The sequence below is a fragment of the Sturnira hondurensis genome, unplaced genomic scaffold (genome assembly GCF_014824575.4).
Source record: "Sturnira hondurensis isolate 20B ecotype Veracruz unplaced genomic scaffold, ASM1482457v3 Scaffold0007797, whole genome shotgun sequence".
NCBI lineage: Eukaryota > Metazoa > Chordata > Mammalia > Chiroptera > Phyllostomidae > Sturnira > Sturnira hondurensis.
Window position 1 is genome coordinate 1,148 of NW_028080428.1, and position 71,141 is coordinate 72,288.

The 71,141-nt window shown below is 50.8% G+C and overlaps 1 protein-coding gene across 1 annotated transcript; it reads left to right on the plus strand.

Moving 5' to 3' along the window:
- Window positions 1–15,336: 15,336 nt before the first annotated feature.
- On the plus strand, window positions 15,337–34,932 carry ASRGL1 (asparaginase and isoaspartyl peptidase 1). The gene is made up of 7 exons (XM_037052895.1): window positions 15,337–15,445; window positions 16,540–16,740; window positions 21,124–21,266; window positions 22,252–22,409; window positions 32,314–32,432; window positions 33,215–33,325; window positions 33,731–34,932. Exons 2-7 carry the CDS (start codon window positions 16,551–16,553, stop codon window positions 33,934–33,936), a joined length of 927 nt encoding a protein of 308 aa, XP_036908790.1. The 5' UTR covers window positions 15,337–15,445; window positions 16,540–16,550; the 3' UTR covers window positions 33,937–34,932.
- Window positions 34,933–71,141: the final 36,209 nt, after the last annotated feature.

The following is a 71,141-nucleotide window of genomic DNA, read 5'->3' on the forward strand; positions in this document are numbered from 1 at the left end:
CCATTCAGCTATTCTATGTCTTTTAATTGGTGCATTTAATCCATTTATGTTTAAGGTTATTATTGAAAGGTACTTATTCATTGCCATTTATGTACCTCTGCTCCTCTCTGTCTCTCTCTTTCCCTTCCTTTCCCTAAAGCAGCCCTTTTAGTAATTCCTGTAGAGCTGGTTTGGTGGAGGCATATTCTTTTAGACTTCTTTTGTCATGGAAGCTCTTTATTTGTCCTTCTATGTTGATTGAGAGCCTTGCTGGGTACGTTAGCCTTGGTTGTAGGCCTCTGTTTCTCATTACTTGGAATATTTCTTGCCATTCTCTTCTTGCTTGGAATGTTTCCACTGAGAAGTCAGTAGCCAACCTTATTGGACCCCCTTGTATGTTACTTCCTTTTTCTCCCTTGCTGCCTTTAGGGTTTTCTCTTTGTCTTGGAGGTTTGCCATTTTAATGATGATGTGTCTTGCAGTAGGCCTCTTTGGGTTCCACCTGATTGGGACTTTCTGTGATTCCTGGATTCGTGTGACTTTATCTCTCCTCAACTTAGGAAAATTTTCCGTTATTACTCTTTCAAGTAGGTTTTCTATCCCTTGTTCTTCTTCCTCTCCTTCTGGTATTCCTATTATTCAGATATTATTACGTTTCATATTGCCTTGCATTTCTCTTAAATTCTCCTCATGTTTTCTGATTCTCTTTTCCTTTACTTGGTCCATCTGGGAGATTCTTTCTATCCTGTCTTCGATCTCACTTATGCGATCTTCCGCATCATCAATTCTACCCTTCATAACTTCTACTGTGTTCTTCAGTTCAGAAATTATATTCTTCATTTCCTCTTGGCCTTTACTGATGGTTTCTATTTCCTTTTTCATGTTGGTATAGTTTGCAGAGAGTTCATTGTAGCTCCCCTGTAGTTTCTGATAGCTCATTGTAAGCTCTTTGAATTTCCTGATAACCAGTGCTTTGAATTCCGTATCTGATAGTTGACTTGCCTCTATTTCATCTAACATTCTTTCTGAGGCTTTCTCCTTTTCTTTCACTTGGGGATTGTTTCTTTGTCTTCCCGTTGTTTGTGATGCTCTTCTTGTTGGCCTCAGCTTCTTTAATTGATCTGTTCTGGTTCCCTGGGTTTATGGTGTGAACTTCTGTGGTAGGATACCTGTGAAATTCAGTGGTGCAGTCTCCTGCAGGTATCTTGGTGTTCTCCGCTTCCACCTACTCCCTTCTTTATTGTGAGTGTGTGATCAGTTGGAGGGAGAAGCAAAGTAGCTTATGATAGCAGAAGATTATTTTATGTTATTTACAGACACAGTCGGTAGAGAAGAAATAGACAATCTTTAGGCTTTGTATAGAGTTAACCGTGCTCTTTGACCCAGCTTGCCACTTTTAAGAAAGGATGGACATAAGTTAAGTCTCTTGTTGGGAAGGGAAGGCTTGTGAGTTGTATCTAGAAAGCAGTGTGGTTGCAGGTGGTCAGATTTTGAGGTAAGGTAATAGTACAGGTTAGTAACTGGGTGTAGAGTGTGAGTAAATAGAGTAATACAATTCAGGAACCTGTAAGGTGGTCTAAGGCCCGAGGGATGTGTTACCATTGTATAGAACAGCTCTTATTTACAATAATATTAGAGCAACACTCACGTGATAGACTCTATGTGATCTGTCTAAATGGGGGTTATAGAGCCTGGGTAGTATGCCAAAGGAAAGCAAGTGAAGTATAGAAAATTAGCACTACACTGTGGAGGAAAGAGCAGTGGGAACCTGTCAGGTAGTACAGTATACCCAGCCAGGACTAAGAAACCTGTACAGAAAGAGGAGGAATACAAAGACATTCTTAAAATAAAAAAGAAGTAAGAATAATGCAAAAAAATAATAATACACCTAAAAGAAAACTAAGCAACACACAAACAAACAATCCACTACACATACACACACACACACACACATACACACACAAAAGTCAGGAGAAAGGAGGAATAAGCGGAAAATTTGGGAAGAACAGAAGGACTATAACCAGACTAAAAGAAAAAGAAATGAGGGACAGAGTATTGAAAAATAGAGCAACAATACAGTTTAAAAGATATAAGATTACTTTAAAAAGTTGAGAGAGGAAAAAAAGGGAAGGGGAAAAAACACACACACACACACACAAAAAAAACCACCCTTCCTTTGTCGGTTTCAAACTGTCCAAACTGGTTTTCCTGGTTGCCGCCAGCCAGGCCTCTCTGAGGGCAGGTATGCAGGCGCGCACATGCACACATGCGCACAAGCCTGGTTACCGGATTGGGATGTGGGCACCCGCACCCCCGGGAGGTTGCCTGTGTCCCACAGTATCTGGCACTGTCCTTCTCAGTCCCGTGGTGAAACCCAGGTGTTCCCACCCCTCCCCTGGATGGCTGCTGGGTGGTTGGGCTGTGAGGCAAGCTGCTGTAGCAGAGCACCTCAGTTCACTTTCCAATAGAGACTTCTCCACAAAGCCTGCCTCTCAGCCCAGCCCAATCCCAAAAGATCAGAAACAACAGTGTCCTTCTTAAATCCCCCAGGCTGGTGGGCTGGCAGGCCGCCAACCACAGAGTCCGAAGTTGAACAGGGCCCTCCTCCCCTGCCACCCTATACGTTAACTTAAGCCCACAGGTCTCTGCCCGGTATTACCTAGCCTTGCCTAGATGGGGAGGGGGGTAGTCAGTTCTCTCCCACGGACCCTGTAGCAGGCCCACAGCTCCCACGGAGTCTGTTGCTGGCCCACCAGGTGCCGGGCCTCTAGAGTTTCCTCCGCCACAGGCACCCTGGCCCTGGATTCAGTCGGGGCCTCTGTTTCCCACTGATGCTGCCGGCCCAGATTGCCCACAGCTTCTCATCGGTACTCACACACCGCTGGAGGTCGCCCGCCATGGAGGCGAGGAGGCTGATGGTGCAGCCACTTTTGTCCTCACTCGCCTTCTGGAGTCCTCATGGATCTGCAGGTGTCTGGTTCCTCTGTCACACTCTCTGGTCTCTTATTTTCATAAATGTTGGGGAATTGTTGGTTGATTAAGCTGTTCTTCAGTAGATCCACCTGGATTTTCTACCAGATGCACGGGAGCTGGGTTCCCTCCGTGCTACTCTGTCGCAATCTTCCCCCTCTCCTCGGGATTTTCTTTAAATCCTTAGTTAGACCAATCATGAGGAGCACACACTTGAAAAGTTTTGTTGCCCACCCCCTGTGGGGATGGGGGCATGGGGCTGTTGGCTCTTCTAACCTGCAGGGACTCAGAACTTCACATTCCCTTGTATTGGGACTGAGGTACTGAAAACTGAAAAACAGCATTTGGTTGCCTGCATTATTTTAAAGATGAGAACACATGAAGATAAAATGATCAAGGGGTCCCTGGTGGGGACAAGATCAGGCAGCACTACACACTTCGGATCAGTCATGGTCACCTGAAGAATGGAACAGATGAGATGATTCTGAGAGACTTCCAGCCGAGATGGAGGCATAGGTGGAAATACTGCACCTCCTTGCACAACCAGATTTAAGGACAACAAAGATTTAGAAACAAAAACACAACCAAAACACACAGAAAATTGAACTGTACCGAAGTCCAACAACAACAAACCGTTCATCAAGACCGTAAGAGGGGCGGAGTCAGCGGCCGGCAGAGAGGGGTCACAGCAGGAAAAAGCGGTGGCTGCCAGACAGGCCCAGGTGTGCAGGCAGCAGTCAGCAGATCCCAGGCATTGGGTGGCAACAGGCAGACCGACTGAGGGCACAAGGCATTTGGCTGACTGTGGTCACACATACACATGCACACAAACCAGGCAAGAAAAAGGACAGTGAGATAGACCGCACAACCCAGGGCCCCAGCAATGGTCATTAAAGCCTAAAAGCACCAACTGGAAAAACTTTTAGGGGTTGAGGTGCCGGGAAAGGCTCCCAGCCTCACAGGAGAGTTTGCTGGAGAGACCCACAGGGTCCTAGAATGCACACAAGTCCACCCACCCAGGAGCCAGTACCAGAAGGATGCAATTTGCTTCTGGGAAGAGGCAAAGGGGACCAAAATCTGAGAGAGAGTGGAACAAACACCATTGCTCTCTCTCTGACCCCATCCCCACATACAGCATGACACCCCAGTGACCTGGGTTGCCCCACCCTGGTGAACACCTAAGCCTCAGCTCCTCATATGTAGCAGGCACGAACAGACCAAAACATTATAGTTCAAGCAGAAGAACAGCTCAAAGCCCTAGAGTCAATACTTCCAAGAGACAAAAAGATAGCCAGACTATCAGATGCACAGTTCAAAACAATGGTAATTAAGATGCTCACAGAACTGGTTGATTTTAGTCGCAAATTAGATGAAAAAATGAAGGCTACACTAAGTGGAATGAAGGGAAATGTGCAGGGAACCAATAGTGATGGTAAGGAAACTGGGACTAAAATCAATGGGATGGACCAGAAGGAAGAAAGAAACATTCAACCAGAAGAAAATGAAGAAACAAGAATTCAAAAAAATGAGGAGAGGCTTGGGAACCTCCAGGACATCTTTAAACATTCCAACATCCGAATTATAGGGGTACCAGAAGGGGAAGAGGAACAGCCACAAGTGGAAAACTTATTTGAACAAATAATAAAGAAGAACTTCCCCAATCTGGCAAAGGAAATACACTTCCAGGAAATCCAGGAAGCTCAGAGAGTGCCAAAGAAGTTGGACCCAAAGAGGAACACACCAAGGCACATCATCATTACATTAACCAAGATTAAAATGAAGAAGAGAATCCTAGAAGCAGCGAGAGATAAGGGAACAGTCACCTACAAAGGAGTTCCCATCAGACTGTCAGCTGATTTCTCAAAAGAGACCTTACAGACAAGAAGGGGCTAGAAAGAACTATTCCAGCTCATGAAATCCAAACACCCACATCCAAGATTGCTCTATCCAGCAAAGCTTTCATTTAGAATGGAAGGGCAGATAAAGTGCTTCTCAGATAAGGTCAAGTTGAAGGAGCTCATCATCATCAAGCCCTTATTATATGAAATGTTAAAGGGACTTATCTAAGAAAAATAAGATAAAAAATATGTATAGTAAAATAACAGTAAACTTACAATTACTAACAACCACACCTAAAATAAAAACAAACTAAGGAAACAACTAGAAGAGGGACACAACCACAAGAATGGAGATCACATGGAGGGACAGCAACAGAGGAGTGGGAGGAGGGGAAGTGGGAGGAGGGTACAAAGAATAAATAGTGTAGACAATAGGTAGAAAATAGACAGGGGAAGAATAGTATGGGAAATGTAAAAGCTAAAGAATTTGTGACATATGGACATGAACTAAAAGGGGGGAGTGTGAGTGGGAGAGGGTGTGCAGGGGAATGAATGGGGGGAAATGGGACAACTGTAATGACATAATCAATAAAATATATTTTTGTTAGAATTTATTTATTTATCTTTAGAGGTGAAGGGAAAGAGAGAAGGAGAGAAATATCAATGTATGGTTGCCTCTTGTGTGTCCCCTGCTGGGAACTGGCCTGCAACCCAGGCATGTGCCCTGACTCGGAATTGAACCATGACCGGGTGGTTCACAGGCCCGCACTCAATCCACTGAGCCACACCAGCCAGGGCTCAATAAAACATATTTTTTAAAAAGTTAAAAATTAAAAAAAAGAAGAACAGATGAGATGACTCTAACTTCTCTTCCAGCACCAGCTTCCTGTCAATGCATGTGAACCAATCCAGGAAAACAATGAGGACGCATGTTTGTTCTTGAGCATGTTCCTTGGTAAGAACAAGTGTGATGTAAGTGATGTCTTTGTTTTTGTTTTCCAGGAAGCAATAGACAATAGCGTTTCGTGTGCTCAGTACTAACTTCCACATGACCTCAGAGATTTTCCAGAAAACGACTGTTCATGGGTAGAAGCCACAGCTTAGCTTTCTTTCTTCATCTTTCACTCTACAAGTCCAAGTCAATTGTTGAAACCTCACATACATTTTCATTTCAATAAAGCATCTGCAAGACAAAAATTGTTTCTTGGTTATTGAATAAAGTGGAGGCTTTAGGGGGAGGATCACGTCACACATGCGTTTATCACACACACATGTATGCACACCCACCAGCACACAATCATTCTTTACAGAACTCTAGGGTGAGGTGCTGAGAATCTGAAAGTCATCCTGTCCTTCATCCCCCACAGCCCAACACTAGCATGGCATGTGAGTGTCCTCTCTCATCCCCCACCCTTGGGACCACAGGGCTACTGTCAGGCTGTCATGTCCTGGGGGCAGTGGCCAGCTCAGGTTCCCCGGTCCATGCAAGGCCTCACAACTACACTATGCCCTGCTCACCAAGACTGGACTCCAATCTGGGCACTCTCTGTCCTAGACCCAAGATGCCAGAAGAGAAACTGAGCCATGAGAGAGGTGACTCAGACAAAGAGGCCCTCAATCCTGTCTTAATCCTAAAAGTTCATATGTGAGACTTATTTTCATTTTTAACAACCTTTCACTTAAAAATTTATGACTGGGATTACTGGTGCCCCCTTAAACTGTGTGACTCTCCCTGCAAGTGGCAATTGGCCCAGTCTCTCATTCCCATTGTGACCAACAGGCAGTGGGGGTTGAGGGACATGCATGTGTTTCACAGGAATAAAGCAAAGCCGGAGATGTTGACATCCAACCTCAGCCTTCCTCCCTCTGCCAGTTCCCAGAGTCCTGTCTGCAGGCAAAAATTATGAACACACTCCTGCTCACACCTCCATGGGTCCCTCTTCCTTCCTGGGCTATCCCCTCACCCAGAATGGCCCTGACCTTTCTCGGGACAATTCAGATCCCTTCAGAGCTGACTTTTCCACCAGGCAACACCCACACAGGGAATTAGGCAATCAACGTTTTTAGGTTCCTTCAACATATTTCCTTCAAAATACTTGTGTAATCAACTAAAATTGACTACGCAAATAACAAATATGTACAAATGAATCTAGTGGGGTCTATTTGTCTTTATATTAATGCATAAAGAAGAGGCTGAAAGTACCTAACTCTCAATAGGTCATAATGAGCAACTTCCTTCCAATTCTCCATGGCACCTCCACGCTGGTGACAATATTAGGCCCAGACAAAAAAAACCATGTCCCTGGATCCACACCTCACATTTTAATATTTTGCTTATTACGTCCCCTACACACACAGTTGTTTATTAGGGTCTCATGGTCCCTGGTGAGTCTTGGTGCTTTGCATGCACATGCAGAAGTTGGCCTTTGCTCACTGGTTGATCTGGTCCACTTGGAGAGGGAGCAACAAAAGGTCTGTGATGGGGAGTCAGAAGGAGAAGTATGACTGCAGTCAGTGAAATGGCCATGCTCTCATTGGAATCGTCACTGTCTTGAAAGGGAGGAGAGGCCTCAAGACCCTGAGCAATGGCAGCTTCAAGGATGCCCAGAGCAAGAGCGCAGAACCAGAGGTCAGCCCCTGGATCAGGCAGCTGGGAATGCCACCCATCTCCTCAGACTTGGTTCCTGGACCACGCTGGCCCCACCTGCCTGAGGATACACCCAAGCTGCCTCAGTGCACATAGGGGGCAGTTGATGTGTTCACATGTTTCCCTGGGGCCCCTCTTGTCTCATGATATAGTTGGGGAGGTCAGTCAGAGGGCATTGACTATATTACTTAGAAAAATCTCGGGACTTCCACCAAGATGGAGGCGTAGGTGGAAACACTGTGCCTTCTCCCACAACCAAGTTTAAAGACAACAAAAGTTTAGTAAACAAAAACGCAGCCAAAACACAGAAAATTGAACTATACAGAAGTCTGACAACAACAAATCATTCAGCTGGACCCATAAGAGAAGCGGAGCCACCAGCAGAGCAGGGTTGGGCAGGAAAGATCCCCCGACCCAGGTGCCCAGGCAGCCATGGACAGATCCCAGGTGTGGGGTAGCAATGGGCGGACCCAGTGAAGGCGCAAGGTGGAAGGCTGACCACGGTCACACATTCACACGCAGATAAACCAGCGGGTGAGCGATCAGTGAGACAGATCACGCAGGCCCCAGAAGCGGGAAGCAGCAAAGGGGACTGAAATTGCTCCTCTTTGACCCTGCCCCCGCATACAGCATCACAACCCAGCCACTGAGTTGCCTCGCCCTGGTGAACACCTAGGGCTCCGCTCCTCATACGTAGCACGCACAAACAGTCCAAAATATGCCTCAAGAACTCAAAGCCCCAGAGCTGATAACTCTAAGGGACTAAGAAATAGCGAACCTCTCAGATGCACAGTTCAAAACACTGGTGATCAGGATGCTCACAGAACTGGTTGATTTTAGTCGCAAATTAGAGGAACATATGAAGGCTAAACTAATTGAAATGAAGGGAAATGCACAGGAAACCAATAGTGATGGAAAGGAAACTGGGACTCAAATCAATGGAATGGAACAGAAGGAAGAAAAAAATGACCAAACACAAAAGTATGAAGAAACAAGAATTCAAAAAAATGAGGAGAGGCTTAGGAACCTCCAGGACATCTTTAAACATTCCAACATCCGAATTATAGGGGTACCAGAAGGGGAAGAGGAACAGCCACAAGTGGAAAATTTATTTGAACAAATAATAAAGAAGAACTTCCCCAATCTGGCAAAGGAAATACACTTCCAGGAAATCCAGGAAGCTCAGAGAGTCCCAAAGAAGTTGGACCCAGAAAGGAACACACCAAAGCACATCATAATTACATTAACCAAGATTAAAATGAAGAAGAGAATTCTAGAAGCACCAAGAGACAAGGGGACAGTCGCCTACAAAGGAGTGCCCATCAGACTGTCAGCGGATTTCTCAAAAGAGACCTTACAGACAAGAAGGGGCTAGAAAGAAGTATTCCAAGTCATGAAATCCAAAGACCTACAGCCAAGATTGCTCTATCCAGCAAAGCTTTCCTTTAGAATGGAAGGACAGATAGAAGTGCTTCTCAGATAAGGTCAAATTCAAGGAGTTCATCTATCACCAAGCCCTTATTATATGAAATGTTAAAGGGACTTATCTAAGAAAAAGAAGATCAAAAATATGAACAGTGAAAGAACAGCAAACTCACAGTTATTAACAACCACTCCTAAAACAAAAGCAAACTAAGAGGACAGCTAGATCAGGAGCAGAACCATAGAAATGAAGATCACATGGAAGGGTAGCAACAGGGGAGTGGAGGAGGAGAAGGGGGGAGAAGGTACAGAGAATAAGTAGCATAGACGGTAGGTAGAAAATAGATAGGGGGGGCAAGAAAAGTAGGGGAAATGTAAAAGCTAAAGAACTTAAGACACATAGACATGAACTAAAGGCAGGGAATGTGGGTGGGAGAGGGTGTGCAAGATGGAGGGGAATGCAAGGAGGAAAATGGAACAACTGTAATAGCATAATCAATAAAATATATATTAAATTTTCTTTTAAAATTTTTGGGGGAAAAAGAAAAGTCTTCATGCACCGTGTTAATTGTGACGACAGCGCCAGCAAATACCAAAGGACTAGGTCGCTCAAAGGATTAGAAGAAATATTGGAGACAGGGGCAGGGAAGCACTGCCACCAGAGTGCCCATGCCAAGTGGCAGGCTTGTGAGGACCCCAGATAGGGGGGATGGCTCCCAACAAGTCATGTTGGGAGCCAAACATGTCCGATAGCCAAACATGTCCGATCCATGCCGGTAAAAATGCTCCAGGCCAGCAGGGAGCAAAGCAGGTGAAAGCTCCTGAAATGAACCACAGAATGAACATTTTTGTGAAAAGGATTAAGGTAACATGGGGCAGGTGAGAAGGTATGAAAGTGTCTTTGAGGCATAAGCTGCCCAACCCAACCACACCTGGTGTCCCCTGAGGAACTAGCCAGTAACCCGTGGAGGGAGGCTCAGTGGGGGCACACACTCCAAGATGGCAAAGGGAGGAAACAGATAAGACACCACTTGGCTTACAGGAGCCATCACAGATGACTGACCATCCCAGGAGGCAAGCCCACATAGTCACAACCCAAGTGTGGAAAGTGGATATTCCAGGAAGCCTCAGTGTCTTGTCAGGAGGAGGAGATGACTTTTGTCTGCTGTTTGGTGAACGTTTATTCCACTGGGGTTCCCCTGTGGGTGAGAACTTTCTGTTAATGGTGAGGATTGATGGTGAGGATCTTCATAAGCACTGGGTGAAATTTTCATGGAGACTAAGAATTGGAGGGGCAACTGGGCTTTCTGTCACTGCTGGTACATGGACACTGGACCCTGCGCTGATTGTGTGAGGAGCTTCCTGGAACCCGTGAACACTGACCAGATTCTCAAGACTCCAGGACGGACCCTTCACGTCAGGTGTGGGAAGGTGCATACAGACTGCTGGGGAGAGTGTCCAGGCCCCAGCTGGAGCCTTTCCACCATCGTTACAAACATCACGATCACTGGAATCAATTGGAGCATGTTTCTGACCATGATAGAATCAATGAAAATCAAGAACAGGATAAGACTCAATCAATCTTGGACCGCTTGGTAAAAACCACTGTACCTGAAAAAAAAACCAATGAACCAGAAAATACTTATTAAAATCACATTTAGCCTGTGTGTCTCCAGAATCAGGCTATAGTTCTGTGTGGGCAGAAAATGGCAATCTCATTCAATTCAGAGTCCTCACCACCTAACATCCTGTAGTGCTCAGGGGATCTCAGAAGACAGTGGGATGGGAGGTGCACCAGGGAAATGCCCTGTGGCATATACACTGGTGACTAACTCTGGTGGAAAGAAACAGGAATCATAGAAACCAGTGAGCAGGCTAGAATCACCGGTGTGGGGTCTGGAGTTGAAAGCAGGTAGACAGAGGAGAGACCCTAGGCTAATGTTCTCCTGGTCCCTCCCCTGCACAGTCTCAGGTCCGCTGTGTGACTATAGGGAGGGCTGCCGGGAAGGGAGGAGAGAGTGTGACATGTGTTCAGGTGGAAACCCGTCATCCTGGCTATACTTCCAACCAGTGCCTGGGGATTTAAGCAAATACTACCTCTCAGGAAATAGACACTGGAATGCAACCCCTTTTCACATGATGTGTGACAAGATGGCAACAGCCTGGACATGGTCATGATGATAAACCTTTTCTTTCTAGATCTTTGGGGGTATCGAGATAGAAATGTTACACAGTGTTTGACTTCAATATCAGCCATGTATAAAATAGTCCATATTCGAGAGAGGAAGGATATTAAAAACAGTAACAAAATAAATCAGAAGAAAGATATTGCAATGTCACAGGTAATTTAAAATTGTGCAGTTAAAGAAGCAAAAAGATTAAATATGAAAAGGCTTGAAGAAAGCCTCAGGCTCTGCTGGGATATGATTAAATCATGCAGTATATGCATGGGGAGTGCTAGAAAGAGAAGAAAGACAGAAAATGATAGAAATGTCATTTTAAAAAGTAGCTGATAAGCCCTGGCTGGTGTAGCTCAGTGGATTGAGTGCGGGCCTGCGAACCACACGATGGCGGTTTGATTCCCAGTCAGGGCACATGCCTGGGTTGCAGGCCAGTTCCCAGTGGGGGACACATGAGAGGCAACCATACATAGATATTTCTGTCCTTCTCTCCTTCCCTTCCCCTCTAAAGATAAATAAATAAAATCTTTTTTAAAAAAATAAAAAGTAGCTGATATTGTTCCAGTTTTGGAGAGGGAAGTGAACATTCAGATTCAGGAAGCCCGAAGAACAGTGTTGAACTGAACTGAAAGAAATCAATGCTGAGACCCATTCTACTAGACCTGTCAAAAGTCAAAAAGACAGTGACCTTTTGAAAGTAGCAGTTGAAAGGTAACTAGTCATATACCAGGGATTCCCATGCGACTACCAGTGGATTTTTCAGCAGAAACCTTGGAGACCAACAGGGAGTGGAATAATTTATTCAAAATGCTACTAGAAAATACGGCCCCTCAAGCATCCTAGACATGGAAAAACTATTCTTAAAAAAAATCAGTGGGTAATTCGATAATTCCACTTTTAAGAAATCGTCATAAGAAAATTCATAACAATTTGTACAACTAAGTTTGCTGTTATGTGTATATAATTTCAACAGTGACAGATGGCAGAGTTGATGTTCCTTAATGATCATTTGGCCGAGAAGTTGGAAAAGCTATGGGATGAATGGCCAGCTTAGAACCAAACATGTTTAGGTGACGTCAGCATCATGGCCGAGTGAGAAGACCCTTTGTGTCTCCCCTTAGATTTACAACAAGTTGGACAACCTTTGTGTTCTTATTTTAGTGTGACACTTAGAATTTGCAGGCCCATGTAGATGAATAATGGGTTCATCAGGTGCATCCCTTCCCTGCCATTATAATAGAAGCACCTCTAGCACTCACTGTTTTAGAGATGTTGGCCGTTGACTTTGAACATTGATTATATTGGTTCTAAAGAGTGTTCTTCCAGTCTTACTTTATTTAGAATTGTTTGCTAAGAAAGTTCACCAGATTACACAATATTCATTTGTGATACAAGAATGTCAATTAAAGCCTTAGAAGTTGAGGTGGACACTTGCTTCTGGAATCTACTCCATATGTCTAACTTGTTAAGGCAAGTCTGCTCTCTGGTCCTTGCCTAATTGGCACACAGCACAAATGGCACCACACACACACACACACACACACACACACACTTATGTGCCACTGCTGATGGGACCCTCTGATTCAGGGCATCTGGGACAAAACTACTTTAATAACAACATTAAGGTTTATGCTCCTGGGTCAATCCCATTTCCTCACCGTGTGCAGTGGAATTTTCCAGAGACTACCTGGCATGTGATATTGCAACAGGGAGAAGAGTGAAGCAAATATGTGAGTGCACCTGTCTTCCGCCGAGCCAGACATTAAGAGACTTGGGCAGATCTAAACAGTGCTACTCTCCCCAGCAAGAACAGATATTTGAATAAAGACCAAAGAACTAAGAGAATTTGAGAAGAGAGTAGAACAGGATTCTCCCTGACAGAGAATCAAACCCACAACCTTTTGGTGTATGAGATGACGCTTCAACCAGCTGAGCCACCCGACCAGGGTTAGCTATAACTTTTCTAAGGATCAGATTAATAATCTCCACTGGATGAAAATAAGAATAGTCAGTTTGCAGAGGAAGCTTTTCTGATCTTGTTCACAGGCATGTGTCGTCAGCCAGTTTGACTCCAACTCATAAAGAATTTGAGAGGAGAAGAAGGGTGCTCTGTGGGTCGCCGTCACTGGGCCAGAGAGAGTCTCTCCTGCCTCCATCCCAGAGTTGTCTGCCCTACTCACCTTTCTGTTGCTGGAGCTAACAGCCTCTGACTTCCACAGCCCAGGCCGGCCTCCAGGTGCCTTCTTGTTAGCGTCTGTGTGCAAGGCTCTGGTGGGAGATTGAAGCTGGGGAGAGAGCAGGCATATGCGAGTGTTCTCAGCTCTGACATCGCCTCCTGCAGGGGTCACAGGAGTGGTGCCTGTGGAACCCACAGCAGCCCATGGAGGCCGTGTGGCTGCCGTGGCTTCGCGAACAGGCTCCTGGGTTCTTGCTCAGTCAGCCCAGTCCCAAGAGCAGCAGCCTCAGCTTCCCCTGTAGCCATGGCGTCTGGGCAACACCACTTGTCTTTCTCTCTTGCACTTCCAGAAACCATCTTCCTGCCATCCGCAGTCAACAGACAGCCTGTGTAGTCTCTTCTTTGCTTCTCCAGCCCTGCAAACACCTTTGTTACCAACTCCGTGGTGAGCTTCCCCCTGTTCAATAGACCTTCGGCATTTTCCATTTTCCTTATTGGACACAAGCTGATAAACACCAGGGAAGATTGCTTATGGCAAACACGATTGTATGCACAGAAATGCACAACTTGTAGAGCCACAAACTGGAGAGGAGCCCCATCCTGGACAGGACTGTCGGTTGCACTGACTGCCAGCTGGAGGGAAAAATTAAAGCACCGCACACGGAAGAACCCCAGTGTTTTACATTCTCTGAACCAATACTCTTGACATCTTCAAAAGCATGAGATCAGCACCATTACCAGTACTTCAGAAACTGTGCTAATCTGTGGCTCATCTGATAATTGACACAATGTACCATTTTGTGATGCAGTGTCGTTTTGTCATTTTGGTGTCATCAGCTGACCTGTAACTTATTGCTCCTACAGGAAGTCAATTGTACAACCTTTGACTTCTGTCTTCTGTGGTGAAACGCCGCGTCCTGAGCAAACCCAGGGAATGGGAGAGAGGCAGCTGCCCGGTGCTGGTCATGTGCTTCTCCTCTCATCCTTCCCATCCCTTCCCTTCAGTGTTAACAGTCATTCACGTCCCACCCTGACCCTCCATTCCTCCTTTGCACAAAAACCTGCTCGGTCTGAAGGAGTTTTCTCCAGCACACGCTTGGGCTTCTCTTGCTCCAGATTTATTTCTCAGTGGACTTCACCCTACCTGCTCTCTGTCTGCGTGAACAACTCTTCTAATCAAATGTTGTCAGTTTCTTTTCCCACCACACTATTGGGTTTACTGTTTTATTCTTTCTCTGTGTGGTTTTCTGGTGGAAGGTGGATTTCAGAGGAGGACGTGCAGAGAGTAAGCCCCTGGCTGGCCTGTGCTGTCGATTCAGTCGTGGGTGATGTGCTGAGTTCCACTGTGGTCCAGGGCTTTGATTGATCATGACCTTGTGGTGGCAGTTGGAAGTTCGTTTGTGGGTTATTTTTTAAGTGTAACTCCCTCTAAATCTCCTTTTAAAATACGTTTCTGTACTGAGAAACCTTAATTTCCTATATTGGATGATAGTGACAAAGATTTTGTAGCAGGGAAATAGTTTGAATATCATTTAAGGGAGATGGGGAAGGCCTCAGCCTAGGGCTGAAACAGGACTCCAGGGCCTCCTTCCTAAGGGCTGGCTCAGATGGCAGGGACACAGCGCAGGCAGGCAGTTCAGTGCAGGCTTCTCCCCCAGTTAAGTGCAGCTTAACTGAGAGGTCCTGTGTAGAAAAGGGTGCCAGACTCTGTTTTTGAAAATTTGAGCCAAGTTAACCACCAGGAGCCCTTCTTAGTAGGTGTCCTTTTCCTCAAGGATCACACTTTCAATTTCAAAACCTTCACGGAACCCCAAAATTGGAGATTCCCCTTGGTCTTGATGCCACAGACCATTGATTGACACTTGGCACGTCCTTTCAAGCATCTCCAGCCTTATAAGAAAGAGGAGGAGAAGGTGGAGGTGCCCGACATCCCACTAAGAATCTCTGCTGGGTGGAGGGACAGAGACGTCCCGGTCTGGGAGCCACACGGCTCAGGTCCAGCCAGAAGTGGAGACCTGGCAAATGTGCGAGACTTTGGGCCATCGCCGCATTTGGAGCTTTACGGTAAATCTGCGCGGTGCGCCCCGCCCTCGTGCGCAGGCGCTGTGCCGTTGCCCGCAGGGCAGTTGCCAACCCAGCGGTTTTCAGAGCAGCCTCGCGTCCGGGCCTGGGCGGTGCAAGTTCCGAGGCGGACGGGGCGGCTCCGGCCATCCTGAAGCCCCCGGCGTCCTCGGTTAGTCGATAGCGCTGCCCTAGCAGCAGCCGGAGACTGGGGAAGAACCCACCCTGGAGCTGATGGGTCGAGGCGGGAGGGCGCCGATGAGATAGCACTGCTAGGATGTCAAGGCCGATGAATGCCCGGGAGCTACGGCTAGAGGGGAACGGGCAGGACCCCAGCGCACAGGTTGGCCTGGGAAGTCCAAGCCTATAAAGCCGGGACCGGAGGTGGAGCCCGTGGCGCCATTCTCGCATCCCCCGGGCCGTGGCCAACGTGGGTCAGAGACTGCGGTGCTCGGAAAAATTGAGGCCCGCGGGTGCCCTGGGCCTGGGCAGCCGGGGGAAAGGGGGACGCCAGGGGGCGCTCTAGGATTTTCCTGCAAAATTCAATCCCAGCCTCCTCTTTTCCCACCTACCCTCTTAGTTTCAAGAAATTGCCCGATTCCACATATAAGTGAGACGGTACAATATTTGTCCTTCTCTGACTTGCTTATTTTGCTTAGCGTAGTAATCTCCAGGTCCATCCATGCTGTCGCAAAAGGGAAAAGTTCGGTCTTTTTTACTGCCCAGTAGCATTACATTATGTAAGCGACCACAGTTTTTTTTTATCCACTCATCTCGCTGGTGGGCTGTTTACAGATCGTGGCTATGGTGCATAACACTGCTGTGAGCATAGGGGTGCATTCATTCTTTCTGATTGGTGTTTTGGGATTTTTATCCCCAGAAGTGGCATCGCTGGGTCAAAAGGCAGTTCCATGCAACAGACCGAGAGATTGTGCGGGGAGGGAGACTGGATAAAGGAAGATGAAGAGATTGTTAACATGACTCACGGACACTAACAATAGGGTGGTGAAGGCCAGGGGAGGGGGCCGGGGGCCGGGTGGAGGTGGGCAAAGGCAGGGGTGAAATGGGGGACACCTGTGATGGTTTCAACAATAAAAATTTATGAAACGAAAGAAAGGAAGAAAGAAGTTGCCTGAGCTCTAAGCCCTGCCCTCCTCCCGGAGTAGAAGCTGGATCGTGTCCTCAACGGAAACTCCCAAGAAAATTGTGCCTCTTGAGGTTTTCCTGAGCGATTTGAAAGGACCTTTTTGTCTTCCTGGTCGCTAGGGTCCGTCGGCATGAATCCCGTCGTCGTGGTCCACGGTGGCGGAGCCAGCAGTATCTCCAAGGACCGCAAAGAGCGGGTGCGCCAGGGAATCATCCAAGCCGCCACCGCGGGGTACGACATCCTAAAGGAGGGAGGGAGCGCAGTTGACGCTGTGGAAGGAGCCGTGACCGTCCTGGAAAATGATCCCGAGTTCAACGCAGGTAAATTGGCAGCGCAGCGAACCAGGTTAAGCTTCTCCCCCAGAATAACTGGAGTCGTTCTAAAGTGTCTAGTCACCTTTGTAGTAGAACTTAGTATACTTAAGAGGTTTAATTGTTCTCTTATTACCTGTTGACCAAGTTGCTTTAAGAATTTTTAAACCTTTCCACCCTTTTTTTTTCCTTTAAACTGCTTCTTAGAATTCACATCCCAAGAGGCTTTTTGTTACATTTTTTGTGGGGAATGGGGGTGGACCACACACCATATACTGTGCCCACTTTAAGTTTTGAAAAATGTATAATGCACCTGTGTGACCACAATCAAGATTTAACACGTTTCCAGCACCAGGCAACCACTGATCTGCTTCTATCACTCTGGCTTAATGTTCGGTCTCCAGAATTTCGTGTAAATGCAATCATGTAGAATGTATTCTCTCGTGTTTGCCTTCTTTCACTCAACTGATCAGAATAATAATAATCCTAACTACTATGTACCAAACAATGATCTAAGAAATTGGCGTGGCTAACTAATGTAACCGGCACCATTGTCTTATGAGCTGGGTGTAATTATTATGCTCATTTCTATGTGCCTTAGATGAGAAAACTAAGGCACAAAAAGGTTAAGTAACTTGCTGGAAGACACTCATTTCTGCTTTATTTTAAAGTAGAAAACCTAAGATGTAGGCATTAAAATACTTCTCGGAATTATGCCACCCACCAAACATCTGTTAGGGAAAAGAATTGCAGGAAATCTTAACCAGTTAGTCATTAACTATTTACTATTTGTTCTGTCCCCTTGCCTTTGCTAAGCACTCTTTAACACTCATGCAAAATTTCATAAATCAGCCTGACACTAGTTTGAGATATAACTGCATTTTCATGGCTGCTCGTTGAGCCACAATGTACTAGATGCCTCCCCTTGCCGGCAGGAGGGGCAGCCCGCTGTTTGAGTGGGACCCTCGTTAAACTAAATGCCCGTCGCTGCCCTCCTGCTAACACACACCACTTATTCACAAAGGCCCTTGATTTGGAGCAGGTGGTCCTGGTTTCCCACCTTCTCTAACAGGATCCGTCTCCTGAGTGATTTAAGGACGTGTGGATCGGGGATCTCGAAGAGCTAGGCCTTGTTCCTTTGCTCTGTAGCCAGGGCCTGCCTTCAGAGCGTCTCTGTTCTGGTTCCCCAGACCTCTGCTATTCAGCCCGTGGAGAGCCGAGAGAGTGGGGCTGAAGAGAAGGAAATCAGAGATGGAGGGAAGGAAGGTGGGACTTTTAGCAGGCGGACTGCCCCCCTTGAGCTCTGGTTTCCCTTCGCTTTTCCCAGCTGAGGTCACTACAAACAGTATTTCTGGTAGCCTTTGGGACAACTATTCAGGAGCTTCCTACAGAAGCTGACTCTGGGTAGCGGCTGCGTTAGGGGTCAGTAATTCCAACAGTGACATGGTTTATCCGAATGCTTATAAGAACGTTGTCTTTGTTTATACTGTATTCACATTTCAATATGGATTTTACTTTAGGTTTAAAACTTATGTCATAATATTTAGTTTATTAAAATTAGTTTATTTGTTAGAAACCAACACTGGAAAAAATGACCCCTTAGTCAGAGTGATAGAAAACTCTGTAAAGACTTCGATTGGCAACCAAATAATGACCATTTGCTTTCCCTGGAGTTGAGCGGTACTCAGCACAGAACTTCAGCTAGTTAATGTGTTCTCCCTAGAATTCAGTTTGATTAGCGCTCACAGGGTCTTTGAGATAACAGAATTTTTATTTATCCACCCTCTCTGAAGTACCAGGTCTAGAATCCACTAACCTAATATCTTACAACTTTAATGGGGGTTTTTTTAGTATCATTTTTACATATAGTAAAATTTCCCCCTGTTTCAGTGTACAGTTCCACGAATGCGATAAAGTCATTCTTAATAAATTTTCATATGTGGTGCAAGGTGTGTATCAAGGTGTGTATCAAGGTTCAGTTTCTGCTTGATTGTTCCCAGCGCCCGTTGTCGAAAAGGCAGTTCTTTCCCCATTGTCTTGTCCATTCACCCTTGTTGAAAATGGGTTGGCTTTATGTGCTTCACTCTGTTTCTGGCCTCTGCTCTGTTCCATTGATCCCCATGTGCATTCTTGCACCAGCTCCACCCCATCTCGATTACCGTGCTTTTGTGCTGTCTTAAAACTCCATACTAAGTCTTCCAACTCTATTGCTTCTTCATTATTGTTTTGGCTGTTCTAGTCTCTTTGCCTTTCCCACAAATCCGAGAATCCCCTTGTCGATTTCTACCAAAAAAAATTCTACTAGCATTCTGACTAGGGGTGTGTTGAATCTATAGATCAGTATGGGGAGAATTAAAATCTTAATAGTGAGCTTTCCAATTCATGAACACGGCATGTACTTCCACATACTTAGGTCTTTGATTCCTTTTCTTAGTGTTTTGTAGTTTTCAGCATTCATATGTTATATTTTATTAGACTGATACCTCATGACTTCCTGTATTGGGGTGGTATTGTAAACACTACTTTTTAAAATTTCAATTACCAGTTGTTCGTTGCTAGTATATGAAATTAGTTTATTTTTATATGTTTATTTGTCATATATGCTTATTTGCATATATCTTCTTTACCAGGGTGTCTGTTAAGGTCTTTGACTCATTTTTTAATCAAGTTTGTTTCTTATTGTTGAGTTTTAAGAGTTTTCTGCCTATTTGGATAACAGTCCTGTGGCAGGTGTGTCTTTTATAAACACTGCCTCCCAGTTTGTGGCTTGTCTCTTCATTCTCTTGACCGTGTCTCTCATGGGGCAAAGACTTTTCATTGTAATGAAATCCATCATAATTTTTCCTTTCAGGGTTCAGCCCTGTGGCGGTGAACCTAAAAGGCCAGAGCCAGGGTGGTCTGTATTTTCTCCTGTGTTGTCTTCTAGGCATTTTATAGTTTCACACTTTACATTCGTGTCTGTGATCCACTTTGAGTTCATTTTTCTGAAGGACATCTTTTTTTTCACATGTGGGTGTCCAGTTGTTCCAGCAGCTTTTGTCGGAAAGACTTGTGTTTGCTCCCTTTGATCACCTTCTCTCCTAGGATCCTGTGCCTTGTCCCAGCGCGTGTGGGTTTTCCACAGCACCAAGACGTGCCCAGCGCAGTGTCCGGCCGCTTAGCTCCACCCCGACTCCACCTGCATCCCTGAGTTGGTATTAACACCATGCAGTGCTTTTCACGTCAGACTTTTTTTTTCATCTCAAGAAATTCTATTTGAACCCTTTTCATATTTTTCTCCATGTTCTGGTACCTGTGGAACAATAGTTATAACAGCTATTTTAACATGCTGCTTTACTAATTCTTATCATTTCTGGATCTGTTAACCATTGATGGATTTTTTTTCCCTTCTTCTTATGGGTCAGATTTTCTCGTTTCTTTGCATGACTGGTAATTTCTTACTGGATACCACACACTGAATGTTACCTTGTTAGGAACTGGGTATTTTTATAATCCTTTAACTATGCTTTCTCTGGCCAGGTGGCTCAGTTGGTTGGGATGTCATCCTGTACACCAAAAGGATGTCGGTTCCATCCCTGATCAGGGTGCACACAGGAGGCACACGATTGATGTTTCTCTCTCCTACAGATCTCTCTCTCTTTCTCTTTCTCTCTCTCAAATCAATGAACATCCCTGGCCAGGTGGCTCAGTTGGTTGAAGCACCCCCACCATGAACCAAAAAGTTGCAGGTTTAATTCCAGGGCACGTGAGTGGGTTGTGTGTTCGGTCCCTGGTTAGGGCACCTGCGAGAGGCAACCAATCAATGATCCTATCTCACATCTATGTTTCTCTCTCTCTCTTTCTACCTCCCTTCCTTTCTCTCTAAAATCAGTAAAAACATATCTTTGGGTAAGGATTAAAAAATAATAAAATTTTTTTAAATGAAATCAATGAGCATATCCTCTGGTGAGGATTAAAAATAATAATATGTAAATAAACAAATATTCTTGAGCTTTGTTCTTATTCCATCTTTACAGATGAGGAAACAGTCACAAAGAGGTTCAGCATAGCTAGACGTGTAGGCATTACCCTAGGCAGAGAACCCTGGGGGAAGGATACTAGTGGTAAAGAGAACAGCATTGCCAATGGCACAGAGCAAAGAGAGCTTTTGATACATTCAGGGAAAGCCAGTGTTTCAGTAACGTGTGGCCAAGGAAAGGAGGTGAAGCTGGAAAAGTAAGTCAGAAGCCAGGTCAGAAAGGCTTCGTACTATCGATTTTGCAGGTCGTGGGGCTCCAAGTCAGGTTTTTGTTTCCTCTGGCGATGGAGTGGAGGGTGAACCAAAGGAGGAGGCTTAGAGGAAACTCAGAAGCCACTTGGAAATTCTCGCTTTCAACTTCTGTTTGGGTCTAGGCTGTGGCTCCGTCCTGAACGTCAATGGTGAGGTTGAAATGGATGCTAGCATTATGAGTGGCAAAGACCTGTCTTCAGGAGCGGTGTCCGCAGTCCGGTGCATCGCAAATCCCATCAAACTGGCGAGGCTTGTCATGGAAAAGGTACATGTGACCACCGCACCCTTTTCCTACGGCATAGTCACCGCTGTACTTCAGTGACTAAAGGGGTCAGACCATATGGAAATGCCTGCGGTCACTCTCCTAAAACTATATAAAAGAATAGAAGTAATGCTGACTTTCTCAAATAAGCCAGGATTCTGGCTCTGCGGACAATGTAATTTGACTGGTGGTCACTGGCCCAGTGATTACTTTGTTTTCATGTTATCTTCCTGCGTTCAGCCTTCTCTCAACACATATAAAACACATACGCACTGAACAGACCAACTGTTTAATAGCGTATGTTAAACACAAATAGATTTAAGTTCTCCAAATTCAAGGTCATATATGTCACATTCCTAGCAATATACTATCATTTGGGGGGGGGGCTCTTTACATACAAATCTCAGAGCCAGGCTCCTTTCTTTTCTTTTTTTTTTAGAGAGGGGGGAAGGGAAGGAGAAGAGGGAAACATCTATGGTTGCCTCTCGTACATCCCCTACCAGGGACCTGACCTGCAACCCAGGCATGTGCCCCTTCTGGGAATTGAACCTGTGCCCTTTGGTTCGCAGGCCCACACTCAATCCACTGAATCACACCAGCCAGGGCAAAATACAAAACTCAGAGCCAGGCTCCTTTCAACATTCAGAAAAGTAAGCCACTGAAATTTGCATTTTTAAGGTTCACAATAGGAACAGTTTAAAAGGTTTTAACTTGCCCCAACTGGTGTGTCTCAGTGGGTTGGATGTTGTTCCACAGACCGATTGCCGGTTTGATTCCCAGTCGGGGCACATGCCTAGGTTGCGGGCCAGGTCCCCAGTTGCAGGTGTGCGAGAGGCAAACACTCAATGTTTCCCTCTCACATCAATGTTTCTCTCCCTCTCTTTCTCCCTCCCTTCTCCTCTCTCTAAAAATAAATAAATAAAAAATTTTTTTAAAGATTTTAACTTTTTCGAAAACTAACCATTTATCCATTTCTTTCTGGTTTAAGACACCTCACTGCTTCCTGACTGGCCAGGGTGCCGCAGAATTCGCAGCTGCCATGGGGGTCCCAGCAGTTCCTGGGGAGCAGCTGGTAACAGAGAGAAACGTCAGACACCTACAGAAAGAGAAGCAAGAGAAAGCTGCTCAGAGACCATACCAGCAAATGTAAGCACCTTCTGTGGCTCACAGGCTTGGGGGGCGGGGAGGGGCGGGGGGCGTCATTCAAGTGTGAAAGTTTGACAAACACGCGATTATTTGCATTTCTTAAGTAGCTCAAATATCACATGGCAGTTTGTTTTGAACAAAATAATGCACTCTAAGTAATGGGGAAACTGCTGTTTTGATTCTTAAATTTAACCCCATTTATTGCTCCTATGAGTAGTAGCTCACACTGAGCTAACAGAGTTTCTTCTCCAATGTGACTCAACAGAAGAATGCCCGGTGTCCATGGGTGGACCCTCTGACTGCTTCCTGCCGGGTCTGGCACCTTGAGTAGACCAAGCAGGCCCCCTGGCGTCCAGTGCACCCCGGGAGCCCTTTCACAGTGGGGAGAAACCGGTGCCACGTGGGGGCTCGGGTTAATCGTGCGTTCTGAACTGTGGTTTTCTGTGGTGCAGAGTTCAGAATCCCAAATAAAACTCCCCTTAGTTAAAACAAAGTCTGAAAAATATCATTTGAATATGGCCTGGGAGTTTATAGTGAAATATAATCCATTAACTTCGCATATTTTTTTAGAGTTGTACTATTTAACCAGACATATCCTTCAGTATTACCTAGGGAGCTTTTTCAAAATAAACATGTCTGGGCTCTTTCCCTGAAAAATCTAATTTAATAGATCGGAGGTTGAGAGGCCAGGCAGGAGTTATTAGGAGAAGTTCCCCAGGTTGAGAAGGTGCTTTTCGAGACCGCCACCTGCTGGTAGCCATTGTGTCTGCAGGCTACCTGCAGGGGCAGGAATGGGCTTACTTACTCAGTGGTTCCTGGACATTTCCACAGACGTTGCCGCAGCGTCTTCCAAAACTTGTACAACAACACACATCTCCACCAGCCCATATTACCTTTAGAGAACAGTAAGAAGGGCTTCTGCCCTGCACCCTGCATGCTGGAGCACCCTCACATCACAGCTATGCAAAACAGCTGGCTAGTTCCAGTGCTGGGCACCTCTGCCACTCAGCGCTGGCACAGCATTGCCCTCCTCATCATCTGCTCCCGTGACGGACACCATTCAACCCCCAGGGAAATGCTTCTGTACGTCTACTGCTCTATGTCCCCGAAGCAAAGGACCCCTGAGTCTCACGGTTTATAGACTGTGCCACTGCAAATATCAGGGGTGGGCACAGCTGTGGAGTGTGGGGAAGTCGAGCAGCAGGAGAAAAGGCAAGTTCATAACTTGTCAGATAAATTCTTGCATGACGACGTATCATTCCTCCATAGCGCCAGATGTCCATTGTCTTCCCTTTCTCCGTGTTTAGACTCGTGGTCCTGGGGTGTTCATGAGTTAGGGCAGTGTCTGCAAGCCTTACTTGTGAGGGCTGATTCCTATCACTCTTACATTTGTACATGTGTACACCAGCATTGTCCACTACAAATATGAGCACCATGTTTTAAAAAGTAAAAAGGACCCTGGCTGGTGTAGCTCAGTGGATTGATCACCAGCCTGTGAACCAAAGGGTCGTTGATTCAATTCCCAGTCAGGGCACATGCCTGGGTTGCAGACCAGGTCCCCAGTAGGGGGCGTGTGAGAGGCAACCACACATTAATGTCTCTCCCTCTCTTTTTCCCTCCCTTCCCCTCTCTCTAAAGATGAATAAATAAAATTTTTTTTAAAAAAAGTAAGAGGTGAAATTAACTCTATTTGACCCATTATATCCAAAATATTATCTCAACATGGAATCAATATAAGAAATTATTTGAGATAGTTCATCTTCTTGTTTCATACTAAATCTTCAAACCCTGGTGCATACTATGCACTTACAGCGGGCCTCCCCCTGGTCACACCTTGTGTCCGGGGCTCAGCACCACAGCAGCGAGCACCTGCTCGGCCGCACGTGCAGCGTGGGTCTGGACCGCCTGCAGGGAGGGCCAGGTCTTCAGGTCGTCAATGAGATGGACACTGAATATGAGAATTAGGAGTGGCTTTATTCTTATAAAAATGTTGAAAAGGTTTAGTTAAATGTTCAAAAGTACAATGTTAACGTTTTCAGCTTTTAAATAATTTTGATGTTAAATATCATAATTCATGGTTTGACTAATATTAATAGATAATTCTGTTTATTTTAGGGGAAAGCTAACTTTTTGAAATTATATCTGCAAATTTTTCCCATTTTTTTTGCTTTTTTAAAAAGATTTTTTTAATTTATTTTTAGAGAGGGGAAGGGAGGGAGAAGGAGGGAGAGAAACATCAATATGTCGTTGCCTCTTGTGTGGCCCCCACTGGAGACCTGGCCCACAACCCAGGCATGTGCTCTGACTGGGAATTGAACCGGCGACCCTTTGGTTCGCAGCCCGCGCTCAATTCACTGAGCTATGCACCAGCCAGGGCTTGCTCTTTAGTTTTTATGAAAATACATTCTAACTTTACCCATTCAGTATAATTACATCTCACTTTTTCATCTCTAGACAATTAAAAATGAGTGTGAATCTCGAGAACTCAATAGACAAAAAATACTAAAGTGGAACTCACAAAAGAAAAGCAAAAAAGAACTAAAAAATCTTCCAGAAGCAGTCTGCTTGCATTTTTAGAAACAAAACAGTAAAAGTAAGCACTCTTCTCCCAGGACGACCCACATAAAATTTGCAGACAGGACATTACAAATTCTTTGTTCAGTGGAGATTTAATTATTTATCAAAACAATGAAAATTAGTAACAATATTGTTCTTTCCAAATGCACAGCTTGAGCAGTTCAGCTGAAACCCCTGAAACATCATGTTCATGACTAGAGGAGGGTCTAATTGCTAGTCGCAAAGACTCGCGCACAGGAAAGAACACGGGGAGGTACCAGCACTGGGGGGAAGGCTGAATAAACAACAGACCACTGATAATACTGGGCAAATGATACAAAATATCAGTGTAATGGCCTTGGTAGAACAATACCATGTGTCCAGTGTTTAGCCACACCTCGTGATGCTTTTTATGGCACCATCAACACAATGTTTACAAAAAACAGTGGAAAATTTCTAGGTTTAGTAACAGTTATTTCAACTTTTGATAAAATGCCAAACATGTAATTAGGACAAATAATAATGAATCTAATGATTACTATCTAGACTAGAAAATACAGATTAATTTTAATGGGTAATAAGTGAAAAGTGAAATCACATGTAAAAAATGTTTTTAAGATTTTTATTTATTTTTAGAGAGAGGGGAAGGGAGGAAAAGGAAGGAGAGAAACATCTATGTGTGGTTGCCTCTGGTGCGCCCCCTGCTGGGCATGTGCCCTGGCTGGGAATCCAACTGGCCACTCTGGTTCACAGGCCGGTGCTCAGTCCACTGAGTCAGTCCAGCCAGGGCACACACAAAATCTTTTCAATACTCAGTTCAACTAGAATGTTCCATGGTGTGAAGACATGTTGAACAACTAACATTATGTGCATCATTCTACTGCCCAGAGAAAAAAAAGAAGTCTAAATCAATGTTTTGAATGAAGAGAAGAATTGGGAAGGATTTTTTTGTCTTAGACTAAAGTCTAAGATAAACTGTCAAAGGCAAGCCTATGACAATGGAGCTAATGTGGTTGGTAATTAAAAGGTCCGTAAGCATGAAGTTTGTCCCAGAACCCAGAAGTATCTACGTGACACAGATGGCTCATGATTTGAGTTCTTGTAGGAGATGTGCCCCTGGCGACCCTAGCAGTGGAGACAATGCGGAACCATGAAGGGCCCGGTAGGAGGGCTTCCAGATCTGCCCCCAGACGGAACAGCCCAGTCAGACTCATGTCCTGATTCATAACAAATCTCAGATACGTGGTGGGAGTACCAACTAAATGCTGTTGAAGTAAAAAAATTTTAATGTTGATCAAAATTGAAAAAATGTTGATCAAAACCACAGGAAATTCTCAAAGAACAAATCATTGACTCTAACAGAAAGTGAAATTTTGAATCTTTGCTCTCTACAGTCACTTAATTTGAACTGTTCATTTCTATTGATAAGCTTCACAAAAGCTTTGAAAAACATCTGTTGGCTACTTCATTTTCAAAAGGATTAAAAATATCATTTTAAATTTAAAGAAATCAAACCAAAACTGCCTGTGAAATATGCAAGAAAAACAACATTCCAATAAAAATACAAGGAAACAAAACCATTGGCCTGACTTGGAGAAGATTCACGCACAAGTAATCCTGAAACCTTCATATGTATCAGAGCGTAGCATCATTTGAAGAGAGTTTTGAAGAAAATCGAACAACATACTTTCAGTTTCCTTTATAGAATACCAACATTGAAATATGAAAGAACGTAAGATCTACATGGATCTAAATCCTGAGGCGATGAAAATGACAACCATAAGTGATTGTGAAATACAATGTTGAATCGAAACAGTGATCTCTTCTGTGACAACGTATCACATATAATCCCATTCAGCGTGTGAGCGGGTAATGTCAGAGCCAGGGTCCACTACCAAATCGAAGTATTGCTTAAGAATTCTGTTGAGACTTCCGCCAAGATGGAGGCATAGGTGGAAACACTGTGCCTTCTCCCACAACCAAGTTTGAATACAACAAAGGTTTGGAGAAACAAAGACACAACCAAAGGACAGAAAATTGAATTATACGGAAGTCCGACAACATCTAACCGTTCAACGGGGATGGTAAGAGGGGCGGAGCCAGCAGCAAGCAGGGTCGGGCAGGACAGGGCCCCGGACCCAGGCGCAGAGGCAGCCCGGAATCAGTTGGGGTGCTGGGCAGACTGACCAAGGTCGCACATTCGCACACAGTGAGACGGACCACGCAGGCCCCAGGGGGCGAACCCAGTGGTGGAGGGCTGACAGCGGTGGCACACTCGCGTGCAGTGGAACTAAACGTGTGGGCCTGGTGATGGTGGTGGCTACGGTGCTGGTGGGAGCCACGGCGGCAGACGGCAGAGGGAAGCCATTGTCCCTCTTTGACCCTGCCCCCACATACAGCGTCACAACCCAGCGACTTAGTTGCCCTGCGCTAGTGAACACCTTAGGGCTCTGATCCTGCTATGGAACAGGCACAAACAGCCCAAAAGATGGTGCAAGAAGAACTCAAAGTCCCAGAGCCAGTAACTCTAGGCGACCGAGAAATTGCCAGCCTCTCAGAAGCACAATTCAAGACACTATTTATCAGGATGCTCACAGAACTGGTAGATTATAGTCACAAATTAGAGGAACATATGAAGGCTAAACTAATTGAAATGAAGGGAGATGCACAGGAAACCAATAGTGATGGAAAGGAAACTGGGACTCAAATCAATGGAATGGAACAGAAGGAAGAAAAAAATGACCAAACACAAAAGTATGAAGAAACAAGAATTCAAAAAAATGAGGAGAGGCTTAGGAACCTCCAGGACATCTTTAAACGTTCCAACATTCGGATTATAGGGGTACCAGAAGGGGGAAAGAAACAGCCACGAGTGGAAAACGTATTTGAACAAATAATAAAGGAGAACTTCCCCAGTCTGGCAAAGGAAATAGACTTCCAGGAAATCCAGGAAGCTCAGAGAGTCCCAAAGAAGTTGGACCCAAGAAGGAACACACCAAGGCACATCATAATTACATTAGCCAAGACCAAAATGAAGGAGAGAATCCTAGAAGCAGCAAGGGATAAGGGGACAGTCACCTACAAAGGAGTACCCATCAGACTGTCAGCGGATTTCTCAAAAGAGACCTTACAGGCAAGAAGGGGCTGGAAAGAAGTATTCCAAGTCATGAAATCCAAAGACCTACAGCCAAGATTGCTTTATCCAGCAAAACTTTCATTTAGAATGGAAGGACAGATAAAGTGCTTCTCAGATAAGGTCAAGTTCAAGGAGTTCATCATCACCAAGCCCTTATTATATGAAATGCTAAAGGGACTTATATAAGAAAAAGAAAATGAAAAATATTAACAGTGAAAGGACAGCAAACTCATAGTTATTAACAACCACACCTAAAATAAAAGCAAACCAAGAGGACAGCTAGATCAGGAGTGCAACCATAGAAATGAAGAACACATGGAGGGTTAGAAACAGGGGGGTGGGATGGGGAGAAGGCACAGAAAATAGCATAGACAGTAGGTAGAAAATAGAAAGGGGGGAGGGCGAGAATAGTGGGGGAAATATAGAATCCAAAGAACTTGAGACACGTGGTTATAAACTAAGGGAGGGAGAATGGTGGGGGAGGGAGGGTGCGGGTGGAGGGGAATGAAGGGGGGGAATAGAACAACTGTAATGGTATAATCAATAAAATATATTTTTAAAAAAAGAATTCTGTTGAAAATTCCAGTTGCTACTGCCTCGGCAGAGTGATGCTGCTCCACGCTAAAATTAACTAAAAACTTGCTCAGAATAACATTGACTCAAGAAAAGTTGTCTTCTTTGGTAAGACATAAACACTTTCTGTATAGAGTGTTCATGTACAGAAATGTTGATTATGAGAACATAATCAGCATGAGGCAAGGAAAGTTAATTTTGTGGAATACACAAGTTCTGTATCGTGTGTGTGTGTGTGTGTGTGTGTGTGTGTGTGTGTGTGTGTTTTCACTCACCCAGCTGATCAACAGAGGATCCGGATGTGGACAATAACAATTAACTCATCGTCGGTAGTTTGTCAGCTTTCAGGCACATGAAAAGCATTGCTTCACTCTACAGGGTCCTGCAGAAGTAGCACCATGGAGCGTGGTTGGTGGGTGCGTGAATGTCCCTCACAAGATGGACAGCAATGTGAACATTTCACCCGAAATGCCATAGGATGTGCTTGAGAGTGATATTGTTGTGTTACAGAATTACATGCTTATGATTCTGTAATAAAAGATTTTTATGTAATCAAAAAGGGGCGTTATTTGTGCCAGGCCCTGTATTTTTGATTTCTGGACATTGACTTTGTATCCCGCTGTTTTGCCAAATTCATTTATTAGGTCGAGCAGTTTTTTGGTGGAGGCCATAGGATTGTCTATGGACACTATCATGTCATCTGCAAACAATGACAGTTTTGTTTCCTCCTTTCTGATTTGGATGCCTTTTCTTTTCTTGTCTGATTGCTGTGGCTAAAGCTTCCAATACTATGTTGAATAGAAGTGATGAAAGTGGACAACCTTGTCTTGTTCTTAATCTTAGTAGGAAAGCAGACCCTGTATTTTTAAGTTGCACTTACCACAGTAAAATACTACAACATGTTTATAACTTCAAATATCAAACATGAAGTGTGGGCCTCCATTTGTCTTGTACGCTTGCCTTGACCCCTGGCCAGTGCTGGGGGTGGGCCTGCCACCAGCAAGAGCTGCTAGCACCTCCTTCCTCATCTCGCACAGGAAGGACGACGCTGTCACCTTAAATTTGCTCTTCCCCGACTGAACAGCCGAGCGTTCGGCGTTTGTTGAGGGCCGTTCCTTACCAGGAGTTTGCTTGTTTTGTACTGTGATTATTTTTCTCTTTAGTTGTTTTGTCTCCTTATCGGTCTTAAGTCTGTCTGATCTATGTTAAATTTTCCCCAGATCTGCAGTTTTTAATCTTGCTTTTACTTTGCTTATGGTGTTTGGCCACATATCAGCTCTCATTTCCTGTAATGAAGTGTGCATGCTGCCTTTTCTTGTGCAGGTTGTGAGACTAGAAACTTAGAAGGCTCCCCCGCCCCGAGACGTAAGCACCTAGATTTGCTTGAAGAATGTTGTTTTACGTTTCACATTCAGGTTGTTAGCTGTCTGGACTTGATTTCTGTGAGTGGGCTCCTGTTTACTTCTGAACGGAACACCAGATCCCCCTTCTAGCCCCCAGACACTGGACTTTGTCTAGCAAGATTCAGACGCTCTGTGATTGCCTGACAGGTACCTCAGTCTTGTGTCCAAAACTGAACTTTTTATTTCCCCACCCAACCCCACCCCCCACTCCAAGCACACCAACAGCAAAATAAAACACCCATCCCTAATAGTCTCTGACATTGCCACCAACGCTTCTTGCAGCCTTTCTGTTCCAGAGCCCGAAAGTCTTAGAGTTGCTCTCACGTCTAGTGTGCCTGCACACCCCCTCACTCACCCTTCAGTGTCCCAAGCCCAGCCTACTTCTCACCTTGTCCACTGAAACCACCCCCACAGACCACCATCTGTCCCCCCGTCTTATCCCCCTCAGTCAACACACACCAACCATAGTGGCCGTTAAGATAAACCTTTCGTAGAAGCAGAGCACACATACAAAAGTGAGTAAGTCACATGTGCCCTTTGGTGAATTTTCGGAGTGGACACCCCACATACTCAGCACTCAGAGCAAGAAGCAGAGCATTGCAGAAGCACCCCCCAGGCCCTTCCCCTCACTGCCTGCCCTCCGGGTGGGTCAGCGCTGGGAGCCCCCCTGTCGTTTCCAGGTTGCTGCGATACAGTAGCACAGCTGTGAGCACGCGGTGAGTGGGCGGCACATTTCTTTACATTGTTGTTCCAGTTCTTCCTCCATTGCTCTCCCCTACCCCCCGGCCCCGCTCTGCCCTGCGCTCCCACATGTATAAAGGACCCACGGGCATGGACAACAGGGTGGGGGTTGGCTGTGGGAGCAGCACACTGCTGTTGGACAGAAATGTAGGAGTGTGATCACTGAGTGGGCTTTGGTAGGCGCCGCCAGGTGGGCCCCCAAGGGTCTGCAGCCGTTCACCTTTCGTCTCTGGAGGGAGGACTCCAGCCCCTGCAAGGCCTTGCCCACACTCGACACCAAGCCTTTCGTCTCAGCCACTCGGGGGGCAGCACAGTGGTGGGAACGATTCCTTCTCAGACTTAGCTCACATGGTGACCCGTCTTGGCTCAAGCTCTCCAGTGTCTTCCCGCGTCACTCCGCAAAGGCCTTACAGTGGCCCGTAAGCAGGAAGATGACAGGGTTTTGTGCTCAAACTGGAACTTAAACTCTGAGAGTGAAGGGGCACTGCTGAGCCAGGGTGACAGGCACAGTTGTCTGTTGGTCCCTGGGGTCCCCAGGCTGCGTGGTCACTGCCTCCCCTGCCTGACCCCATCAGAGCCATCGTGGTCTGGCTGCCGCACCCTCTCCCCTGCTTTATTCTCTGCGACCACAGTGGCCTCCCTGAAACTCCGTGATCTGAGCGACCACACTCCTGCCCCCAATGGCACTCCCTCCCGAGAGGCCCAGGCCTTCTGAAACAGCACAGCCCACCACCGCAGCCCCGATGCCGCTGTAGCCACCTCGGCTTGCCCTGCTCCTAATAAAACCTGGCCTTTTTGTTCTCCTTTACCCTCTGGCCCAAAGGCAGCTCCATGGGAGGAGGAACGTCGTCCCTGCAGTTCACAGCTGGGTCCCAGCACTTACAAAAGTGCCTCAAATATCACTCCTCGTGGAGTCTGGGTGGTAGGCAGAGGGCTAACGCAGTGTCTTCAACTTTTCTGCTTGAAGATTTATAACAAAATGGTAGGGGAAAGTAACCCTTTTGGCCTTTAGAGCAAGCCTCGGAAATAGGCAAAGCGAGGTCCAGATGGGCAGCATCAGCGTCACCTGGGAGGCTGTCGCACCCCAGATCCACCAACTCAGGGTCTCAGGGCAGGTGGGATGGAGGGGGGCAGGGAGCCAGAGAATCTATGCAGGGGCTCAGGTTGGAGGCGCACTCAGTTGCGTTCACCCCCATGTCGTAGGCGGGGGGAAATGAGACAACACTAAGGCGCACAGCCAGCAGATGGCTGGCGCGGCTGGGCCCCGAGGTCCCCCAGGTCCCCTTCAAGCGGAGGTCTGAAGGCGTGTCTGCAAACTCACCGACTTGTCAAACAAAGAGCAGTCAGCCTCGCTCCGCCATCTCCGCAGGTCAGGAATGCTGGAGCCGAAGTGTGTCGCATATGCCACTCACAAGTGCCACTCGCCTAGATGGGGCCAGGCTCCGTTGTTACTCATCCTCTGCCTGTCACTTTTTGTCTCCTTATTTTTTGGCAGAAACTTGGGAACCGTGGGAGCCGTCGCCCTGGACTGCACAGGAAATGTGGCTTATGCGACCTCGACGGGGGGCATCGTGAATAAAATGGTCGGCCGAGTGGGGGACTCACCGTGTATAGGTACTCCTGGCGGAGGGCTCCCGCCCCCTCCTTCCCTGTCACCAAGTCCCCACTCTGCTTTTCCTGTCTCCTCTTTCCTCATTTATTCCCCCTCCTAGTGGCAGCTGGGTGGGAAGAAACTGCCGTGTGTCCCGTGGGCGCTCTGTCCTTGGTCACGTGACTTGTGGGGTTGCCCCCAAGCTATCTGCAGTGTCTCTTCTCTGTAGCTCCAGTTTCAGGGTCCACAGACTCAGTCCCAAAGGGTGCAATACACAAAACCTCTTCCCAGGCATGGGCACAAATGAAGGGACTAAGAAAGCTATAAAAAATATTCTAATAAAAAAAAGAAAGAAAGCTGAGAATTTAAGGGTGCAGTTATTACGTTTGCGTGGCACGGAAGTGACGCACTGCTACCACTAAATGGTACAGGTGCAAAGGCTCTCTGCCTTAGGGTTGAGGCGGATTCTCGCTAACTCCCAGGAGGGGGCCAGTGGTGGGGGTGGGGCTGATGTGCATGTTCCCACCTGGGGAAGACTGGGGGGATCGGGGCAGAGCGGGAGCTGTCCCGGAGGAGCCGCTCCGTGGACGGTCAGGCCTACTGCCCCTCCCCCCGCCTGCGCCGGTGCAGGTCCTCCTGATTCCAGGGCAGTCGCAGGTGCTTGCCAGTCCGCCCACCGTTGCATCCGAGATCCTTGTCTACACTCTGGCACTCCCTGGGACTTAACCTTCATGTGGCACTAGACTTGTGATGTGCATTCACGTCTCTTCACTGCTACTCAGAAGCAGTCTCTTTCCCTGAGCAGGGTCCGGAGGTTACGCTGACAACAGCATCGGAGCCGTGTCCACGACGGGGCATGGGGAAAGCATCCTGAAGGTGAATCTGGCCAGACTCACACTCTTCCACGTAGAGCAAGGTACATCGAACAGGCCCGCGCCGTCTGGCCGTGCTGGGTAGTCAGGGAAGCATCAGAAACCCCTCCTCCTCCGCTGCAGATGCCGCTTTCAGGGCAACACTGTTTCCCACCCACCGGTAGGATCAGGATCGGATCCGGACCGGGAGAGCCTGCCAGCACTGCCTGCCCCCCGTCAGGGGCAGTGCAGAGGCTTGGAGCCTGGGCGCCGGAGAAAAGGCCGGTGCCAGGCCCTTCTAGGGGCCAGGAGGGCCTTGGGGCGTGCGGGTCCTGCTCAGAAGCCCTCAAACAGAGACCGCGGACGGGGAACCTCTGTTGCCTCACTTTGGTTTTCCATTCTGCAGAGGATTCCTCCATCCGATTCTTACAAAAGTAACATGTCACTTCTCAACGTTTCCTTCTTTTTAGGAAAGACACTGGAAGAGGCTGCTGATATGTCGCTGGGTTATATGAAGTCCAAGCTCAAAGGTTTGGGTGGCCTCATCGTGGTCAGCAAAGCAGGGGACTGGGCAGTGAAGTGGACCTCCACAGCTATGCCCTGGGCGGCCGCCAAGGATGGCCAGCTGCACTCCGGCATCGATCTTGGCGAGACCAGCATCATCGACCTGTCCTGAGCCCCTGGAAGATTGTGCGCTGGCGCCAGCCTGCAGGTCAAGTGCGGTTTCCTGGTGGGGAGAGTCAGCTTAATCAATTAGAGCTAGAAATGGAAACATTCTACAGTCTGTCACTCATTTTGTTGCCTTGATCAGTAGGTTTGGGGTAGATTCCACAGCGACTAGAGAAATGCCCGTAGGGGGCTCGAAATAAGACTGAGCTTTTCTCATAATCCACTGTCTTAGGCTGGAGAGAAAAAATGGCATGATCTTGACCCAGCTGGGTGCAGGGAGTGCCCTTGGAACTGGGAGGCCCGCCCCTGCAGGGCCCACCCCCACTCTCTTGGTTGCCCTTTCCACGAGGACCCCGAGGACCCCGTGGGGAGGCCAAGGTGGGGAGGAGAGGGGGGGCGGGGACCTGAAAGGGAGGCAGGGTGGCAGCGCTAAGGGGCGGAGTCCGGCAGGCAGTGAGTCCTCTGGACCCAGAACGAGGTTGGGCAGAAGCCGCAGTGAGAGGGTGGGTCGGTTTTTCTGAGAAAGTTCAAATCTTCTCGACTTGCTAATAGAGATGGTTCCACGTAAGGGCCCTGTTCTGGGGGCGAGGGTGATGATGCAGACCGCGGATGGCGCGCCTTCAAACCCGAGCGTTCTCCTGGGCTCGCGCAAGAGCCACGGGCTGCGCCCTCTCCGCCTCTCCTGCGACAGGGAGGGCGACTGACGGAGGCAGAGCTGACAGTGTGACGGTGACGGCGCTGCGGCCCCCACCCCCACCCACGCCGCCCCGCACGGGGCATGAGTGCGGTGCGGTGCGGTCAGCCTGGTGAAGAACGTGGTGTCCTTGGCAGGCGGCGGGCGGCGGACTCCTGTCCGTCTCTCCTCACACTGGAGTGAGTGGCGGTTCTGCTGTGACATGTCTGCTCCTCCTTCTAGTCTGTCAGGGCCGACCTTCCTTCTGGAAAGAAATTGCTTAACTTTCGATTCCGTGTGCCCCTAATAAAATGTATTTTGAAAGAGTAACAGTGTGCTTAGGAGTCACTGCTGACTAAGGCAGAGTGCGTACGCCAGCTCCCCTTGGCCTGGCGGCGGAGAGGCGCGGGGTGGAAGGCACGCGCGGGTGAGGGGTGTGTGGAGGTGGCCACCCGCGCCCCCTGGTGCAGGACGCGCTTTTCAGAAGAACCGAACTTTTTCTGGGTGGGTCGAGGCAGACCCCAGACCAGCATCTGCACGGATCAGCGGGGTGTGTGGCTCGACCTTGCGGCCGTTTGTGTTACTCAGACCGAGAGCCTCAGGATTCTAGCTGCTGGCCGGACCCTTGCTGCGCCCACGTCGGCTACTCTGAACTAAAGAGAAAGACGCGGCACTTGGAGGCAGACCCGAGTTTGAATTGTGCTGGAGACCCTGGGCGTGTTAACTTTATCTACAGAGCAGATCACTGTGAAGACCCGGGGAAATGAAAGATTGCTCAGTGTTTGTCCTAAGGGTCCCGCGGACAACCGAGGACACTGGCCCAGCCTGGGAGGGAGTCTCCAGGTGTATGTCCTCGACAGCCTCAGCCTGCGGTGGCTGCCCGCCAGAATCGAGGGTTCTGTTAGCAGGTGTATTCGTTTGCTAAGGCCGCCAACAGTAAAAGCTCACAGACCGTGGCTCACACGCAGTTCTTTTGTCGCAGTTCTGGCGGCCGGAAGTCCACGATGAAGGTGTCAGCCAGTTGGGTTTCTCCTGAGGCCTCTCTGCTTGCCTTGCAGATGGCCGCCTCCACTCCCCGTGCTCACGTGGTCTTTCCTTCATATGTACTGTGGCCAAATGTCCCCTCTTTTAAGGACACAGTCAGATTCAGGTTGGGCCCACTGAGCAGCCTCACCTTGAACTCCGTCGCCCTTCACAGGCCCCACCTCCAAATGCAGTCAGGGCTGGGGCTTCAGCATATGGGTGTTGGGAGGACACTGTTCAGCCATCACAGGAGGTAAAGCAGAATCGCTTTAGGACAGGGGTCCCCAGCCTCCCTCCTCTCCATGGGCACCACCCACATCTCGGCCTGCGCTCCGCCTCCTGTCTCCCCCACCCACCCCACCACAGTCCGTGGAAAAATTTTCCTCCATGAACCCCGTCCGTGGCGCTGACAAGGTTGGGGGCGGATGCTTTAGGGGTTGGCAAAGGAGCGTCTTCGTAGGAGAAGATAACAATCACCAAGTAGAAAAGGGGAACGGAAGGAAAGAAGGGAGGGTGGGCTAGTCGAAAGATCTGATTTGCATTTATCAGTCTGGCCATCCGCAAGGGAGGGGAAGTGACTGCAGGTACCAGGGGCTGTGGGAGGCTCTGTTTTTGCCCCGACCTGTTTGGCCAAGCAGTCCCACTGCGTCAGAGTAAGGGCGACCCCTTCGTGCAAGCCAAAGTACACGTGCTCGCCCCGCCCCCCGCCCCCCCCCCCAGTCTGTGAAGAGTCACCTCCACTAGCCTGAGAGTTGNTTGCTCGCCCCGCCCCCCGCCCCCCCCCCCCAGTCTGTGAAGAGTCACCTCCACTAGCCTGAGAGTTGCATAAGCAGAGACCATGCCTGGGTCCCTCTGCCCCACAATTTGTCCCGTGGCCTTGCTCTGTGGAACAAACAAATAAGCCAGATAGTATCCAAAAGAGAATGACAATCTTTTCACCACTTCTCAGCCACAAGAGGGCAGCAAACTGTAAAATGTCCAGCAGTTGACGCAGCCCAGCAGGGAAATGATCTTGATTCTGGATCAGAACAATGTACAAAAACATAAAACGTACAAATGTACAAAAAGAAAACATAAAACCGAAAGAGCGTTCCTGTTCCCCACCTTCAATTCATCCAATTACCACAATTTATTTTAGAGCAGAATTGTCCAGAGCACATCCACACACCATCAAAGGCCCCACAAGCCCATCAGATACACTGTGTCTCTGACGGGAAACCGAAGGAAGCCAGCTCCGCAGGCCCCGCTGCCAGAGCCGGGACCCCGAGGTGAGCGCACCCGGGCAGCCTCTGCGCCGGTGGCTGCATCCAGCCAAGAAGGCAGAGACCGTCATTTGGCCCAAACTTGCGGAAAGGCTGGGACAACACGGAGTGTGAGAGGGAGAGCAAGGAGCAGCATCTGCCCAGCAGGTGGCACCTCCGGGGGGGGCCCCCCCCCCGGGCTGCCCAGCAGGGAAGCCAGGGCTTTGACCCTGTAGCTGTTGCGCAACAAATGTTCTTTTCAAACGATACTCTTTCTGCACGTGCTCCGTCCTAGCCTGAGAGTCTGTACACTCTGAGCAGAAGTGGAGTGGAATGCGGTCAGGCCTCATCAGCGTCCTCCTCGTCAGAAATGGTGGCCCGTGGGAAACTGACAGGGGACACGGTCCTTCCAGCCCACACCTTCCCTGTGGTCCTCTTGTCGGCCCCCAACCACCACCTTCAGGCTTCTAGCAAACTTTGGGAGAGCAAGGAAGTGCCCCCACAGAGCTTGCCCAGCTGAGAAAAATACGGGGGCCTCCTCCTCTGCAGAGGTGCAGGCATGACCCAGGAAGGAGCGGGTGCTGGGCTGCAGCAGTGGGCCCGGGAGGTGTGGGCCTGGAGCACAGGGCGGGGTGGGGCCAGGAGTGGGTGCGGTGCCCATCCACTGTGCCATCCGGAGGGCGAATACGACGGGTACCACAGCGGGCAAGCAGCCTTCCTGCCTCACCTGGCCCGCATACCTGCACCCAGGGGGAGCGAAGCCGGAGTGGTACAGAGCTAGCCTGTTTCAAGGAAGCGACAATGTGCGAGGGGAGGCCCTTTGGAAAGATGAGAAAAGGGACCAGGGAGACTGAGTTTCCCCCGGGGTGTGCAGCACACTCAGGCTGAACCGAGGCTCACCTCAGCCTCACTGTGGCCCTGAAGTGACAGTCCTGTCCCATCTTTCATGGTGGCCAGGTTCCACCAAGACTGAGGGGCATTACTATTTAAGGAACTTGGAGCTTCACACAGTGAGAGGTCTGGGCCAAGCGTGGGCTGGGTGGGCAGAGGAAAGCAGGCTGGGGCTTCTTTTTTTAATCACTAATCGTCTCGAAGTTAACCACTTCCGGCTGCGCAGCTATCAGCACCTTCTGGCCGCCGTGCAGCTTGGTTCTAAGCTACGGCGGGAGGGGGGGGCAAAGGAGAAAGGAGCTTCGCCCATCCTGCCGGTCTGAGGCTCCTGCACGGAACACCCACCTCACACAGGCCCTGGATTGCATCTTGCAGGGTAGCAATGTTTTAATAAACATTTCTAAGTTAAAAACTAACCTTGTCATACACTAAAAGGGGTGTATCTGCATCAGAGAGTTTGGAAAAACTAGATTCACGATCTCAAAAAATGTGTAAGTGAGTAAACATCCACAAAAGTAAGAACTAAGGGGGGACATTTCCTAGCAGCCAGTGACTATCAGTATTAATGCCTCATTCATTAATGTTTTTCCCAGAATGAGATCATACTGTGCATGCTTTTTCAGTTAACCACTCTGCCACATTAAACTTTCGCGTTATGCAATACTCAGTCACTGTTCAAATTTCTGCCGTTCTCTCCAAAACGTCCCTGGCTGCAGATCTGACCAGCCCCACCCCTTGCCTGGACTGCTGATGGTGTCCCTTCTAGGCTGTGACTTGGTTGGGCACCGGCCCCAGCACTGACACACCCTCCGGGTTGATTGTGTGGCCCCTTCAAGGGGCAAGGTGAGCATTCGGCCAGAACACATCACAGGGGCTGGGAGCCAGGCAGCCCATTTTGAACAGAAACGTCGACACCCCCTCTGCCACAGAGGCCCACGGTGTTGGGTGGTGGGGATAGGACTGGGCTTAAGGTCTGGGGAGGGAAATGTGGGTTGTGCCAAAAGCCCAGGGTCCCACCCAGAAGTTTGGCAAAGAGGGATTGGAGTCAGAAGAGCAGGTGGGAGCCAGTTCGCCCTGGGCAGCCACCAGGAACAGACTGGCCCGCCACCCGGCCTGCTCGGAGCCTCCCCAGCAGCCTCTTCCCAGGCCACTTCCTCTCCCCAACTGTGCGCACCAAACTTTCCCCAGGCCTGACCTGCCACACAATAGGCCAGAGCTACCAAGGGCCTCCTGGGCAAAGGGGACGTTTTCGGAAGTATTGCCAGCCACAGGTCAATGCCAGCCTCCTACCAAATCCAGGGGAACGTACCATGGGGTGAGAACAAAGGCCGGGGTCCCCTAGCCTTTCAGAGCAACGTCCCACTGTCCACCCAGTGCCAGGTCCCTGGAGGGTTGGGCTCCCGGACTTTCTCTCCCAAGTTTCTTTTCAGACATCAAAGATTTAATCTTTTTGAAAAAGCAAGAAAGATCAAGATGAGTTCTTCCCTTCCCCCTTCTTCTGTCTGGTTTCCCTCCTCTCTCCCCCTCCTGTGCCCACCCCCCTCTGCTCACTTTGGAGCCACGTGCTTCCCTGTGACCTCGCCCCAACTCACTGACCCCCACCCCAATCTTCCTGGCCATCTCCCTTCATCTTATCTTAGCTCTTGCACAGACGTCGCGCCCTGGCTGCCTCATGGCTAAAACCTCTGCCATTTCTTCCCCAAGCCCTCCCCCACCCTGTCTGTCTTCCCTAGAAATTCCAGCTCGGTTTGTCAACTGCTCTCAGGCAGGGATGAATGGTCAGGACCCAGGGTAAGGCACCCTGCAGAACGGAGTCCCCCAGCACACACCCAGCCAGCCCAGCCCCAAGTCCCGACTGGACGTGCACAGAAAACAGACGTCCAGTCCCTGGGAGTGTGGCGCGCCCCGCAGCCCCACAAATGTGTTTGCACCCAAGTTCTCGCCCTGGAAGGCCTTCCCTGGGGCCAGCTCAGCAGTGGCCTCCCCAGGAGGGGGTTTCATTTTATTTGAGAGAGAAGGTTCCGGCACCAATTCCTGCCTCGGACCCCCCTACCCTCACCCAAAGCAGGTCCAGCGGCCTGCGGCTACGAAAGCCCGTAGTCAGAGTAGGTGCTGATGTGCAGTGGTTTATTTTCAGGGGCCAGCCACCTGGAAGATGGGGGCTCAGGTCACGAAGCCCATCTCCTGGGAAGATGGGGACTGGCATCTCAAAGCCCACCTCCACCTCTCAGTGCAGGCAGAGATTTTTATAAGGAGATGGGTGGACAGAACAAAGAGATCGAGGGAGGGGCTTGCAAAGTTCTCCACGCGCAGGCGAGCGTGGTCCATTCCGATAAGGCCAGTGATGGTTGGGTGTGGGTCAGCCTGGTTTAGTCACCCCGGCTTCATGGTTGAAAGTCCGCAAATCTCCTTCAACCGTGAAGGCTGGAGTCTGTATCCTCTGAGGTTGGTTCCTAGGATTCTTACACAAACACGCTGTTCACTGACAAGCTACATATTGCTCAGAGTCAGCACTCACAGAAACAATGTCAAAGGAATGGTGGGGTGGGTTACAATCCCCCACTGTCACATTCCCCTCTGTTACACTGCTGCCCGGGGGCTCAGGCCCAGGGTGGGGGACACCATTGTCCTGCTGGCTGGGCAGAATGGGCTAGGCTCCTCTCACGCCCGCACTCCCTGGGGTCAGCTCCCAGGACGGAAAGGAGGGGGGACAGCGCACGTGGGACCCGCTCCAGGCCACGTGGCTACTGCCCTGGCCTGCTGGGGCTCTGGGCCTCGGCCCCTGTCCACAGACCACCCAGCCTCCGAGCCTGTCCTGGCAGCAAGTCTTCCCATGGGGGCCTCCTGGGTGGCAGCTGGGCCTGTGCTCAAGTGTGGAGACAGAAGAATGAGGAGGCCCTGCCGCGTCCCTCGCACTCTGCACCCCCACGGTCAGTTCATCCAGGCCCTCCGCCCAGGAGCCCCACCCGGCCCACCCAAGAGCCTTGTGTTCCTGCTGCTGACTATCCGCCGGAAACCCCTCGGCAGGCAAGGGGCTCCCCAGGCCTCTGCACTCCCAATTCCCCCTCCCCAAATGTCTTTCAACCCTTAAAGGTATTTGAAGGGGGAATAATAGTTCCCTCCCTCAGAGGGTTATTCTGAGAACCGATCAGATACTACATGGGCAACTCTTAGAAGGGCGCCCCGACATTGTGAGTGCTCTGGACGCATCGGCCGTCCTTCCTGAGTGACCAGTTCCTAGGCCACGCTGGCCAGAGGGAGCCCTTCCTTTCCTGCACCCCTGCCACTCCTCGGGGTCACCAGCACGAAGCTCCCCAGATGGGTCCCTGTTCCAGGCACCTGCAGCTGGCTTTGACCATTACCAACAGGTGGGCCAGGTCCGAAGCCAGCAGGCCCAGCCACTCTGTGTAGGGCGAGGTACCTGGGCAGAGCCCCACCCAGGACCAGGCCGACACAAAGGAGACCCCGCTTTCAGAGTTGATGTTTTACAAAGAATTTTCCCATCTATTTCTACTTTGTGGAGTAGGCAGAGCACAAATAATTACTCTGGGTTTTCCACGTGGGGCCTTGGATGCACGCAGAGACCACGAGACCCTCACCAGGTCACGCAGCGAGGGAGTGGTCCCATTAGGCTCTGAAACTGGCTCTGCCTTCCAAATCCAAGGCCAGAGCTTCGTCCTCAGCACTGAGCTGGGTCCAACCAATTAAGCACCTCTCCTCCTCCCAATAAGAAGCTCCGATGCCAAAGGAACTGGAGACTGCCGCTCGATGAAAACCAGACACCCTCCCCTTGTCTCTGGACCAGCTCCAAGGAAAGAAAGAACAACTGACATGCGACCCAGCCACCCTGTGAGCTCAGCTCCTGGTCCCCAGAGCCTCCCCGAAGAGGGCCCGATGGGCCCCTGGGCCTCTTCCCGGGGCTGGGGCCAGACCTCGGGGCTTCTTCACTAAGCTGCCACTAACCCCCCTGAACCCTGTGCTGCCACTAAGCCCCCTAAACCCTAACTATTCTGTCAACCAGGTGCTGTGCCCATTTTTCAGAGGGGAAAATCGAGGCTTGGAGAAACGTGACTTCCTAAGCTGAAGAAGGCTGAGGTGCAGCCTGCGGGCAGACCCACCCTGAGACCCAGGGAAACGCAGCCAGCTTTGCCCCAGCCCAGAGGCAGGGCCCACCAGATTCCCTTGTCCCCCACTAGCCATTTCACTGGGTTAGGAGCCCCCCCACCATGCTGCCAGGGGGTGGCGTCAGCTCCCAGGAGCAGTGAAAGCTTTCTGGGCAGAGTCCCCAGCAGACCTGGGCCTGGGGGAAGGGGCCAGGGCCTGGTGAGGGTGCCCGTGGGGCTGGGAGAGCAGGGGTGGGGGTGGCTGAGGACGAGACAGGCAGAACAGGAGTCCAGGTCTCAGACGCCCCAGTTACCAGCCCCAAATCCCCCTTCAGGGGCCACTTCTCTAGGCAGCTCTTCCACCGGATGACACGCTACCAGGGCTTGTGGGGCTGAGAGCAGAGCGTGGCTCCAGGGGAGCTGGGGAGGCAGACGCTGGTCCAGACGGGCGCAGGTGGGTGTGTGTGTTTGGGTGGTGACCCGGCTAAACCCGAGTTCGTGAGCCCAGCAAGGGGACCACTCACATTCACTTAACAAACATCACTGCCCGGACCACAAAGCACAAATAACACTGCACTCAAATCACACCCAACCTGTTCTCCAGTATGCGATGCTTCTGGAAGGCTCAGTGAACTGAATGGTGCACTTGGCGTCTGGCTTTGCCCGCCTCCCCCACCTCAACACGCCCTGTTCTCTTCAGCCCACTGCTCACGGGACACCCTCCCTTCCTGCCACGCCCACTGTCCCCACTGTCCCCGCTCCAGCCTCCTCCCTGAGTCTGCCCTCGATTGCTGGAATACCTTCGTTGTCCCCTGTGACCAACTCACACCCTAAAGCCACCGCTTTGCAGCCAAGGCTCTGTGTGGACGGGCCCCGCCCAGAAGTCCCAAGCCACGTGGAGCACATCCACCCAGCCCTGCTAACTTCCCGTGTGTGCCCTGGCCCCTCTGGCCACCATGCTGCATGCACACTCTTCCCTCTGCCCAAAGTGCTCTCCCCTCCCCTTCACTAGACGCCTCCCGCTGACCCCACAGAGTCACCCAAGAGGCACTTCCTCCAACACCCCAACCCAGTGGTCCCCATAACTGGCCCAAGTCTCTCCGTCATGGGGCTTGTCACCATGGCAGTTAGCGTCTGTTCCCACACTAAACGGGGTCCCCAGAACCAGCAGCAGGCCTGGCACTCAGCGGGGCCTTAACAAATGAGTGACGGATGAAGAAACAGCAGGTGGAGGTACCTGGCTTCTCCAAGCTCTGACCTTGCTCCCAGCCCCTCCAAGACTCAGCTCAAGACACCTCCTCCAGGAAGCCTCTCTCTTCCCACTCAGAAGTTGTCTTTTCCTCCTGAGCAATTCCTAGGGGACTGCCCATGAACGACAGTCACCTTTGTCCATCTGCCTGCCCACGTGGTTGGGAGACCCTTGAGGCAGCGTCCTGGGCCGGCCAGCCACAGCTGCTTACCCACATCACGCCCTCTCCCCACTCAAGCCAAGGACTTTCTCCTCTGGGAAGCCTTGCCTTCCTCCTCTGCCTTACTAAACTCTGACAGCCCCTCTGGGAGGGACAGCTGGTGGCCTCCATTAATCCCAATTTACAGAGGAGATCGCTGAGGCTAAGAGAAAAAGAGCCCCAAGTTCTGAACACTTAGTCTGTTGAGAGGCCGGGGTCCCAGACCTGCCTGCCTCAGGCCGTGGGCCTTTCCACACTCAGGTCCCACCCTTGACCCTCCCGAAGCAAGAGACAAAGGACTGGATTCCTTCTGTCTGGCTGTGTATTAAAACTTACCCTGTGGCCATTTGGAGGGCAGAGGAGTGTGTCACACCTGAAACGTGAAGCGTGACAGCAACATTTACCGTTGTCGCTTTGCATTCGCCAAAGTTCTGCCGGTCCCTTCCTGGCATGTGACCTGCTTTTCCACCAAAATGTCCCTATCTAATTGTACGAAACCAGTATTTTTATTGGCTCATGACAATTGTTTTAAAATAACTGATTTAGCCCTGACTGGTGTGGCTCAGTGGGTTGGGCATCATCTTGCAAACTGTCCAGGCAAGTGACCAGGTTGCAGGCGGGGTCCCTGGTCGGGGCATGGGCGTGCAAGAGACAACCAACCAGTGTTCCCCTTGTTCCGATGTTTCTCTCTCTTTCTCCCTCCCTTCTCCTCTCTCTAAAAAGAAATTAATAAAATATTTTTAAATACTGTACTAAAAGATAAAGAGAAAAGGATACCTCTCCACCACACCCCACACACCCCCCCCCACCCACTGCCCAGAAAGGGCAGGTGTTCAGGGTGCGGGGAAGAAGGGCCAGAGTCAGGTTCAATCCCACCCAGCCACAGCTGTTGAGACTCGGAGCATGCAGAGTTTCCAAAAACAGCAAGAAGGACGCAGCTGCAGGCGGGGACAGTCCAGAGGAGCCCGGTTCACTCCAGGCAGAAAGCAGGGGCCAGTGAGGGAAGAGGTGAGGTGAGACTGGAGGAGGTCTCGCTCCGCAGAGGGGTGTCCAAACCTGGGCTGCGGTCAGCGCCCTGGGTTGGGGTCCTAGCTCCTCTGCTTGACAACTGCGAGACCTCAGGCCACTTGCCAGGGCTCTGTCTCCCCTCCTTTGCAAGGGGAACAGACGTAGGACCCATGTGCTAGGACGGTTGGGAGCATGAAATGAGAGAGTGTGTCTAACTGGTGCCCAGCAGAGGGTCCCTCCGAGTCCCTGTTACTGGCATACTCTCCCTGAAGAGGAAGAGCGGATTTCATGGAAGGTTGCCTGGCCCGGGTCTTGAAGGTAGGAAGGATTTCAGGAGGCAGGGACAGGTAGGGCAGGACCTCCAAGAGCATTTCAGGAAATGGAGAAATCACTGAGGCCAGGCCCCGGGGGTGGGCCTGAGAGTGCCCCAGCTGCCCCAGAAAAAGACACTGAGCACTTCACAGTTCAGTACGTGCAATGCGATGCACACCCTCCCACCAACACCCCAGAACACCTGGAAAGGAACCAGAGAGGGGAGTGTGGTCCTGCAGGGCAGAAGGCCCAGCGCCCCTTTCATCCCTCCAACAGCTGTTTCAGAAGCACTTACTCTGTGCTGGGCCTGGGCAGGCGTAGGGGAGCGTGAGCATGTACTTTAGAGGGAGACCGGTAAGAAACAGGTAAACACACAGGCAAGATCATCTCAGATGGAGACAAAGGCTCTGGAGGAGAGAAGATGGGTCCTGAGACCCACAGTGACTGGGGGGAAGGCGCCCCGTGACAGGGGAGGCTTATCTGCAGAGGGGACCTGGGAGCTGACCTCTAGGACAATGCAAGAGGGAGGGCAATCAAGAAACAGAAGGCAATCAGGAAACAGTCTGGGTGGAGCACCCAGGCAGAGAGAGAGCAGGCGCAAAGGCCTGGCTGTGAGTGGCCGGGAAGGTCCGTGTGGCTACAGGCTTCTGAGTCAGAGGGCGAGTGACAGAAGACGGGACTGGAGACACAGGGAACAGGGCACCAGGCAGACCAGGTGAGATTTGGGATTTAGTCCAAGTGTCGTGGGAAGCCAAGTGGGGTTTACATAGAAAAGTGACATGGCCGGTTTACGTTTTTAAGAGATCACCCGGCTGCTCTGGGGAGCGCTGACCTCATGGGTGCACTGTGGGTGGAGACCTTAACCTGGACACGAACCCCACGCTGAGCCAGAAGCCCAGGGAGGCAGTCCCCACACTTTCTATCCCCTCAGGCCAGGCCATCTCTCTCACTCGGGCCTGAGCCACCGAGAACAGGCTGCTCCCAGCTGTCCCTCGCCTGACCAATGCTTTTCTGTCTCCAGCCTCTGTGATGGAAGGATGCCTGTTCTCAAGTGGGCATAGTTCCTGGCAGTCCACATCCACCCAGAAAAGACTCACCGCGCCTTTAGGGGAAAGCGAATTACAGCCAGCAGTGGTTGTTTTTCAGCAGTTTTACAGGCCCCAAGGGTCCAAGAGGTTCGGGGCACAAATGCATTGAAGTGTGTTTGCTACCAAGATGCTGGGCGCAATCAGGGCTGAATGGTGAACAGCAGGGCCGGGCTGTGCTCTGCCGTCCACAGCAGCGGGAAGACCCCTGGGCAAGCAACACGGGACCCAGCTTCAAGTCCTGTCTCTGTCCCTAACGCTGTGCTACCTCAAAGCTTCCAGCATCTCTCTGGGCCCAAGCCCCCCTGCTCCAGAACACAAGGGGGAGGAGCAGAGGTTCCCCACCGCCCTTCCAGATAACAGAGGCATCTGCCCCGAAGGTCACGTTTGGGCAAGCCCAAGGCAGCTGCAGAGAACCACCCAGCAACCTTTGCGGCCGCTGGGAGCCTGGGCAGAGAACAAAACAGGGGCCTCACAAGGGCCTCCCAACCACGGCAGGTGCAGAAACATTAAACCTAATGTTATTTTCCCTTATCTTCCTTTCCTCTCGTGGTTCTTTCTCTTTCTTAGGTGGCCCCAGGGAAGGGTTGTGTCAGGGGAAGGAGGAGTCTTTTCCCAGATTTTGCAGCTCAAAAGCTTGGAAAGGACATCAGGCACTGTTCTGTGTCAGAGCCAGGCTTCCAGAGCCCCCACCACGCCCTCAAACTGGACAAGGACTCGCAGGGTGGGCGGGAGGTAAAAGGCAAGTGTCAATGAGAGTTGGTGCACACTGCCGAAGGCGGTGACCTGCTGCCCACTCCAGGTGCAGGGGGTAAGAAGACCTAAAAACAGTGATAAGACCCACTACCAGGTATCTTTACATCATTGCCATGTGCCAGCTATTCCAAACAATGTTGGTGATTAAAAAAAAAACTGTTACCGAACTCAAGGGGTTCCCAGCTCAGGGTGTTCTATCCAGGAGCAAGATGTGGTTGTCTGGTTGTAGTTAAGGTAGTTCTACTTACTTGAGCAAGTAAGGGGAGTGTATATGGTATACACTATTTGTCAATTGCATGTTGATTTCTTCTTCGCAATTGGCTACACTGTGCTATACATTTTAACATTCAGTAAGACAGCGTTTAGTTAAGAACCACCAAGACCTTGAGACCCTCGTCCTGTCTAACAGTTCTGCCACCTAAAAAATTTCCTAAGCATTTGCCACGGTTACTACTGAGTTTTCATAATGTAGGGTGAGCCGCAACTTAGCACGTGTCTATTGCTTATCTTTTCATAGACACTGAATTCTACATGGACATTATTTCCAAGAACTCCCAGTTCAACAGTGGTCTCCCACCTGTCGTGAAGCCTAAGATCCTTGGAGCCGGCTCCAGGTTGGACTCCAGTCTCCAGCTCTCACGTGCCGCACACCACTGCGTCTGAACAGAAATGGAGAGCAAAGGACAAAAGCATGTGACTGTGAAGAGCAAGGAAGAAACCATGAGCTGCCTCGATTCTGTCACCTAGGAGACCACCACAGCAAGTGTTTATTTGGGTTTACAATTCACATAGTAAAGCAGTGCAAGGTGTAATATTTTTGTTTGGAAAGTGAAAATTTTAGTTTATATGGAAAATATTTTTAATTATAATGCCTTTAACATCGCAAGGTATTCTTTTTCCAGTGTTGATTGCTTTAGGACTAAAGAACGAATCTCAAAAATAAACTATTGCACCGGTGGTACAGTTTAGTAGTTGCCTAAATGTTACATTTTGCAGCTATTTTGGTATTGTAAAAATTCACTTATGGGTGAATTTTAATTGGGTAATTATTCACATAAAATATTAAAATATTACCAAGGAATCAAAGTTTATTAGGTAAATACACAAACTACTGAATAAATGTGTGAATATTTGTGTGTGCTCTAATATTTATGGCATTTTTTGAGATTTTATTTATTTATTTTTAGAGAGAGGGACAGGGAAGGGGAAAGAGGAGAGAAACATCAGTATGTGGTTCCCTCTCGTGCACCCCCTACTGGGGACCTGGACCAAACCCAGGTGTGCACCCCGACTGGGAATGGAACAGGTGACCCTTCGGTTTGCAGCCCGGCACTCAGTCCACTGAGCCACACCACCAGGGCTAGTATTTATGGTTTTTATTGGCATGATGTTATATATGTGTGCGTGTGTGTGTGTGTGTGTTTCAATAAAGGAAAATGAACTTAAATAAATGGAAATGATGACTGTCTACATTCCCTTTCTGGCCTTTATTCTTTATTTCATCCCACAGGTATGATTGGGAATAATTTCCGTTGTGTGCGGTAGGGAGACATTAAAAATGTTCCTCTCCAGGTGTCCCTGGAGAAACCAAGCCTCAGTTAGGCAGCGGAGTCCCCAGAGGGGGTTGGAGAAACTGGGAGCAGAGAGCAGAACCCCCCACAGGAAAACCAGAACAGGACACATCCAGGCAGACAGGCCGTCGGTGGTGTCAGAGCAGAATTTCCGGGCCCCCACACAAGTTCGGAGCAGCAGCAGCAGGTTGGCAGTGGCCCTGAGGTGGCAGAGAAAGCCAGCGAGCTCTAGGTCTGCAGACAGGTGGAGGGACCACCCGGGAGCAGCCCTCACAGACTGGTGGCCAACAGGGACTGGCTGCTGACCGGGGGACCTCAGGCACCAGGTGCCCTCATCCACACATATCCTTCTGATGCCTTGGTTCTGCACAAACCCCCGGAAGTTAGGCACAACCTTGGGGAGGGGCGTCCTCAGGGTGACTGACACTGTGTCTTCATCCCCTTAGCAGTGTGAAGGCTTGAGACTGAAATTACATTTTATTTTTGTTATAAATATATGAACTCTGAAAAGGAAGATACCTACTAAACAGGGCTCCTGGTCGCTAACTGGGTTCAAATTTAAATAAAATAAAATAGAAAACCAGAGCCTAGCAGCCATTCTACACAGGAGCCTCTCACACAAAACTGACTGCAGGGAGAAGCCGGCACTGGACTACCTGTCCGGCACCAACTGGCCGCCTGCACTGTTTCTGCCCCCTGAGCCAGCCCTTGGAAAGGACTTCCCACAATCCTATTTCAACCAGTAGAGCTGAGGCTTTCCTCATCCAATCACAGCTGCACAGCTACATCCTCCATCAAAATCTTCACTAGCCAATCAGAGAAGCTCATTTCTGACTAATGAGGGCAGTGCATCTTGGACCAATCAAACTGCCCTGGACTTGGATTCTTCATGTACAGGAGTCGTCATTTGCATGAGGACAGACCAATGAAGGACAGGGGGCGGGGACTTTTGTCTATATATGCCGGCTCTCCTCTGACCCCTGGGAGTGCACTTTTTCTTTTCACTGAAGGCTGTGTTTCCCCAGTGGATGCTGAAACTCTGGACACACCTTGTTGGAGCAGAGCAGAGCAGACCAGGCCACAGCAGCCCAGTGCCAACAGCTGTGCCAACGACCATCAATGGACAAATATCATATGTTATGTATTATGTGAATACGTTTACAATAACTATGCATTATATGATATGCATTACATATAAAATATGCAGATGAAACATAACTTTTAGCTACAAAAATGAAAGAGATAGATAAAATAAGTCCCATGCCATTCCCCTGTGTTTGAGGACCCTGAATCACCCTGATGAACCAACTGTGATGTGGCACCCAAAGAGGACAGTGTAGGCTGCTGGGTGGGGGACGCAGGGACAAGGGCTCGCCAGGCCCCTCTGTGCCTCAGACTAAGAGTCAGAGGAAGCCAGTGGCATCTGCTCTCCCTGTTGCCCTGCCACCGTGTGTAGGACAACTGCCGTGCTGCAGAGCCACTCAGCTGGCCTGCAGCGGAGCTGGGCCTTGACCCACACCTGCTGACGTGTCAGCTCATGACCCCATGGCAGCTGAGAGCTGGGCTGTGCGACTCGCCCTGAGTTGCCAGGACAGAGGGGCCTGCAGTGACCTGCCAAGTCGACGGTGAGGACAAGTGCGGGGCGGTGGGAGAGGGCACATGCAGGGCCCGGATCTGGGTGACTCACTGCAGAACAAAGGACCTGCAGGACTAGACCACAAACCGAGCAAGCTTCCTGGAAAAGGGCAAGAAGTAAACCGGGTCATATAACGTCAGCCCTCGAATCTATGGCCCAAATACCCAGAGCCAGCCTGTAAAACGGAGGGGAACTGGTTCCACCCTGAAGAACAGGGCTTTCCATCACCTTGGCTGTCCCTACCCCGAGGAGAGAGCTTATCCCAGAGCAAAGAACCTGCTAGTTCTGCTGGTGCTCTAGCTTCTAGAAGGCTTTTCCCCAGGTTCCAGCCCTGCTCCACCCTCCTACCCTCCAAGTTCTAGTTCATCCACCAGCCAGTCTGGGGAGCCAAGAAAGTGCTCAGGTCCTCAGCAGGATGACAAGGCCGCACCCCCACCCCTCCCTGAAACTCCAGAAACAGCAAAAGCCAGGTCACTTGTGCCTGGGTGCAGCACACCTGGGTACAAAGCCAGGAGGGTGGGGGAGTGACAGGCGCCATTGGAACAGAGGGGCTTCGCCTTGGGACAGTCCACAGCAAGGGAGAGAAGCAGCGTGTCTAAACCCAGGCATCTCTCCCACAGAAGAAGCCCCCAGGGCAGAGGGAGGCAGGCTGGTCACTGCGTGCTTTGTACCGGCAGAGAGCTGGAAACAATACAGGTGCCCGTCCATCTGTCCGTCCATCCGTAAGACTCTGGTAACTTACACTGTGTTACAACCTGCGAAGGGGTATTCTGTAGCATGAAAAAAATCAAGGCTATTCATAAGTGTCAAAGTTTTGAAAGCTACCCAAGACAACAGTAAGTGGGAAACGCAAGACCTGGAGCTGCACATACAGCGAACGATACCATGATGCGCCGCTCACTCTGTAGGCAACACTCACCCACCCACCTGTTCTCCACCTTTCTCTGACCTGTGCTGTGCCCCAGGAGGCCGGCCTCTGAGGACCACAAACGGGGGGGGGCTCCCTTGCCGGCTGAATGCCAACTGATTAGGTCAATGGAAGGCTCTGGCTGTAGATCGGGGGTGGGACAAGAGAAAAGTGGGGGCGTTTCTTCCCTCGGGTCCCTCCCTGCCTGTCCTGGAGGTGCTCCACTGTGGCCACAGCTGCAGGTATGCGAGGCCTCCACACTTTCATGTTTCCACTCCACATCACATCAAACTCATCAAAATATACACACTCACAAATAAATATCGTTTGGCCCTAAACTTCTGAAGAGACTCGTATAATGTTAACTATTCTGATGCTAAGAATAGATCACACATTTGGTTGCCCTGATTTGAACTTGACTGCATCTATGTACAACTGGAGCAAAGTTGAACTGAGTTTCATAAGCTGTTGGGAATAATCTTACTTAGGCAAATATTCTTTAATTACAACTTTGAGGTCTTTTAAAAATATATATTCTGAAGCCAACAGATGCATGACAAATCAGCGGGCCCTCCAAAAGCTCACAGGCCTTAGGAGCCATGGCGGGGGAACCGTTGGGAAGTTGCCAGGCCCCTCTTAGGAGGGCCCCGGCTTCCTGCAGGGGTTGGCTCTGGAAGGAACAAAGGCAGAAGAGAATAAGCCAAACCCACAGGCAAGTCTGCTCTGCTCAGAGGCTGCTTCCTGAGTGAACCCAGAGCCGGAAGCCCAGGGAGGAGGGAGGAGGCCCGACCGCACAGTTTGCCCGCTGAGCTGACCTGTGAGCCTGTGGCCTGGCCAGTCCCCCTCCAGCAGCCCAGCCAGCCGGACAGGATCAGAACAGTCCGCCCACCGCATCCAGCCTGTTTTCTGGGCCATGCTGAGACTTGCAGCAAGCCAGAAGCCAGCACAGGCTGCACCCCAGCTTTCTGCTTGTTAGGATAGCCGAGCACTGAGCCCCGGGGCGAACATCTGGTCTGAGTCAGTACCCCTGACAGTATAGGCGGGGGCTGCTGCTGGCCCATCCTTCCACCCCCCACCCCCGACCCCTGCCACCAGATGCTCCCTCAGGGCCCTGTACATGTGTCGGCGACCCAGCACCATACCTGTGTGTGAACACACTCACCAAATGCATGGGAGGAGTCAGCAGACTTATAGTCCAAACCCTGAGTCAGGGCTTCCAGACCCCCCAGGACCACCCCACCCCCCCGGACAGGGCACAACCTCCAAGCTGAAGCCGATGAAGGCAGCACCCAGGGCAGCCTCCCTGGCCATGCCCCAGCTGTGGCCAGGCCCTGCCCCTAAAGCTCCAGCAGCCTAGGTCAGGGCTCACCCAGACCCAGCCTCAGCCAACGCAGGGGATGCTCTGGGCTGGAGGGGTCCTGCCAATCCTCTGCCTTCCCCGCAGGGCTAAGATGTGGGTAGCTTGTCTTGCCTCAGACGTTTGTCATTGCACAGTGACCAGGCCACTGCCCACACGTAGCCGGAAATAGTGGCTCGCAGCCCTCCCCCTGTGCTAAGGCAGACTCGAGGGTTCCGGCTGGAGCCCAGTGTGTGGGGACCTGGATGTGGGGAGCTGGCGTTAGAGCCTAAGAAGCTCTGCACTCTGGGCCTTGGCTGTCGCTTCTCGCCTACTGGTCCCACAAGGCAAGTCAGAGAGGCCGCTGCCCTGTGGCTCCAGGCAGGGACAGGGAGGCCCACATCTTGCCCAAGCAAGGCTCTCCCCAGGGCCAGGAAGGGAGAGCCTGTCTTGGGACACCTGGTGGTAGCTGTCCAGGTTCCACCCAGCACAGGGACAAATCCCCAGCCTCACACCTGGAATGTGACTGCTCCAGGGGCCTCCTGAAAATGGAACTGTGCGGTATTTGTCCTTCTGTGACTGGCTTATTTCACGTAGCATAGTGTCCTCAGGCTCGTCACGTTCTAGCAGGTGTCAGACCGGCTCTCTCACTTTTTTCATTTTATTTCGAATCACCCTGGGTGGGCGCCTCCTTTGGTTGGAGCATCTTCTGTGCCCTCGGTTCCCGGCTGGGGCGCCCACGGGAGGCAGCGGGTCAATGTTTCTCTCTCACATTGTTGTTTCTCTCTCTGTCCGCTGCCCACAATCGGTAAACATACCCTCAGGTGAGGATCTACATTCTTTTTTTTGTTTTGAATCGATCATATATTTCTACAATTCCAAATTCAAACGGCACAGAAGGGCTCCCAGTGACGTCTCCTTCTCCCGGAGTCCCCTCCCCATGGGCCTCCTTTCTGGAAACAACCATCCCCCTCCACAAATGCTTTATGCACACGCAAGCATTTACATATGTGGATTTTTTGCTCTTGTCGATTCTGCTTCTTGCTCTGCTCTGCCTCGTTTTGTTTCCCTTTGCGGCGGGCCCCGGCCACCATCTCACCAGTCCAGACCTCCCTCCCGGGACTTTCCAGCAACACGGCGCCTCACTGCTGGACACGGCCCACGACCATTGACTGGACAAGTCCTCGTGGGCGGCAAGTTTTGTTTTTCGTTTTCTGACAGTAGCAGTCAAGCTTTCATCTACCTGTGACAACAGCAGACTATAGGTGGCTAGTTTAGAGCCTGTGCTCTTAACCGTGTTAAGGTCCCTCCTAACCTCCCAACGTGAAATGTCGCAAAAGCCTCTTTCATCGATTTGTGCCACACAGTTCCTGTGGAGCAGCTGCCACGTAAAGAACTGTAACTTTGAGCCCTGGCTGGTGTGGCTCAGTGGACTGAGCACCAGCCTGCGAACCAAAGAGTCACCGGTTCAATTCCCAGTCAGGGCGTGTGCCTGGGTTGTGGGCCGGGTCCCCAGTGGGAGCCATGTGAGAGGCACCCACACATTGATGTTTCTCTCCCTCTCTTTCTCCCTCTCTTCCCCTCTCTCTGAAAATAAATAAATAAATATTTTTAAAAAATGAAGTCAAGTCTCAGAAATCCTACCAGAGCCCAGGAGTTGTCCTAAAATATGTTTTAAATAAAAATTAAAATAAAAAAAAAGAATTGCAATGTTGAGCCCTGGCTAGTGTGGCTCAGTGGACTGAGTACTGGCCTGGGAACCAAAGGGTCACCAGTTTGATTCCCACTTAGGGCACATGACTGGGTTGCGAGCCAGGTTCCCCAGTAGGGGGCACTCAAGAGACACCCACAGATTGATGTTTCTCTTCCTTTCTCTCTCTCTCTTCCCCTCTCTAAAAATAAATAAATAAAATCATTTTAAAAATTAAAAAAAATAGAATTGCAAAGTTGAAGCGCCGTGCAGTGGGCACATCACAGCAGGGAGTGGGGGCCTGCAGTGAGCGTGGTTGCTGATTAGAACCATTGGTCGGAGAAGACTTCACCCAGTTCGCATCCCCAGCCCTATTCCTCCCAAGTCTTCTCAAGGTCAGGGAACAGCACCGGCTGCCCTGTCAGAAACCTTCAGGCTCTCCCTGACGCCTGCTTCTCCCTGCCCTGCCACCTGCAACCTGGCATCCTGCCCATGTGTCTCCCAGGTCCTCACCCCACCGCCCTCAGGTGGTGCAAACCCCACCCCGCCTCCTGCTCAGCTGCTCCGACACCCGCCCCGCCACACCCTCATCAAGATGCCACTCCCAATCAGAACCTTCCAGACTGCCTGGCATGTTCGTAGCAGCCTCAACCGGGATCCCTAAAACTTGGACACAACCCAAGTGTCTGTCCATCGACGCGTGAAGAGATAAGCAAAGCACAGTCTATACATACAACGGGGTGTTCTTCAGCCTTAAAAGGAAAGAAATTCTGCAATATGCTGCACAGATGAACCTTGAGGACAATGTGCTGAGTAAAAGAAGCCAGACACAGAAAGGCAAGCGCTGTATGATGGACTTATAGGCGGCACTTCGTCAAAACCGCACAGGCAGGAAGTAGAACGGTGGGTGCCAGGGGCTGGGGCGGTGCAGGGGGTTAGTGTCTCACGGGGCAGAGCTTCAGCTTTATAGGACCAACAGGGTGATGGGGATGGATGGCGGTGATGGCTACCCGGCAGCGCGAATGCGAATGTATTTCACACACGCAAAAACGGGTAAGATGGTAAGTTTTGTGACGCGCGTTTTAACAGAACTGTTTAAAAGCATTTAAAATAAAACATCCTCGAGCTTCCTTCGACTCTGAGCATAAAGAGCTTAGCGGAGGTCCTTTGAGATGAGGCCCCCAGAGTTCCCGAATGTGTGGTGCCGTGTGCTGGGTGTGGCCTCTGTGCATCACAGCCCCCAGTCACCTGCTTGGAGGGGACCAGAGGCCCTGACGCCCCCCTTTAAGTAGGCCTCTCCCGCCTTCTCTGAGCTGGCTCACCCCGCTGACTTCCCCCGTAGCGGACTGGGCAGGCCTGCAGTCCGCTTGCTCATCTGCCTCCCCCCGCAGGGGCAGCCCGCAACAGCGGAGACCTGGGCCCACGTCATGCCCCGCCGTATCCGTGCTGTGGGTGGATGCGGTCAGGGAAGCGGTTGCTGAGAAGGAGCCTGGCCTGCAAGATCATTGTTAGGCATCGGCGGCCGTGAAGGGGAGGGGGCAGAAGCACGGCTGAGAAGGAGGAAAAGCTGGTCTGTGTTGTGGGCCTGGCAAAGTCTCAGCCAACCGGGCAGGGAGCTCTGGAGCGAGTGTGGCCCTCTGGAGCTGTCCTGCCTGGCACAGCAGTGCCCTTCTTGTTCGGCCGCCGCTGGTGAGCAGCCCCGGGAAGACACAGGGGTCTGTAGCTGGGGCAAACCCCAAAGCTGCTGTCTGCTGTCTGCTGTCTGCTGGCCACTCTCCTCACAGCCAGGGGCAAGCTCTTCTCCGAGGGACTCCAGGCAGCACCTCTCCTGGCTCCTAGCACAGTGCCTGGCACATAGTAGGGGCTCCCATGCATTGGGTGAATGCATGAATGGATGAATGGGTGGATGAATATGTGATTGAATCTTAAGTGCCAACAGCATTTGGAGAAGCAGACAAGGCAGGAGGTGTGTGCTCCAGGCACGAGGCACAGCCTGTGACCGCTTCAAACCCACAGACACTAGGGTGGGGGGAGATCACGGCGTGGGGGAGCAGGAAAACGGGGCTCAAACGGCGGGCCAGGGCCAGGGCCATGGTTTTATAAATCCCACTTGAATTTCATCCTGCCAGCCAAAGGAAGTTCTGAAAGGGCTTCGAGAAGGCAAATACTGTGACCCCTGGGTTTTAGAAAGGTCTCCCTGGCGCCCTTTCTGAGGATGGCTGAGGAGGCACGTGAGGAGGCAGGGAGGCCCTTTGTGAGTTGGCTTTGCCCGGGACAGGCTGGTGCTCCAGGCTGGGCGTCGGGGCAACAGGAGCAGCTGCAGGACGAGGCTACTGGAGGAGAAAAGGGGCAAAAGAGCAGGGAGGACAGCAGGAAAGAACTGAGTCGTGGGAACGAGCGCGAGAGAAAAAGGTTCAAGAAGGAAAGGTCAAGAGGGTCAAGGCCATGAAGAGGGTCAAGGCCATGAAGAGGTCCAGTGAGGTAAGGACTAAAGGTGCCCTGGATTCAGCCATCGGGAGGGCAGGACTTGAGAGCAGTTTGGGTGGGAACAGACCCAGCCCAGAATGGTGTCCCCTCGGCCTGAGTGGGGCTTGGGCTCCTTCGTCTGTCAGCAACACTTCAGTTCAGGGTCTCCCCAGGTCGGACCGCAACGGGGAGGAGACCTTCCCGGCTGGCGTAGTAGACCTTCACGCTGGCCTCCTCCCTCCAGAGGAGGGGTAGAAGGAGGTACCCGACGGTCAGTCTCACACAAGACCACAGACCCAGGGATGGGGCCAGAGCCTGCCCTGCCACCCAGCTCTGCTCGGGACAGGGGCAGCTGTCTGCACCCTCTGCGTAGCTGCTGGGGGGCCTGGGAGTGCTGACGCCCAGCCAGGAAGCTGGTCTGGCGACCAGCCCATCTTGGAAACGTGGGGAGAGCCCCGAGACTATGAAGAAACTGCAAATGTACTTCATCTTCCACGTCCATCACCCTCCGAATTCCAGGGAATGGACTGGACTGGAAGGAGGGGTGGAGGAGACCCCACACAGATGCGTCTGTCGATCGACACATGGGAGAGGAATAACGAGCTCCTCAAAAGCCCAGTCCTGGACGGACCCCAAGATGCCGAGAGGCCTGGCGCAGCCTCCGGGTTTGGGAGCTCCACCCAGTTCTGTCAGCCAAGGGGCGGGAAGGGGCTGCAAGGCCTCACGTCTCCGAAGGAAACCCAACCTAAGGCAAGATCTCCCTTCCTGAGCAGAGAGGAATATTCTAGAAAGGGATCTTCCTGTCAGGAAACCACCAATCCAGAGTGGAGTTTTCTAAACGATTTTGTCCTCTGAAGAAAGGATTAGGAGTCTCTGAACAGTGGCAGAAGTCGTTGATAGGAAGGGGTTCGGGGAGGGGAGAGAGAAGGAAGAGAGGAAGGCCGATCACACCTGCCCCCAAGCCCCTCCATGGTTTTTGGAAATTGGTTACCTAACCGTGTTTTACTTTGTATTGACTTTTTTACTCCTTTCAATAAACAACAAAAAAAATTTGAACATGTTTCAATTAGTTCACTTTGAAAGTCTTATCATAACCGTGGCGATATGTTTTACGACCCTGGAGGATGGCGGGGAAGTTAAAAACCAAAGCCAAGAGGCCGGGGGCAGGGGGGGGGCAGCTGTTGTGTAAATATTTGTTTTTAAGGAGCAATGACATTTCGGACTAAAATGTGTGTGAGTGAGAGGGTCTCAGCGCTGTGTGCAGATGGGAAGGCTCAGGCAGAGGACTGAGCACGTCAGGGGCAGGTTGAAATGCTTTTGGGGGCCTGTGTGTGCGCACACCTAACAGTGATGGCAATCCCAACATTTATTCAGCACTTACAGTGTGCCCATCACTATGCCGAAGCCCCTTCACATACCATCTCTTTTCAACCCTATGAAGTAGGGATATTATTCCCATTTCACAGATGAGAAAACTGAGCTGCAGATGGACTCAGTAATTTGCCTGATGACCTAGTAAGTCGCAAAATTGGGACCTAAGTTCTGGAGAGGTTTGATGTGGACTGGCCTCTCTGGGGGTGGGGGAAGGGGCTGGAGTCCAGGCAGAAAAGCCAAATATGCCCACAAGGCAGAGAATACAAGGATGGGGATTTGAGACTCAGTGGGAAGGCAGGGCGTGCAGGGAGTAGGAGGCAGTGACTCTGCCCGTGTTCCCTGGGGTGGGGACCTGAAGGGCACAGTGGATGGGGGGGGACAGAGGCTCGTTTTCTGTGGGTGCGCATCCCGCCTTGCCCAGTTCTCACGGTGCACACCTGTGCTGGGCCAGGTTCAAGGACCAGTACGAGTGCTTCTTTCTACCAGAGCCTGACTTTGCCACGTGTCCCAGTGACAAGTGGCTCAGACTCAATCACTAACCGTTGATAAGAGACATGTCTCTGCCAGGACAACAACCAGAAACCCTCCACGGTCTCTTCCCAGCCCTCACACAGCATCAAAAATCAGACCAGCTGCGTCTAGGATCAGTGCTTCCTCCGCCCTGCACCCTAACAGAAAGAACAAGTGGCCCTCTGCCTGCACCCCACCCCCACATCTCCCAACCACCGCACACACACCCAGGAAGTGTGAGCAGGGCTCCAGCAAAGCACATAACGCTGGCTGCAGCCCAGGCCATGTCCACACGGTGGTGCCAAAGGGCCGACCGCTTGGAGCACCACCAATTCTCACATTCGCGGCCGCTAGGCTCTATCTCTCGCTGACAGGCGCAGCATTCGCGTCTGGGGAAGGCCCAGCCAGGGGCTGCCCCTTGGGACGGTGCTCCAGCTTCTGCAGAGATCTGCTGGAGCTTTATCGTTAAAACCCTCTCCGGGAGCAGGCTCCCCAGTCAGCAGCCCTCAGGGGAGCTTTTCAACCCTGACGCCGCATCTAGGAGGGGCTCGCAGACACCCAGCCCCCAGCGGGGCAGGCGCTGCCTCTTGAAGTTCTCGGTGTCCGCTTCCTTCTTCCACGCTGCTTGGTGGCGGGTCCCCCACGTCCCTCAGCTGCATTGCTGGCCCGTTTCGTGGACCCTTTCTTAATCCAGAGAGAAGTCACAATGGATGGGGGGCGTGGGGGGGCGAGGCAGCAGGCACAGTCATTTCACCTTTGGGTACCCGGCTTCTGAGAAAAAAATCAAAGCCCCTCTGAGTTTAGTTCCTTCCACAGCAACTGAGCTCTTAGTTGACACTAAGGTGACTAGGCCGCCTAAACAGGCAAACATCCAGAGATGGAGCTTTCCAGGCAGTTTCGCTGCCCAAAACGCATTACCTGCCCACCGCCGGCTCTCATTCCCCGGCCTCCTTCTCACCGCTCACTCCCTCAGCTCGATTCAGGGCCCTGCCGCCCCCTCCCTGCCCCTTCCCACCCTAGTGGCTCCGCACACGCCGCCGCCACGCAGCCTCAGCTGCTCAAGAAGTGTTATTGATCGCTTTTTTAAACTGCCCTAGAACAAAATATGCAAAGAATAGAACTTGTCTTAAACATAGGTCCCAGGTCTGATTTAACACCCCACCCCCCACCCCCGAACACCCCCTGTCCTTTGGCAGTCGATTCCGGGCGAGCCACGCCCTCCTCGGTACTAAGAGGTCGGCGGGGACGCGCCCTCCGCGCCGGGTGCCGCTGCGGCCACGAGGGGGCAGTGTTGTCCAAGGGGTCGCGGAGCGGAGCGGAGAGCGGGTTCCAGCCCTGCGCGTCACAGCAGGATTCCCGGGCAGGATGATGAAATACCCTCCGTTCCTTTCTACGGAGTTTTTATCACCTATATGATTGCTTTAATTTTATTTTTGAGGTTTTTTAGAATTCTGGGGGAAAACAGAGGCCGTCACACAAAGTTGCTGTCCGTTGAGTCTTGCCCGTGATGGGTCAGCCCTCTTGCAATTAGTAATGATTTCATTCCCAGACGATTCCAAGGGCAAGTCGACAGAATGTAGAACCTGGGATGGCCCAGAAGGTGGAGAGGACCGAGGCGTTGGGGTGGAGCAGGACTTTGGCCTCTGTGCGCCTGTCTGGAAAGACTGGGAGCACAGCCACAACCTGATAATTACTTTATTGATTGTTTATTCACTGGCAGGCGTTTTCGCAATTTCTCATTTATGCGTGCCTCCTCACACAACCCAGGCTCCAGAGCCCAGCCCCAACCCCTGCGCTACAGAGTGTGATCCGAATGGGGAACCCTCCTGAGACAGAAAGTGAGCTGAAATTGCTGAGAAACGTCCACCCCACCCCCACCCCACCCCCAAATACATGCATGCACTCACCAAATGCAAAGCCACCCCTTGGGCCCTCCATGGCCTGCCACAGAGGAGGGCTGGTGATGGTAAGAAACCCAGAGCAGGTCAAGGAGAGGGACAATCCCAAAAGAGAGCCTGGGCCCGGGGCGGGGCTCTCTGACTACCTCCTCCTCCCCAACTCCCTCACTGCCAAGGCCCTGGCTGCTTCTTCTGCATGGTGATCATTTAATTCACATCTTTGCCTTGGGTGAGCCATCCAGCCAGGTGACCCTTGTTCAAAGGTATTAGGATCCAAGGCCAACGAAGGGTAAGAATTTTAATTAGCTGTTCACAGGTGGGGAAATGTTTACCTGGGGCAAATACCACACAGGTATCCGGGGGTGAAAGGACGGACCATTATATTGCTATGCATTGCGTTTTAAAAGAGCAGAATGTGTAGGCTGTGTTGCCAGAAAACAGAAGGAAACAGACATGCAGGGATGGTCATGGGGTTCTTTTTTGTGCATGAGCTTAATCACATGTCATCGCAGGGCCCGCAGACTATGGCCTGCAGGCCAAATTCGACGAAGCTTTTCCATTTGTAGAGGGAGAGGAGGAGAAAACATTGGTCCACCCCTGCCTCATATAAATATCTAATTCTATAAGCAGTCGTTTTCCACTATGCCAAACTCTGAAACAAAGTTTCAATACAAGCTTCCTGCATTTGAGAAGGATTACACACAAACTGTGTAGAGAAAAAACTTAAAATGTATCTCAACACAACAAAAGATGAAAAACAAAACATGTATTTCTAGCACTCTATTGCTTTTAGCACTCAGGCCTCTGAGGATCCCAGGGAGGAAATTCATATTTCTTGATCACATTGTCAATTCCATTGTGAATCTGGATGAAAATTTTCTTTGAAAATTCAAAAGAAAGAAAGAAAATTACCTATTACCGGTCCTTCTCCCCGAGCCTGCAACCTAGAGCACATTTCACCCTCGAAGAAAGCTAAGGAGGCAGGAAGGGTAGTTCGGCTGTCCCGTCTCAGAATCCAAGAGCCCACCCTGACGGTAGGTTAACGCGGGGTCTGCACTGATTGACAGGTAGGGAAGCTGCATTTCACTCTCAACTTGTGAGCTGGTCGGGGGTTCGCCTGGCAGAAAAGCCTATAAATGACTCACGGGGCAGGAAGAGGAAATAAAACCAGCCCTCGCCAACTTTATCAAGATAATGTGGATAAAATTATGTCTAGTTTACATCCAATGCAAGACGTGCTGGTGCGAGTGCCAAGCATTCGTGGGTAGTGATTCCCCGTGGGGCGACTGCCGCTGAGAATGGCTTCAGAGAGATGCTAAGGAAAGCCTTGCCGGGTGATGACTGGGCCACACAAGCGCTGCATTCGGCAACGTGTAATTAGGGGCTGCTCCTCCCGGGCGCATGGGAGCAATGTGAGGGTGAGTCATCAGCAGTTAGCCACCCAACATATTTCCATGAGCAAACTAAAATTGTAAAACTATAACCCATGCAAAAAAAAATCTGAAAATAGATTCAGATAAGCATGCTGGTCGCCAGCGTCGGAACGGATGAACCAAGGGTTTGGGGTTCAGATTGGTCTCTACCAAGGGAATCAATTCCTCTCCTATGGCGAAGTCTAGGTAACTCGGGACATCTGCAGTCGAGTGCCAGCAGCACCCACCATGCTGTGTAACTGCAAGGCAGGTAACTGTACAGCGTCCTTTACAAGGTCCTCTCGTGGCTCTGGTAACAGAGGTACTCACTCCCTCCGCCCTAGGACAGGACAGGGACAAGGGTGGGGGGCTCCCCAGTGAAGATGAGATTAGAAGCAGGCTTTGGGGCAGGAGAAAGGACCTCCTGACTCACTGACCCTAGGTTTCCCATGGGTCTCTAAGTCCATCTCCTTCTCAATGTACCTTGAACTCGCTCCTTTGTCTCTACCCCTATGGCCAACTCCAGGCCTTCCCCACCTATGGCCTGGATTATTGCAAACAACCTCTAAATTACTGTCCTACGGTCATTGTACCGAATTACCACAAAATTAATGCCTTAAAAAAACAAAACCCACAAATTTATGATCTTCTGGATCTGGAAGTCGGAAGTCCAAAATGGTTCCACGGGGCCAAAAGTCCAGGTGTCGCAGTGTGGAGGGTCTAGGGAGAGTTTGTCTGAATAAGGCAATAAGGCAATAAGTTTCGCTTATTCAGTTTCTGGAGGCCACCCGTGTTCCTGGGCACATGGCTCCTTCCCCCCTCTTCATCGTCGTACTGCAGTCTCTGGCTGCCTCCTTCCACTCACCCTCTGGACTGCACCGGGCTGTCTAGCTGGTGAGCAACCTGAATCCCCTTTACAGCTGTGTCTTCCTGGGCCATGTAACCTAACACAGTCACAGGCTCTGGGGGTTAGGGCATGGACATCCCCGGGGGACCCTTCTTCTGCCTCCTAAACGGTCTCTAAGATGTCGGTCTCGCCCCTTCCACAACACAGGCACATCACAGATCATGTTTTTTACAAAGCGAAGGCAAGACCCTCTACTGGCAAAAAGACTAGGACTCACTTTATTTTGGTATTTGCTTCATCACGGTGGTCTGGAACCAAATCCACAATATCTCCGAGATCCGCCTGCATTCTCCTCAGGGTTGCCAAATATCAAACAATGATTTCACGCTTTGGCTTAACATCCTTCCCTACTACCACTCTCTCCCGCAGGATGAAATCCAGACCCCTCCCCCAGCACTGGAGGCCCTCGGGGAGAGGGCCCTGCCTCTTGCTCTGGCCTCAAGTTCTGCCACTTCCTCCATCTACCTCAGGGGGCAGCAGTGCGCACAAGGCTTGGAAGCAAGCTTGTCCCCGGGTCAGGCGGGTAAATTCTCAGACGATGAACGGGGTGAGCCATCCACGCGATGGACCAAGAGATTGTCTCTCACTAGAAGAAAATTCAGCCACACCCTCGACCCCACCAAGGCGATCAGGGAGTCATGAGGGGCCAGGACTAGAATGTGGGTGTGAGCTAGTAAGTGGAATCTGTGCCGATGTACTGCGCCCATCGGATTCTACGGAAAGGCTGGGCATGCCAAAGCCGCAGGGTGGGGAGCAACGCGAGGGAGACGGGGGCCCTGAGCAGGGAGAAGGAGCAACAGAGGGGCCATTGACAGGGAACCTTTGCAGGGCACCCTTTCCACAGCCCCTCGTTCTAAGTCTGCGCTTGCCACCCAACCTTCGTGAGGTCCGTCCACAAAGGGGGAACACGCCTGTCTGGCCCACACCAGACCTTCGCATTTCTCATTAATAAATGTGTTTCCGCTTGCAGGTGTCATTTCAAGAGGTGGAACCCTTCTCATTTTGTCCCCGAAGCAGGTCCTCAGGCCACAAAGCCATGAGACAGAGCCTGGCTGTGCTGTCTCAGATAACCCACACCCCCCTTCTCTTCTGTTCTCCCACCAGCCCCAGACCCGGGGAAGAGGGGCTGAGGCAAAGAAAGGAGAGCGAAGGCGAAACCTCCTGATGCCACAAGCCCAGAACAGGTCTTGGCAGGCAGACTTCCTTCCTCAAGTGACAACCTGCATTACTATGATTCACACACATTAATATTTGACACAGGCAACAGATCTGTGCCATTCACACCCCCACACCTTTGCACAGGCCGTTCCCACTGACTGAAGTGCCACCCCTTCCCAAAGTCCCCTAAAGACCCAAACTCCAGCCTCCGTCACCTATGCAATACTTGGGACATGCTTATACCAAACAGTAATTCCTTATACTTATCTAAAATTGACATTTAATCAGGCATCCTGTACTTTCACCTGACGACCTTAAGATTCCTTTGACACTCAGCTCCCGGGTGCTTCCCACTCCACCTCAGTGCCCCGAGGCCCGGGGGGCTCCCTCTGCCACCGGCCACAGTGACCTGGGCTCTGAACGCATCTGCCTCACTGAGGTACGTTTGCTTATTATAGCTGCTTCCGTCTCTACAGCATGATTCCCAGGAAGGCATGATCCAATTTTTTGTTCTCTTGCACCTCATTGAAAAATAATTTAGACATCCCAGATAGTCAGGGGACTGGTATAGCCCAGTGGATTGAGCGTGGGCTACAAACCAAAGGGTGGCCAGGTCAACTCCCAGTCAGGGCACATGCCAGGGTTGCAGGCCAGGTCCTCAGTAGGGGGAAATCAAGAGGCAACCACACACTGATGTTTCTCTTCCTCTTTTTCTCCTTCTCTTCCCCTCTGTCTAAAAATGAATAAATAGGACCTTAAAAAAAAAAAGAAAAACTCCAAATAAGCAAAAGGAAAATACATCGCTCGCAGGCTCCAGCATAGCAGGGTCCCCCTTTGGGCCCTCCATGGGGAAGCTGAAAGCAACGTGGAAACCAACATAGATTAAGCGCACGTTGCAGAACTAGAGAGCCTGTTATTCCGTCTCTGGCTTCCAGGCGGGGCCGCATCACTAACGGAGCGGTCCCCAAGAGACAGCCCTGGCTCCCAGGGATCCGCCACCACTCCCCGGCCAGCCCATTGAAGGAATGCACATGCTTCACGGACAGGAAGTTCCAACCAAAGTCAACACGTCCCGAAAAGTGCAAAATGTGTTCTTTCCCATCGCTCCCCTCTTGCTTCTCGTTTCTAACGAAGACGAGAGCAGCTGATGGAACTGGACTCTTTTTAAACCACGCATCCATCTGAAATGTACTCATGTCACGTGCGATTATTTTGTAATTACATCAGTATTGATTAATGTTGAATAGTAACCAGAAAAGTATCTTTTGGTGTCTGATACCAGGGGTCAAGCAGTTCAGGCTGTCTCCATGACTGGTAACTCTGGGGGAAAAAATATGCCTAAAGAAATGTGTTGATGAGCATGTTAAACATAACACTTTTCGTTTCTGTGGACCAATAAAGAAGAAAAAGACGAGAGAGAGAGAGAAGAAAGACAGGGGAAGAAAGGAGAGGATGGGGAAAATGGGCCGAGGTTCCCTCCAGCCCCTCAGAAGCAGATGTCACACACGGACTCTGAAAACCAGTGACCAGAAGGCCCCCCCGGCTCCCCCCCACCCCCGGCCATGCCAACTCTCCCAGGATTCTGACAACACCAGAGACTGGAGCCGAGAAAACCCCCAGGGCTGATCCAGTGTATGTTTATTGAGTGCCTGAGTGGAGGACAACCTGTTACAAATGTTAATGGCCCTCAGAGGCGAAGGACAGCACCAGATGGCACTCCGGGGCGGGCGGCTCTGCCTCCGGCGCCAGCTGGGGCTCTGAGAGCTGCCTCATGCAAGGTGTTCCACGGGCCGCAGGTGTTAGTTTGCTCTGGCACAGCAACATATAATTTCCCATTTTTAGAACAATGCTCCAAAGAACAGTCACAAAAACAGCCTTCCGAGGGGGCGGTTTTCTTCCTGGCCTTGGCTACAGTCCTGCAAAACAACAATAACAAAGAAGTTTTTATTGAAAATACTGTTTGCATCCCTCCCTGACATCGGGAGGCTGTTTGCTAGCTCTGCACGGGCTGCAGGGGGCCCGCCCTCCCTTCCCCTTGGTAGGGCCATCTTAACAAACTCTGTCCTTTGGGAAGGGTGGTTTTGGACAGGATTCTGCCTTTGGATCCGTTGGGGTCTTGCCATGCCCCCCGCTGTGCGGTTCCCGTGTGCAAAGCGGGGGAAGGAAGCTCGGAGAAAGGCCCTTTGAGTTCCCCCGACAAGTCTGAGACCAGAAGAGGACAATGTGTCCTTGAGAGCATGCAACGAGCAGACCAGAGAAAGTGAGGAATCAGGAAAGGGTGAGAGGCACCCCCTTAAGTCCCAGAGAGCAAGAAATTCCTCTCATTGTCATCTCCAAACTGACTTGCTCTCTGCCTCCCTGTTTCTGCTTCTATGTAAACTCGGGAAATGGGCTTCAAGGCTTAGGGAGCCGTTCACCGCCCGCCCCATCTCCATAACCCTCCCTCTTAACCCTTCCACTTTGTGCTCAGTGGGACCCCATCAGCACCTCCCTTTCCAGCTTCAGCATCTGCAACTTCCTACATAAACCTTAGCCACCAACCACAGTGGCCACCCTGAAAATCCCCCTTTGCTCTCTAAGTACCGCCTCCTCCCCTCCTCCCACTGACAATGACCTGTGACTACACCCTACCCATTTTCTTAAAGATTTTATTTTTTCATTTTTAGAGAGAGAGCAAGAGAAGGAGAAAGGGAGAAAAACATCAACATGCGGTTGCCTCTCGGGTGTCCCGTACTGGGGACCCGGCCCGCACCCCAGGCACATGCCCTGAGTGGGAATCAAACCAGCGACCCTTTTGTTTGCAGGCAACACTCAATCTACTGAGCCACGCCAGCCAGGGCTAACCCCTACCCATCCTTGAAGGCCCTCACAAATGCCTCCTTGCTGACCGACCTCACTGAAAACGACCTCCCCGTGCCCTCCCCCACTGCAGCTCTGAGAGCCTGCCATTCCTCCAGTGCCTGTACTGTGTGGAGAAATCATCCGCATAAGCGCTCTTTCAGAAGCGTGTGGAGCCCTTTAGAACAGGGGCCTGTGAGGCACCAGGCCGCACAGCAGGAGGTGGGCGGTGGGTGAGCCAGCAGAGCTTCCTCTGTGTTTACAGACGCTCCCCATCGCGCGCATCACTGCCCGAGCTCCGCCTCCTCTCAGATCAGCCGCATGAACCCTGCTGAGAGCTGCGCATCTGGGGACCTGGGCTGTACCTACCTGTACCTACCTATTAATAGGTACATTAATAAGCAGTAAATGTATAAGAACCTACAAGTGAATAAGAAGTGACTAATTCAGAATAGTCATGGTGGGCTGTGCACGCCTCGTGAGGATCCGATACTTGATGGTCTGAGGCAGAGCCTAGGCGGTGAGGCCAGCGCTGGGGCGTGGCTGAAAATAGGGATTGTCGTGAGCAGAGACCTTCATAAACCCATTGCTTGCAGACTCATAGCAAAACCCCATCGGCGAGTGGCAAGTGACAATTAAGCTGCGTCTGGTGGCAGGCCGTAAAGCCATCTCTCCTCCCCACCCCGACCCTTGCCCACGTCCGTGAAAAAAATGTCTCCCATGATACCCGCCCCTGGTGCCCCAAACAGCTGGGGTCAGCTGCTTTAGGGGGGAGAGGTGCCATAGCCTCTTTCAGAGACTCTGAAGGAATCGGGCATCAGTAATGTGGAAGCTTTGACATGTAACACTGCCTTTTACTGAGCATTTGCTGGGATCCCAAGGCTTAGCTGGGTTCTTTTTTTAAAAAATATTTTATTCATTTATCTTTAGAGGGGAAGGGAAGGAGAGAGGAAGAGAAACATCAATGTATGGTTGCTTCTCATGCATCGCCTGCTGGGAACTGGCCCCTGCTGGGAACTGGCCTGCAACCCAGGAATGTGCCCTGACTGGGAATTGAACCCTGATCTTTTGGTTCACAGGCCCACACTCAATCCACTGAGCTACACCAGCCAGGGCCAGCTGGGTTCTTATATGTGACCCTGCGAGCCCTCACCCTGAAACTGTAAGGTAAGTACCACAATCCCCAAGGACACCCAGGTTTTAGGAAATTCAATAACCTGCTGAGAGCCTCGCAGTTCCCCTCAGTGGCCGCACCACTGGACACCCCCCCTCAGCAATGTTTGGTCGTTCCAGTCACTCCACATCTCCAGTGACACTGGGTACTGTCCCTCTGTTCGCTTTAGCCATTCTGGCGGGTGTACAGTGGCACCTCCTCGTCACTCCGACGCGTATCTTCCTGGTGAGTAACGATGTTGAGCGCTTTTCCACGGTGTATTTGGCCCCCCGGACAGGCTCTTTGTGCGTGGGAGGTCTTGGGCCCCGTCTTTACTGGGTCATTTGTCTGGTGGCTCTTCCTTAGCCCGCTCTGGCCACGACTGCTGCGTCAGGCGTGCTTCCTGCGGGCGCCGTCTCTGCAGACGGGCCTCCCCCCTTCGTGTTTTTCATGGTGCCTCAGACGAAGAGACACTTTTCGTTTTGATAAAATCCAGTTATCGAGTTTTCGTGCTTTCCGTGTTCTGTGTTAGAAATTCTTGCTCAGCCCCAAGGTCATGAAGACATTCTACGTTCATTTCTTCTTTTAGCTTCTTTTTTTAATTACAATTTACGTTCAGTGTTATCTTACGTGCGTTTCAGGTATGCAGCGTAGCGGTTAGACAGCCGTGTGTTTTACAGTGTCCCCAGTATGTCCAGCCCCCACCTGGCACCACACAGAGTCGTGACAGTGTTCCTGGCCATATTCCCTGCGCTGAACTTCACACCCCCCTGTGTTAGTTTCTTTCACTCTTGCGTTTGCAGTATCTTCCTCTGGAGTTGCAGGCAACTGAACCAGGTAACTGAACCCATTTGTTGCTACTTCAGTACAAGCAAAGGTCTCGGGCAAACTCACCCTGCCTGACTCAGTGAGGCTCCTGGAACAATGCCTGCCTGAGTCTCCGACCATCCAGCCTCACAGCCCAGGGGCACCTTGCAGCTCCCCCACCCAGACGCACACCATTGAAGACTGGCTGCACTGCTGAAATTCCACAGGGGAACCCCTAAAGGGCGGCGGGAGGGGCGACATCCTCCACAGTGAACCGGAAAGGAGTGGGCAGGAGAGAAATCCCCCCACGCTGGTTTGGACTCCCAGGCCCGAGGCTCAGGCTAACAACCCCAGCTCTGCAGACGCTTTGCAGACACTTCCTTCCCCATCCCAGGTCATCCTCCTCCTCTGCTTTAACAGCTTTCCCCAGGCATCTTCTCCGCTCCCTGAATTTTCTCTTTCACCATCATTCATCCGACCATTCATCGTCTGTGGGACACCCATCATGCATTTGCCTTCAAAACCTTTCTTCCCTGCCCTGGCTGGTGTAGCTCAGTGGATTGAGTGCAGGCCTACAAACCACACGATCGCAGTTCAATTCCCAGTCAGGGCACATGCCTGGGTTGCAGACTAGTTCCCAGCAGGGGACTCACGAGAGGCAACCACACATTGATATTTCTCTCCTTCTCTCCTTCCCTTCCCATCTAAAGATAAATAAATAATATTGTTTTTAAAAAACCCTTTCTTCCCTGTCTCTCCTGCCCTGAAGCAGGCTTTCTCAGCCTCAGCGCTACCAACAGTTTGAACCTGCTGTGTGTTGTGGGGCCTGTGCTGTACACTGGGGGGTGCACAGCTCTCCCCACTTCTCCCTTCCTTCCTACCTTTCTTCTCCTGTCAATCAAGAGGCCTGGGGGGAAAGTGAGCGGGTGGCTGGGAGGTGAATCATAGCTTTCCCAAGCTTGAAGGGGCCTTAAATACAATCAACCCCCTCATTTTACAGATGAGGAAACGGACCCAGAGAGGGGAGGGAGAGGATGTATCAGAGCCATATATGTGGGGAGGGCAAGTACCAAGCCAAACAGGAAGTTGAAACGCCAGGGCCTGAGGCAGAGTTTCCAGGCCCCCCCCCCCCGCCCCGCCCCGGGAACCTGGGATGGCTTCCCACAGCTCCTTTCTCCCTCCAAGCCAGGAGTCCCAGCCCAGAAAGCGCCCAGGGCCGCTCAGCTGGAGCAGCAGGCCCAGATCTGACAAGCCCCCAGCCCATGCACTCGGGGGGCCACCCCTGGGAGCCCATTCCAGAGCCTCCATTGCACAAAGATGACCATGGATTCCAGTGGGGATGTTTCACAGTGACTAATACCGTGACCTCATCTTAGTTCAATCCTATAATCACGAGGAAGAGGACAGCCGTGACACTTGGCTGCACCTGTCACCGTGGAGGAGGTAGGGAGCAACAGAAATCCGTGGAGGGTGAGAGGGAGCCTGGGGACCTTGTCTGGCGGGGCCCTGTCCCCAGGCAGGCAGGTGATAGGACCCCCAGTGGGGCTGAGAGCCCTCAGCCAGGATCTCCCAAGTTAGGGTGGGTGTTAACCCCCGCTGAGCACTTACCACACACTAGGCACTGTTCCAAATGCCGTACAAACTTGTGCGCTCAGCCCATATTCACCCGCCCTTCGAAGGAGACAGCCATTGTCCCATGCTGGACAGGCCGATACAGAGCCGGGAGCCCTCGGTCAAGCAGCAGGGCGCTCTCCCGGGAGCATCTCTTGTGGGGCCACAGTCGGCACAAAGCCCCCCACCCTTTGCTTCTTACCGACGCCAGGCTCACCTCGACACCACCAGCGGACACGCACGGAGACCCCTCGTGTGCAAAGCCTTGGGTGACCTCCAGGGTTTTGGTGGGAGATGACGGATTTATTTTAACCTCTATTTTAACTTATGAACTTGCCATCCTTGTTAGAAAAATTCAAGATTTCATTTATGGCAGTCACATAAAGGTTTCTCTTTAATTCAATGTAAGCTTTTTAGAATAAATTCACTTACAAAGAACTATCAGATGAAGAGTATGCAGGTGTGGCGGAAAGAGCGACGATGGCACTTGAGTGACTTAAGCCATGGTCTGGCCTCATCACATCCGAAAGACCCTCCTGGGCCGAGTCACCCGCTCACTCCCCTCATCCCGCCGGCCACTCTCATGGCTCCCTTCTTGGTAAAACCCTGCAGACTCGAAGATCACAGTCACACAGCCCCACGGCCTTCTCCTGCCCCTGCACACCCGGGAGTCGCTCGCTTTCGTGTTCTCTGCTTTCTGCTGATGAACGAGAAGCTGATCAAAGCCCTGAGATCCACGGCCAGAGGCCAAGAGTGAAGAAAGGAATGAGGAAACCCCACCCCACCCCGTGGACACTGTCCTGGCCTTCTGCCCCCAGCTGGCCTCATGAGGCCCTGGCTGGGGAAACGTCGGCCCAAGATGCTCTGCGGAGCGTGCCTCCCGGGTGCTGACCTGTCATCCGGACTCGGCCTGGCCCGTGTGTTCAAAGACCCAACACTGTCCCCCTGCTGCTGGGGACACAGTGGCGTGCAGTGGCCCCATGGCCCCGTCCTAGAGGGAGTCCTGTGGGTTCCAGGGCCCCCTCCACCCACCCAGCCTCAGCAGAATGAAGGCGGCACGTGAAGGAAGGTCCTTCCTTGGTAAATAGAGACAGTTTAAAAATTACTCTCATCAGTGAGATGGGGGTGGACCCGCTCCAAGGCCCAGGGATAGACCAACAAACAAAACAGCCGAGGTTTGAAGGGGCCACCAAATCCCACCAACCCCAGTGATTTGCAGAGGACACAGGAGCCAAAGGCCATCTGCCTGGCCATTGTCTTCTCTCGGGCACCGCCTTCCCCGCAGCTGGCCTGGTGCCCGCGAGGAAGCCCGGGCCTCGTTCGAGACATTGTTCTCTCTCAGAAGAGAGAGGATCTCGAAAGCAGAAGGAAATCAGAAACCACCACACAATGAATATC

Bases quoted from the DNA above. Each gene is read 5' to 3' on its own strand.
- ASRGL1 (XM_037052895.1), top strand. From the start codon at position 16,551: ATGAATCCCGTCGTCGTGGTCCACGGTGGCGGAGCCAGCAGTATCTCC. The intron at 32,433-33,214 runs GTACTCCTGGCG...TTCCCTGAGCAG, and splicing joins GGGGGACTCACCGTGTATAG to GGTCCGGAGGTTACGCTGAC. The intron at 33,326-33,730 runs GTACATCGAACA...CCTTCTTTTTAG, and splicing joins ACTCTTCCACGTAGAGCAAG to GAAAGACACTGGAAGAGGCT.